Source organism: Triticum urartu, chromosome 4 (genome assembly GCF_003073215.2).
Source record: "Triticum urartu cultivar G1812 chromosome 4, Tu2.1, whole genome shotgun sequence".
Taxonomy (NCBI): Eukaryota; Viridiplantae; Streptophyta; class Magnoliopsida; order Poales; family Poaceae; genus Triticum; species Triticum urartu.
Genome location: NC_053025.1, coordinates 70,673,196 through 70,745,284, shown reverse-complemented (window position 1 = coordinate 70,745,284; position 72,089 = coordinate 70,673,196). Strand labels below are relative to the sequence as shown.

The 72,089-nt window shown below is 43.6% G+C and overlaps 4 protein-coding genes and 1 pseudogene across 5 annotated transcripts; 2 read left to right on the top strand and 3 right to left on the bottom strand.

The window, feature by feature from the left end:
- Positions 1-16,362: 16,362 nt before the first annotated feature.
- On the top strand, positions 16,363-16,989 carry LOC125553576. Its single transcript, XM_048717344.1, has one exon. The coding sequence runs from the start codon at positions 16,399-16,401 to the stop codon at positions 16,852-16,854; it is 456 nt and encodes a 151-aa protein (XP_048573301.1). The 5' UTR covers positions 16,363-16,398; the 3' UTR covers positions 16,855-16,989.
- Positions 16,990-36,054: 19,065 nt separating this feature from the next.
- Positions 36,055-44,238, bottom strand: LOC125550738 (serine carboxypeptidase-like 19). Its single transcript, XM_048713814.1, has 13 exons — positions 43,896-44,238; positions 43,607-43,752; positions 43,300-43,499; positions 39,712-39,814; positions 39,591-39,628; positions 39,261-39,365; positions 39,058-39,141; positions 38,715-38,867; positions 37,717-37,788; positions 37,501-37,622; positions 37,167-37,280; positions 37,005-37,050; positions 36,055-36,293 (listed from the first exon to the last, which is right to left on the bottom strand). Exons 1-13 carry the CDS (start codon positions 44,081-44,083, stop codon positions 36,210-36,212), a joined length of 1,455 nt encoding a protein of 484 aa, XP_048569771.1. The 5' UTR covers positions 44,084-44,238; the 3' UTR covers positions 36,055-36,209.
- Positions 44,239-47,483: 3,245 nt separating this feature from the next.
- Positions 47,484-48,665, bottom strand: LOC125554616 (annotated as a pseudogene).
- Positions 48,666-57,228: 8,563 nt separating this feature from the next.
- LOC125550737 lies at positions 57,229-58,284 on the bottom strand. Of its 2 annotated transcripts, XM_048713813.1 has the most exons (3): positions 57,743-57,933; positions 57,571-57,702; positions 57,240-57,465 (listed from the first exon to the last, which is right to left on the bottom strand). In XM_048713813.1, exons 1-3 carry the CDS (start codon positions 57,839-57,841, stop codon positions 57,367-57,369), a joined length of 330 nt encoding a protein of 109 aa, XP_048569770.1. In that variant the 5' UTR covers positions 57,842-57,933; the 3' UTR covers positions 57,240-57,366. The 2 variants fall into 2 exon arrangements, with proteins under 2 accessions (XP_048569769.1, XP_048569770.1); XM_048713812.1 differs by having other exon boundaries at positions 57,229-57,465; positions 57,571-58,284.
- On the top strand, positions 58,183-60,117 carry LOC125550736 (protein MAIN-LIKE 1-like). The gene is made up of 5 exons (XM_048713811.1): positions 58,183-58,300; positions 58,707-58,788; positions 58,870-59,475; positions 59,555-59,821; positions 59,896-60,117. Exons 2-5 carry the CDS (start codon positions 58,708-58,710, stop codon positions 59,968-59,970), a joined length of 1,029 nt encoding a protein of 342 aa, XP_048569768.1. The 5' UTR covers positions 58,183-58,300; position 58,707; the 3' UTR covers positions 59,971-60,117.
- The last annotated feature ends 11,972 nt before the right edge of the window (positions 60,118-72,089 follow it).

Genomic DNA, 72,089 nt, shown 5'->3' with positions numbered 1-72,089 from the left:
CTCTAAGACCATCAATACTCTGAGGTCGTCCTCCTTTAGGGGGTGTTGCTCTGAGGTGTTTTTGGTTAGGATATCCTCGCCGCTCTTGGCCACTTGCCGGAGTATCCAACATGCTCTAAGGCTGTGGGTTGGTACGGTATCCAGTGTCGTGTGTATTTTGCATGGTCTATCGATCCATCCCTCAAGAATGGTTCCGCGTCCCGTAATGGGCTTAGTTTTCTTCACTATGGGGTCGGGTGCTTGCCAGAGGGGTTGAGTGGAGACCAGTGGTTCCCAGCGAGCAGTCTGGGTTTTCCAGGCGCTTTCCATTGCGCAGTACTTCTGTACTATGGTTGCCAAGTCAGTGAAGTGTCATACGCAACGGCGGTTGATGGCGTTGAGGATTCCTTCGTCCGTGCAATTATTGCAGAATACTGAAATCGTGTCTTCGTCGCGGCAATCTTTAATCTTGTCTTTGACAAGGAGGAATATGGCCCAAAAGTGATGGAGTGTTTCCTGAGACTACTGTCGTACGTACATGAGATCTCATATATCTGGCGGGCCGGAATTGCTTGGCGAATATTGCTTGTGGTGGGTGCGTGGCTTTAAATCCGAACCCTGACCCAATTTGGAGTCCGGAGCTTGAAAAACTTCCAAGCTTATTAGTTCGGGCTCCGGGATGTCAAACGATTTTCCAGGCCCAATGCCTGATTCCACGTTCGGAGGACTGGGTGTGTCATTCTGCAGACGGGTATCCGGCTATTCGGAAATCCGAACATAGTTTGTCTTCAACGTAAGGGAAGAATTGTTGTTTTGCTCCTCTACGACCACTATGGGTGATCGGCGGAGATTTGATTTCTCTCTGATCGGGTTTAAGCCCAATCTGATCATAGTCTGTAGCGACCCCCATGGTGGCGATGCGATCCAGGAGTTCGTTTAAAGACGACTACTCCGCCGGATCCATCCGTCTGGAGTATTCGGAGTCAACACGAAGGCGATTCTCGATGACCTGAGAAGTCATCGTCGGCTTAACGGCCGAACATGCGGTCATGGTAAAGCCGCCCAGCCGGAGGGTTTGGCCTGAGGCCAGGGCTTCTCCGAAGGTGATACTATCCTTGATAACAAGGCGATCCATCAGTCCTATCTTCGATGTCACAGCGGAACTCTCAATGAAAGCACCAATGTCGGTGTCAAAACCGGCAGATCTCGGGCAGGGGGTCCCGAACTGTGCATCTAAGGTCGATGGTAATAGGAGACGGGGGACACAATGTTTACCCAGGTTCATGCCCTCTCGATGGAGGTAATACCCTACTTCCTGCTTGATTGATCTTGATGAATATAAGGGTTACAAGAGTTGATCTACCACGAGATCGTAATGGCTAAACCCTAGATGTCTAGCCTAGATGATTGTGATTGTCTCTACGTACTAAACCCTCCAGTATATATAGACACCGGAGGGGCCTAGGGTTGTACAGAGTTGGTTTACAGAGGAAGGAATCTTCATATCTGAATGCTAAGCTTGCCATCCACGCAAAGGAGAGTCCCATCTGGACACGGGATGAAGTCTTCTATCTTGTATCTTCGTGGCCCATCAATCCGGCCCACGTCACATAGGCCAGACGTCCGAGGACCCCATAATCCAGGACTCCCTCAATACCCATAGGATTCTTATAAGCAGTTCTATAAGCCCATAATGCATCATCAAGTTTCTTAGACCAATTCTTTCTAGATCTACTAACAGACTTTTGCAAGATCAATTTAATTTCCCTATTGCTCAATTCTACTTGACCACTAGGCTGAGGATGATAAGGACATACAATTCTATGGTTGACATCATATTTAGCAAGCATTTTACGGAAAGCATCATGAATAATGTGTGAACCACCATTAGTCATCAAATATCTAGGGACTCCGAACCTCGAAAAAATAACTTCTTTAAGCATTTTAATAGAAGTGTTATGATCAGCACTACTAGTTGGAATAGCTTCTACCCACTTAGTAACGTAATCAACATCAACTAAAATATGTGTATCTCGTTATAGGAAGGATAAGGTCCCATATAATCGAAGCCCCAAACATCAAATGGTTCAATAACAAGTGAATAATTCATAGGCATTTCATGACATCTACTCCCTCCGTTCGGAATTACTTGTCACAGAAATGAATGTATCTAGACATATTTTAGTTCTAGATACGTCCATATTCGAGACAACTAATTCCGAACGGAGGGAGTACTAATATTACCAATTCTTTGACATTCATCACAAGACAAGACATACTTACAAGCATCTTTGAAGAGAGTACGCCAATAAAAGCCAGATTATATGCTCAGGTACACAACGTCTAATAACACCATCTACTCCTTTATAAAGGTGTGGGTCATCCCAAAAGTAATGTATTAAATCATAGAAAAACTTTTCTTTTGGTGGTATGTGAAACTAGGTGGTATAAATTTAGCAACAATGTAATTAGCATAGTCAGCATACCATGGAGCATTACAAGAAGCATTTATGATAGCTAATTGCTCATTAGGAAAACTATCATCAATAAGTAGTGGGTCATCAAGAGCATTCCCTAATCTAGACAAGTTATCAGCTACGGGGTTCTCAGCTCCCTTTCTATCAATAATATGCAAATAAAATTCTTGTAGCAAGAGAACCCATCTAATAAGTCTAGGTTTAGCATCTTTCTTTTCCATGAGATATTTAATAGCAGCATGATCGGTGTGAACAGTTACTTTGGAATCAACAATATAAGATCTGAACTTATCACAAGCAAAAACAACTGCTAAAAATTCCTTTTCTGTAGTAACATAATTTCTTTGACCACTGTCTAGAGTTTTACTAGCATAATGGATAACATTTAATTTCTTATCAACTCTTTGTCCTTGAACAGCACCAACAGCATAATCACTAGCATCACATGTAATTTCAAAGGGTAGATTCCAATCAGGTGGTTGAACAATAGGTGCAGAAATCAAGGCTTTCTAAAGTATTTCAAATGCTTCTACACAATCATCATCAAAAACAAAAGGAACATCTTTTTGCAAGAGAATAGTGAGAGTCCTATAAATTTTAGAGAATTCTTTAATAAACCTCCTATAGAAACCAGCATAACCAAGGAAACTTCTTATACCTTTGATATCTTTAGGACACGACATTTTTTCAATAGCATCTACTTTAGCTTTATCAACTTCAATACCTCTTTCGGAGATTTTATGTCCCAAGACAATACCTTCATTAACCATAAAGTGGCACTTTTCCCAATTCAAGACAAGATTAGTTTCTTCACCTCTCTACAAAACTCGATTAAAGGTTGCTCAAGCGATCATCAAAATAAGTTCTGTAAATGGAAAAATCATCCATGAAAACCTCAATAATCTTCTCACAAAAGTCGGAGAATATAGCAAGCATACATCTTTGAAAGGAAGCAGGTGTATTGCATAAAGAAAAATGCATATGTCTATAAGCAAAAGTACCGAAAGGGCAAGTAAAAGTGGTTTTTCTTGATCCTTCTTTTGACACAGGTATTTGAGAAAAACCGGAATAACCATCTAGAAAGCAAAAGTGTGTATGTTTGGATAGTCTTTCTAGCATTTGATCAATAAAAGGTAGAGGGTAATGATCTTTTCTAGTAGCTTTGTTTAATTTGTGAAAATAAATTACCTTCTATAACCTGTAACAATTCTTTGTGAAATCAATTCATTTTTATCATTAAGAACAACAGTAATACCTCCCTTCTTAGGGACACAATGAACAGGGCTTACCCATCTACTATCAGCAATAGGATATATTGTACCTGCTTCCAGAAGCTTTAATATTTCATTTCTTACCACTTCTTTCATCTTTGGATTCAACCGTCGTTGATGATCAACAATTGGTTTAGTATCAGGCTCCATATTAATTTTGTAATGACATAGAGTGGGACTAATGCCCTTAAGATCATCAAGAGTATATCTAATAGCAGCACGGTGCTTCTTCAGAGTTTTCAATAATTTCATTTCTTCATGTTTTGAAAGGTTAGCACTAATAATAACAGGATATATCTTCTTTTCATCAAGATAAGCATATTTCAAAGTATCGGGTAATTGCTTAAGCTCAAACACGGGATTACCCTTGGGTGGAGGAGGATCCCCAAGAATCTCAACAGGCAAGTTGTGTTTCAAAACAGGCATTTGGTTAAAGAGTATTTCATCTAATTAGCTCCTTTCATTTATAAACATATCATTTATAAGGTCTAGCAAATATTGTTCTAAAGGATTGGTAGGAGGCACAACAATAGAAGAAAGACCAATAATTTCGTCCTTACTAGGCGATTCTTATCATGGGTTGTCTACGAAATTTGGAGAAATTAAAATCATGAGACACATCCCCAAAACTAACAGTAACAATTTCTTTATCGTAGTCTATCCTAGCATTAACAGTGTTCAAGAAAGGTCTACCAAATATAATGGGACAAAAATCATCTTTTGGTGAACCAAGAACAAGAAAATTAGTAGGGTATTTTATTTTCCCACACAAGACTTCAACATCTCTAACAATCCCAATTGGTGATATAGTATCTCTATTAGCAAGCTTAATAGTAACATCAATATCTTCTATCTCAACAGGTGCAATATCATCCATAATTTCTTGATATAAAGTAAAAGGAATTGCACTCACACTAGCACCCATATCACATAAGCCATGATAACAATGATCTCCTTATTTTAACAGAAACAATAGGCATGCCAACAACAGGTCTATGCTTATCTTTATCATTGAGTTTGCAATTCTAACAACTTCATCACAGAAATAAATAACATGCCCATCAATATTATCGACCAAGAGATCCTTAACCATAGCAATACTAGGTTCAACTTCAATTTTTTTTCAGGGGGTGTAGGTGTTCTAGTATAACTCTTACGAACCACAGTTGAAGCTTTAGCATGATCCCTTATCCTAACTAGGAAATGTGGTTTCTCAATATAAGTAGTAGGAACAACAGGATCAACATTATAAGTAATATTTTATTCTTCAACTATAATTGGTTTCACTACTTTCACTTCAATGGGAGGATGATATTTAAACCATCTCCTTAGGGAGATCAACATGAATAGAAAATGATTCAGAAAAAGAAGCTACTATCTCAGAGTCAAGTCCATATTTAGTGCTAAATTCATGAAAAGCATCGGTACCCATAAAAGATTTAACACAATCAAACTTAAGGTTTATACCTGACTATTTACCTTCGTCGAGTTCCCAATATTCAGAGTTGCCTTTAATTCTTTCCAATAAATCCCATTTGAATTCAATAGCCTTATTCATAAAAGAAGCAGGACAAGAAGTATTGAGCATGGATTGATCATTACGAGAAAGCCGAGCATAAAAATTCTGAATAATAATTTCTCTTGAGAGCTCATGATTGGGGCATGAATATAACATTGACTTAAGCTTCCCCTGAGCTTGAGCCGTACTTTCTCCTTCACAAGGCCAAAAATTATAAATGTTATTCCGATCACGATGAACTAGATTCATAGGATAAAACTTCTGACGAAATTCCAATTTCAATCGATTGTAGTTCCAAGTCCCAATATCATCGCATAACCTATACCATGTCAATGACTTCTCCTTCAAAGATAAATGGAAGGTCTTCTTCTTGACTTCATCCTCGGGCAAACCTGCAAGCTTAAATAATCCACAAACTTCATCCACATAGATTAGATGCATATCAGGATGTAACGTTCTGCCTCCTGCATAAGGATCAGCTAGCAGTTTCTCTATCATGCCCGAAGGAATTTCATAATAAATATTTTCAGTGGGTGCAGTAGGTTGAGGAGCAACTCTTTTATCTTCCGATTGGGGTGAAGATACCCCGAACAAACTGCTCAAAGGATTATTTTCCATAGTAACAAGTGACAGTAAATTTCAGCACACTATATAAATGTTTCCTTACCAAAGGCACTTCACTCCCGGGCAATGGCGCTAGAAAAGAGTCTTGATGACCCAAAAGTATAGGGGATCTATCATAGTCCTTTCGATAAGTAAGAGTGTCGAACCCAACGAGGAGTAGAAGGAAATGACAAGCGGTTTTCAGCAAGATATTCTCTGCAAGCACTGAAATTATCTGTAACAGATAGTTGTGTGATAAGATAATTCATAACAGGTAATAAGTAACAAGTGTAACAAATGTGCAGCAAGGTGGACCAATCCTTTTTGTAGAAAAGGACAAGCCTGAATTAACTCTTATATAAGGCAAAGCGCTCCTGAGGACACATGGCTGTCAAGCTAGTTTTCATCATGCTCATATGATTCGCGTTCGTTACTTTGATAATTTGATATGTGGGTGGACCGGTGCTTGGGTGTTGTCAATACTTGGACAAACCTCCCACTTATGATTAACCCCTCTCGCAAGCATCTGCAACTGCGAAAGAAGAATTAATATAAATCTCACCATAGCATGAAACATGCGGATCCAAATCAGCCCCTTACGAAGCAACTCATAAAGTATGGTTTAAGCTTCTGTCACTCTAGCAACCCATCATCTAATTATTACTTCCCAATGTCTTCCTCTAGGTCCAAATCATGGTGAAGTTTCATGTAGTCAATGTTCACATAACACCACTAGAGGAAAGACAACATACATCTCATCAAAATATCGAACGAATACCAAATTCACATGATTACTTATATCAAGACTTCTCCCATGTCCTCGGGAACAAACGTGACTACTCACAAAGCATATTCATGTTCATAATCGGAGGAGTGTTAATTATCATTAAGGATCTGAACATATGATCTTCCACCGAATAAACCAACTAGCATCAACTACAAGGGGTAATCAACACTATACTAGCAACCCACAGGTACCAATCTGAGGTTTTGAGACAAAGATCAGATACAAGAGATGAACTAGGGTTTGAGAGGAGATGGTGTTGATGAAGATGTTGATGGAGATTGACCCCCTATCTATGAGAGGATTGTTGGTGATGATGGTGACGATGATTTCCCCCTCCGAGAGGGAAGTTTCCCGGGCAGAACAGCTCCGCCGGAGCCCTAGATTGGTTTTGCCAAAGTTCCGCCTCAAGACGGCGGCGCTTCGTCCCGAAAGATTCCCCCTAATTGTTTTCAGGTCAAAACCCTTCATATAGCAGAAGATGGGTACTGAAGGCCTGCCAGGGTGCCCACAAGGCAGGGGGTGCGCCTAGAGGGGTAGGGCACGCCCCACCCTTATGGCTGCCTGGTGGGTCCCCTCATGTGCTTTCTTTGCCCAATATTTTTTATATATTCCAAAATAATTTTCCATAAATTTTCAGGACTTTTGGAGTTGTGCAGAATAGGTCTCTCAAACTTGTTCCTTTTCCAGTCCAGAATTCCAGCTGCCGACATTCTCCATCTTCATGTAAACCATGTAAAATAAGAGACAAAAGGCATAAGTATTGTACCATAATGTGTAATAACAGCCCATAATGCAATGAATATCAATATAAAAGCATGATGCAAAATGGACGTATCAGGGGTATGAACCATGGAGAAGTTGGAATACAGTAGATATTACACCAATATAAATAAAGAATGAGTTCACAATAGTACCAAAAGTGATGATTTTATTTTATTATACTAGGATCTCATGAGTTTTTTGTTGAGTTTGGTGTTGTGAAGTTTTCAAGTTTTGGGTAAAGATTTGATGGACTATGGAATAAGGAGTGGCAAGAGCCTAAGCTTGGGGAAGCCCAAGGCACCCTAAGGTAATATTCAAGGACAACCAAGAGCCTAAGCTTGGGGATGCCCCGGAAGGCATCCCCTCTTTCGTCTTCAATCCATCGGTAAATTTACTTGAGGCTATATTTTTATTCACCACATGATATGTGTTTTGCTTGGAGCAACTTCTATGATATGAGTCTTTGCTTTTTAGTTTGCCACAATCATCCTTGTTGTACACACCTTTTGAGAGGACACACATTAATCGTGAATTTATTAGAATACTCTATGTGCTTTGATACGTCTCCAACGTATCTATAATTTTTGATTGCTCCATGCTATATTATCTACTGTTCTGGACATTATTGGGCTTTATTATCCACTTTAATATTATTTTTGGGACTAAGCTATTAACCGGAGGCCCAGCCCAGAATTGCTGTTTTTTGCCTGTTTTAGGGTTTCGAAGAAAAGGAATAACAAACGGGGTCCAAACAGAATGAAACCTTCGGGAACGTGATTTTCTCAACGAACAAGACCCAGAGGCATGGACCCTACGTCAAGAAAGAAAAGAGGAGGCCACGGGGTAGGGGGCGCGCCTACCCCCCCCCCCCAAGCGTGCCCTCCACCCTCGTGGGCCCCCTATTGCTCCATCAACGTACTCCTTCCTCCTATGTATACCTACGTACCCCCAAACGATCAGATACGGAGCCAAAACCCTAATTCCACTGCCGCAACTTTCTGTATCCACGAGATCCCACCTTGGGGCCTATTCCGGAGCTCCGCCGGAGGGGGCATCGATCACGGAGGGCTTCTACATCAACACCATAGCCCCTCCGACGAAGTGTGAGTAGTTTACCTCAGACCTACGGGTCCATACTTAGTAGCTAGATGGATTCTTATCTCTTTTTGGATCTCAATACAATGTTCTCCCCCTCTCTTGTGGAGATCTATTCAATGTAATCTTCTTTTTGTGGTGTGTTTGTTGAGACCGATGAATTGTGGGTTTATGATCAAGTATATCTATGAATAATATTTGAATCTTCTCTGAATTATTTTATGTATGATTGGTTATCTTTGCAAGTCTCTTCGAATTATCAGTTTGGTTTGACCTACTAGATTGATCTTTCTTGCAATGGGAGAAGTGCTTAGCTTTGGGTTCAATCTTGCGGTGTCCTTTCCCAGTGACAGTAGAGGCAGCAAGGCACGTATTGTATTGTTGCCATCAAGGATAACAAGATGGGGTTTTCTTCATATTGCATGAGTCTATCCCTCTACATCATGTCATCTTGCTTAAGGCGTTACTCTGTTTTTAACTTAATACTCTAGATGCATGCTAGATAGCGGTCAATGAGTGGAGTAATAGTAGTAGATGCAGGCAGGAGTCGGTCTACTTGTCTCGGACGTGATGCCTATATACATGATCATACCTAGATATTCTCATAACTATGCTCAATTCTTTCAATTGCTCAACAGCAATTTGTTCACCCACCTTAGAATACTTATGCTCTCGAGAGAAGCCACTACTGAAACCTATGGCCCCCGGGTCTATCTTTATCATATTAATCTCCTACTACTTAGTTATTTCCTTTGCTATTTACTTTGCCTTTATTTTACTTTGCATCTTTATCACAAAAATACCAAAAATATTATCTTATCATATCTATCAGATCTCACTCTCGTAAGTGGCCTTATAAGGATTGACAACCCCTATTTGCGTTGGTTGCGAGGATTTATTTGTTTTGTGCAGGTACGAGGGACTCGCGCGTAGCCTCCTACTGGATTGATACCTTGGTTCTCAAAAACTGAGGGAAATACTTACGCTACTTTGCTGCATCATCCCTTCCTCTTCAGGGAAAACCAACACAGTGCTCAAGAGGTAGCATGCTTCACTTATATCTTTAAGCTAGGCAATATGCTCTAGTGCTTCACTTATATCTTTTTAGAGCACGGCGGTGGTTTTATTTTATAGAAATTGTTGAACTCTCTTGCTTCACTTATATTATTTTGGGAGTCTCTAAACAGCATGGTAATTTGCTTATGTTATGAATTTAGTCCTAATATGATGGGCATCCAAGAGGGATATAATAAAAACTTTCATATTAAGTGCATTAAATACTATGAGAAATTTGATTCCTTATGATTGTTTTGAGATATAAAGATGATGATATTAGAGTCATGCTAGTGAGTAGTTATGGATTGGTAGAAATACTTGTGTTAAAGTTTGTGATTCTCGTAGCATGCACGTATGGTGAACCGTTATGTGAGGAAGTCGGATCATGATTTATTTATTTATTGTCTTCCTTATGAGTGGCGGTCAGGGACGAGCGATGGTCTTTTCCTACCAATATACCCCCCTAGGAGCATGCATGTAGTACTTTGTTTCGATAGCAAATAGACTTTTGCAATATGTATGTGAGTTCTTTATGACTAATGTTGAGTCCATGGATTATACGCACTCTCACCCTTCCACCATTGCTAGCCTCTCTAGTACCATGCAACTTTTGCCGGTGCATTACACCCACCATATATCTTCCTCAAAACAGCCACCATACCTACCTATTATGGCATTTCCATAGCCATTCCGAAATATATTGCCATGCAACTTCCACCGTTCCTTTTATTATGACACGCTTCATCATTGTCATATTGCTTTGCATGATCATGTAGTTCACATCGTGTTTGTGGAAAAGCCACCATTCATATTTTTATACATGTCACTCTTGAGTCATTGCACATCCCGGTACATTGCCGGAGGCATTCATATAGAGTCATATATTTGTTCTAGTATCGAGTTGTAATTCTTGAGTTGTAAAGTAAATAAAAGTGTGATGATCATCATTATTAGAGCATTGTCCCATGTGAGGAAAGGATGATGGAGAGACTATGATTCCCCCACAAGTCGGGATGAGACTCCGGACGAAAAAAAAGAAGAAAAAAAGAAGAAAAAAAAGAGTGAAAAAAGAGGCCAAGGGGCACAAAAATGAGAGAAAAGAGAGAAGGGGAAATGCTACTATCCTTTTCACATAGCCATTCCGAGATATATTTTCATGCAACTTCCGCCGTTCCGTTTATTATGACACATACCATCATTGTCATATTGCTTTGCATGATCATGTAGTTGGCATAGTATTTGTGGCTTGGCCACCGTTCATATTTTTTATACATGTCACTCTTGATCATTGCACATCCCGGTACACCGCAGGAGGCATTCATATAGAGTCATATCTTGTTCTAGCACCGAGTTGTAATTATTGAGTTGCAAAGTAAATAAAAGTGTGATGATCATCATTATTAGAGCATTGTCCCATGTGAGGAAAGGATGATGGAGGCCATGATTCCCTCACAACTTAGGATGAGACTCCGGACTTAAAAAAATAGGCCAAAGAGCCCAAACAAAAAATGAGAAAATAAATAAATGAGAGAAAAAGAGAGAAGGGACAATGCTACTATCCTTTTCCACACTTGTGCTTCAAAGTAGCACCATGATCTTCATGATAGAGAGTCTCCTATGTTGTCACTTTCGTATACTAGTGGGAATTTTTCATTATAGAACTTGGCTTGTATATTCCAATGATGGGCTTCCTCAAATTGCCCTAGGTCTTCGTGAGCAAGCGGGTTGGATGCACACTCACTTAGTTTCTTTTGAGATTTCATACACTTATAGCTCTAGTGCATCCATTGCATGGCAATCCCTACTCACTCACATTGATATCTATTGATGGGCATCTCCATAGCCAGTTGATATGCCTAGTTGATGTGAGACTATCTCCTTCTTTTTGTCTTCTCCACAACCACCATATTCTATTCCACCTATAGTGCTATATCCATGGCTCACGCTCATGTATTGTGTGAAAGTTGAAATTTTTTGAGAACATCAAAAGTATGAAACAATTGCTTGTCTTGTCATCGGGGTTGTGCATGATTTAATACTTTGTGTGATGAAGATGGAGCATATATAGTCAGACTATATGATTTTGTAGGGATAACTTTCTTTGGCCATGTTATTTGAGAAGACATGATTACTTTATTAGTATGCTTGAAGTATTATTGTTTTTATGTCAATATTAAACTTTTGTTTTGAATCTTGTGGATCTAAATATTCATGTCAAAATAAAGAAAATTACATGGATAAATATGTTAGGTAGCATTCTACATCAAAAAAATTGTTTTTATCATTTACCTACCCGAGGACGAGCAGGAATTAAGCTTGGGGATGCTTGATACGTCTCCAACATATCTATAATTGTTTATTGTTACATGCTATTATATTATCTATTTTGGATATTTTATATGCATTAATATGCTATGTTATATTATTTTTGGGATTAACTTATTAACCCAGAGCCTAGTGCTAGTTTCTGTTTTTTCCTTGTTTTTGAGTTTTATAGAAAAGGAATATCAAACGGAGTCCAAACGAAATAAAACTTTACCATGATTTTTCTTTGACCAGAAGACACACGTAGGACTTGGATACCATGGCAGAAGAGTCCCGAGGCGACGGCGAGGGTGCAGGGCACGCCCCAGGGGGGCGCCCCCTGCCTTGTGGGTCCCTCAGAGCTCTCCTAACCCTAATATTCGGCCTATAAATTCCCAAACCACCAGAGGCATCCACGAAAATACTTTTCCGCCGCTGTAACCTTCTGTTCTCGTGAGATCCCATCTTGGGGCCTTTTCCGGCGATCTGCCGGAGGGGGATTCGATCACGGAGGGCATCTACATCAACCCTATTGCGCTTCCGGTGAAGCATGACTAGTTTACCTCAGACCTACAGGTCCATAGCTAGTAGCTGATATGTCTCTAACGTATCTATAATTATTTATTGTTCCATGCTATTATATTATCTGTTTTGAATGTTTTATATGCATTAATATGTTATTTTATATTATTTTTGGGACTAACTTATTAACCTAGAGCCCAGTGCCAGTTTCTATTTTTCCCTTGTTTTTGAGCTTCGCAGAAAAGGAATATCAAACAGAGTCCAAATGGAATAAAACTTTTGCAAAAAAATTTCTTGGACCAGAAGACACCCAGAGGACTTGGAGTGCAAGTCAGAAGATCCATGAGGCAGTGGCAAGGGTGGAGGGTGCGTCCTAGGGGGGCACCCGCTACCTTGTGGGCCCCTCAGTGACTCCATGACCTAGATCTTCGTCCTATATATTTACATATATTCCAAAACCATCAGAAGCATCCACAAAAACACTTCTCCACCGCCACAACCTTCTATTCCCGTGAGATCCCATCTTGGGGCCTTTTCCGGCATCTTGCCGGAGGGGGATTCGATCACGGAGGGCATCTACATCAACTCTATTGCCCTTTCGATGAAGTGTGAGTAGTTTACCACAGACCTACGAGTCCATAGCTAGTAGCTAGATGGCTTCTTCTCTCTCTTTGATTCTCAATACCATGTTCTCCTTGATGTTCTTGGAGATCTATCTGATGTAATCTTCTTTTGCGGTGTGTTTGTCGAGATCCGATGAATTGTGGATTTATGATTAGCTTATCTATGAATATTATTTGAATCTTCTCTGAATTCTTATATGCATGATTTGATATATTTGTATTTCTCTTCGAATTATCAGTTTGGTTTGGCCAACTAGATTGGTTTTTCTTGCAATGGGAGAGGTGCTTAGCTTTGGGTTCAATCTTGCATGATTTCACCCAGTGACAAAGTAGGGGTACCGAGACATGTATTGAATTGTTGCCATTGAGGATAAAAATGTGGGGTTTTCATCATATTGCTTGAATTTATTCCTCTACATCATGGCATCTTACTTAAGGCGTTACTCTGTTCTTTATGAACTTAATACTCTAGATGCAGGCAGGAGTCGGTCGATGTGTGTAGTAATAGTAGTAGATGCAGGAAGGGGTCGGTCTACTTGACACGGACATGATGCCTATATTGCATAATCATTGCCTTGGATATCGTCATAACTTTGCACTTTTCTATCAATTGCTCGATAGTAATTTGTTCACCCACCGTATTATTTGCCTTCAAGAAAGAAGCCTCTAGTGAAACCTATGGCCCCCGGGTCTATTTTCCATCATATTAGTTTTCAATTTACTATTTTTGCAGTCTTTTATTTTCAGATATGTAAACCAAAAATCCAAAAATATTTTATCTTTTGTTTAGTTTTATTTATTTCTATTAGATCTCACCTTTGCAAGTGACCATGAAGGGATTGATAACCCCTTTATCATGTTGGGTGCAAGTGTTTGATTGTTTGTGTAGATGCATCTATTGGGGACTTGCGCGTTTCTCCTACTAGATTGATACCTTGGTTCTTAACTGAGGGAAATACTTATCTCTACTGTGTTGCATCACCATTTCCTCTTCAATGGAAAAAACCAATGCAAGCTCAAGAAGTAGCAGTAGCTAGATGGCTTCTTCTCCCTCTATTATCTTCAATACCATGTTCTCCTCGATGTTCTTGGAGTTCTATCCGATGTAATATTCTTTTGTGGTGTGTTTGTCGAGATCCGATGAATTGTGGATTTATGATCAGATTATCTATGAATATTATTTGAATTTTCTCTGAATTCTTATATGCATGATTTGATATCTTTGTATTTCTCTTCGAATTATCGGTTTGGTTTGGCCAACTAGATTGGTATTTCTTGCAATGGGAGAGGTGCTTAGTTTTGGGTTCAATCTTGCGGTGTCCTCACCCAGTGACATAGTAGGGGTAGCGAGGCACCTATTGTATTGTTTCCATCAAGGATAAAAAGATGGGATTTTCATCATATTGCTTGATTTTATCCCTCTACATCATGTCATCTTACTTAAGGCGTTACTCCGTTCTTTATAAACTTAATACTCTAGATGCATGTTGGATAGCGGTCGATGTGTGGAGTAATAGTAGTAGATGCAGAATCGCTTCGGTCTACTTGACACGGACGTGATGCCTATATGCATAATCATTGCCTTGGATATCGTCATAACTTTGCGCTTTTCTATCAATTGCTCGACAGTAATTTGTTCACCCACCATATTACTTGCCTTCAAGAGAGAAGCCTCTACTGAAACCTATGGCCCCCGAATCTATTTTCCATCATATATATTCAGATCTATAAACCAAAAAACCCAAAATACCTTGCTGCAATTTATTTGTTTTTATTTTGTTTTACGTTTTACTAATCTTTTATCTATCTCTATCAGATCTCACCATTGCAATTGACGGTGAAGGGATTGACAACCCGTTTATCGCGTTGGGTGCAAGTGTTTGATTGTTTGTGCAGGTACATAGATTGGAGACTTGTTTGAACCTCCTACTGGATTGATACCATGGTTCTCTAACTGAGGGAAATAATTATCTCTACTTTATTACATCACCCTTTCCTCCTCAAGGAAAAAACCAACGCAAGCTCAAGATGTAGCATGTAGCGGGCCCTATGAGGGAGGGAGCCCCTCCTCCAAGTCGGCCTCCTCCCCTCCACCTATATATACATATGTATGGAGGGCAGCCCCTCCAAAGACAACTTTGTGGTTATGGCTAAGCAACCACAATGACCATCATGTTGCATGCTATGCTCAATGGATATCGGGTTCACATCCTGGTGGATCGTGAAGCTCCAGCAATTTCATCAGTGAAGACATGGTTTCTAGAGTTCAGTTTCCAACCATTCATGTTGCCACATCTAGTGTGACAATTGATGATGGGTGGACACATGGAAGCTCCAGACTTGTACCAGTTGTGATGAGGTATTGTCAGGGCCACACATTTACTACTGATCTACGCGTGTTGTGACTAGGGTGCTATGACCTCATCTTGGGCTTGGAATGCTTGGTGGGGATTGACTGGCTGAAGGAAGTTACGGATTCAAGAAAATTGGATTTTATTGAAAAGTCCAAAATAACATAAAACAACAACTGACTCTAGACGCCGAGTTAACAGGTTAGTCTAGAAAACTGATAAAATGGGTGCCAAAAAAATACAATTATGACATAAATATAGCATGAAACAAGAAAAATTATAGATACGTTTGAGACGTATCAGAGGCGCATGAGGATGTTGATTAGTAAGTATTCCAACCCTGGTTTGGACATGCATTTTGTAGTAGTGACAAAATGGTGATATGCATACTTTAGGAGTTTTTTATGTTTTAGCTTTCAAGGTTTTTTTTTTAGAATCAGCTTTCAAGGGTTAGCAAGGACAAAATCATTGAGATATTTTAAGCCTTTTGTTTTTAGCTTTTCTAAGTAAATTGTTTGTGTTTGTAGGTATGACAATGCCATCAAAACATGTTATTTCCCTTAAAACACGCAGATAATTAAGGATGATTAATTAGCATATCAATGTTGTTCAAATATGGAGTTCCAATATACTTAGGCATAAATTAATGCTAGTTAATGGTTCCAACTTATTCTAAGTTTTACGGAATTTGTGTTTTCTTGATTTTCTTTCCAATTTATTGGCAGGAAATGAATTTTATGCAATTTTTATACTTTTTAATGGTTTCAAATTGTTGTTCTTCTACTTGATTCGGATAATAACTCAACATTATTTTGGATTCCAATTACAGAAACATATACTTTAGATTATAATTATACATTCGAGATAAACACTACGCATGATGGGATATCTCTCTATGTCTGGTCCATATTTATTGCATTAACATTACACTCCACATTGTAGTCCAGTACTCTACAGGTAGACCTATATATGAGGCTATAGACTGCCTTTAGTCACAATCATCTTCCACATACTTCGAAAAGGATATTAACATATCATAAGTACCAACCATGGCCAAGAACCATAGACTCCTCATCCTCCTTGTGGCTGCCTCTGTTGTGGCCTCTTCAGTCACCGCCACCTCGAGCGCCTCCCCCTCTTCAAGAGCATACGAGCTGCTGGAGAAGTACGGCTTCCCGCGGGGAATCCTCCCGGAGGGTGTTCAAGACTATGCCCTACACCCAGACGGATCCTTTGAGGTCTCCCTCCCCGGCGGCTGTGAGATCAACGTCGGGGGATTCACTCTCCGGTATGAAGGAAATGTGCATGGCAACATCCAGTCCATGTTGATTAACGCGCTAACAGGGGTGAGCGTCAAGGTTGCATTCCAATGGGTTAGCATCAATGCAGTTGAACGGCATGGTGACCAGCTCATCTTCAATGCAGCTGTGATATCAAAATCGTTTCCTGTTAACAACTTCTCCAGGAGCCCGCGCTGCAACCGAATCCCCGCAATTCCAAAGTAGATTAATGGGTTAGCAACAAAACAATTGCTTCTTGATTTTGTTAGATCAACATGCTCAATTGTTACTTGATTCTTGTGGGTTTGTCTATTGTGACTTTTTATGTGTATTTTGCTTCAAAATTGTTATCAATAAAATCACAAATCTTACAGAAGGAGTCCCTTTCTATGAAATCTAGGCATAGTTTATGTTACTCCTGAAAAGGGGTAGCAAATCATGTTCCGGCCCTTCACAAAGAAATCACTGAACCATGGAAATGTATACAACATTTCCCTAAAGGCATTTTCAAGATGGACCCTTAAAACGGACACACTACCCGTCCACGGACCACATCCGAAAGCGTCTGTGGACAGGATACAGGAGCCAACCATCCAACCCTACACCTCAGATGCCCGTCTTTATTAACATAAAAAAGTTAGCATTAACAATTCCGCTAAACAACCTAGCCTAGCCTTCCGCCAAATAGTTGATCATGCACAACAACCTTCTGACAAATAGTTGTTCATGCACAAGGCCTTCCGCCACTTCTCATGCACCTTACGTCATGATCATGCTCATGCTCATGCATGCGCATGCACAATCACATGGATTCTCATGCACAACCTTCCGCCATGTCTTTTAATCCTGCAAAATCACCTTCGCCAAACAAAGCAACATGAAACAACAGCCTTCTGCCAAATCCTGTAAAAAAATGAAACAACATGCAGGAAAAATCATGACTTTTGATTGGTCAAACGGATGTCCGAACACTTGCAAACGTCATGCAGGTTTGCTTCTGGTTTGCGGAATTTTAGACAAGGGGACACGTCCGTGTACATATACACATCCGCGTTGGATGAAAAATGCGTCCACATAGTTCGGTCCGGACTAGGGGCGGGGGCAGGCCCAGGACAAAAATGACCCGGTGTCCACATGTACATCATTTATGCAAAGAAACAGACAAATGCTATACCAAGAAATGACACACTTAGCAAATTAAAATGTCTCGCGATAAAAATGCTTACCAAAATAAAACCTTCCAGTGGAAATACTAGTCAATTTCATAAAGTTTTAAAAAAATAATGCGTAAATACTCCAAACTAGGAAGAGAAAGATGATAAACAAACCTGAAAAATCACTTCCAAAGTTGGAAGATCACAATAATTCAATTCTCAAACAAATGTGTATCACCATAAAATACTAAAAAAATCAAATAAACGTGAATAAGTCTCAAATTTTGTAAAAACACAATAATCCAATATGCAATTGTGATGTCTTTAAGATTTGAAACCCCGGCCATATTTTTTGTCTCTTGGGAAGCAAATTCTCGAGAAAAAGTGACACACACTTGAAAGAGCTTGAGGGTTTGTCTTGCCGTACTTTTTTCACTCTGGGATCTAGGTGAGTGGGTGATACGTCTCAAACGTATCTTTATCTTTTTGGTTATTTCATATTATTATAATATAATCTTTGAATACTTTTTACAGCAATTTTTTTCTGGACTACCTTATTAATTCATTGTCCAATGTCAGTTGTTATTTTCTGCATGTTTTTTACTTTTTAGAAAATCCATATCTACGGAGGTCAAAAAACCCCGGGGATTTAATATGTTTTTTTCTAAGACACCATGATTCTAGAAAGTGCCGGGACCTACTAGGGGGCACGAGGCCTAGTGGCGCGAACGGGGGCCCACCTGTGTGGGCCCCTCTCGTCACAGCCTTATGCACATTCTTTCGCCTATAAATCTCGTAAATTGAGAAACCCTCGGTACTATTTTCTCTGATTTTTTGCGCCTCCGCAAGTTCATGTTCCGAGGAGACCCAATCTGGAGCCCTGTTTCGGCTGCCAGAGGGGGGAATCCAAAATCGGAGCCATCTTCATCAACATTCCTGCCACCATGGACACGTGTGAGTAGTTTCCTTAGGACCTTAGGGTCCATAGCGGTAGTTAGATGGCATCGTCTCTCCTCTGTGATTCAATACAAAGTTTATGTGAGCTGCCTCACATGATCGGGATCCACATGATGTAATCAAAGGTTGAGTTTGTTGGGATGAGATGAATTGTCACTTTATGATCAAAGTATTCATTGAATTATATTCAATCTCTTGAAGTTTCTTTGTTTTATAATTAAACAGCTATGTATGCTTTCCGATCAATTTGTTGTCTCTGGCCAAGATTGATAGGTAGTTCTTCAGATGACATGGTGCACAGTAGTGGGTTCAATCTTGCAGTAAGTTTGATCCCAATGACAATAATGGATTGAACATGTATTGTATTGTTGCCACTAAGTATAAAACAATGATTTATTTATCACACTTAGACGATAATTTTATTGTCTACATTATGTCATCATGCTTATTGCAATGCTTTGTTTGTTACAAACTTAATACTTTGAGATGCATGCTGGATAGCGGTCTTGTGCTGGAGTATAATTGTAGATGCAGTTGGATAATGGTCTACATATCACGGACGTAATGCTTATACAAGATTATGAAGGAAATATGCCCTAGAGGCAATAATAAAGTTATTATTTATTTCCTTATTTCATGATAAATGTTTATTATTCATGCTAGAATTGTATTAACCGGAAACATAATACATGTGTGAATACATAGACAAACAGAGTGTCACTAGTATGCCTCTACTTGACTAGCTCGTTAATCAAAGATGGTTATGTTTCCTAACCATAGACAAATAGTTGTTATTTGATTAACGGGATCACATCATTAGGAGAATGATGTGATTGACTTGACCTATTCCGTTAACTTAGCACTCGATCGTTTAGTATGTTGCTATTGCTTTCTTCATGACTTATACATGTTCCTATGACTATGAGATTATGCAACTCCCGTTTGCCGAATGAACACTTTGTGTGCTACCAAACGTCACAAGTAACTGGGTGATTATAAAGGAGCTCTACAGATGTCTCCAAAGGTACATGTTGGGTTGGCGTATTTCGAGATTATGATTTGTCACTCCGATTGTCGGAGAGGTATCTCTGGGCTCTCTCGGTAATGCACATCACATAAGCCTTGCAAGCATCGCAACTAATGAATTAGTTACGAGATGATGTATTACGGAACGAGTAAAGAGACTTGCCGGTAACGAGATTGAACTAGGTATTGAGATACCGACGATCGAATCTCGGGCAAGTAACATACCGATGACAAAGGGAACAACGTATGTTGTTATGCGGTCTGACCGATAAAGATCTTCGTAGAATATGTAGGAGCCAATATGAGCATCCAGGTTCCGCTATTGGTTATTGACCGGAGACGTGTCTCGGTCATGTCTACATTGTTCTCGAACCCGTAGGGTCCGCACGCTTAAGGTTTCGATGACAGTTATATTATGAGTTTATGAGTTTTGATGTACCGAAGGAGTTCGGAGTCCCAGATGAGATCAGGGACATGACGAGGAGTCTCGAAATGGTCGAGACGTAAAGATCGATATATTGGACGACTATATTCAGACATTGGAAAGGTTCCGAATGGTTCGGGTATTTTTCGAAGTACCGGGGAGTTACAGGAATATGGGGGAAGAAGTATATGGGCCTTTTGGGCTTTAGGGGAGAGGAAGAGGCAGGCCGCGCGCCCCCCATTGACTAGTCTGAATTGGACTAGGGGGAGGGGTTGCGCCCCCTCCTTCCTTCTCTTCCCTCTTCCCCTTCCTTGTCTCCTACTCCTACTACTTGGAAGGACTCCTAGTTGGACTAGGAAAGGGGGAATCCTACTCCCAGTGGGAGTAGGACTCCCCTAGGGCGCGCCATAGAGAGGGCCGGCCCTCCCCTCCTCCACTCCTTTATATACGGGGGCAGGGGGCACCCCATAGACACAACAATTGATCATTGATCTCTTAGCCGTGTGCGGTGCCCCCTTCCACCATAATCCTCGATAATATTGTAGCGGTGCTTAGGCGAAGCCCTGCGACGGTAGAATATCAAGATCGTCACCACGCCGTCGTGCTGACGGAACTCTTCCCCGACACTTTGCTGGATCAGAGTCTGGGGATCGTCATCGAGCTGAACATGTGCTAGAACTCGGAGGTGTTGTAGTTTCGGTGCTTGATCGGTCGGGCCGTGAAGACGTACGACTACATCAACCGCGTTGTGCTAACGCTTCCACTTACGGTCTACGAGGGTACGTAGACAACACTCTCCCCTCTCGTTGCTATGCATCACCATGATCTTGCCTGTGCGTAGGAAATTTTTGAAATTACTACGTTCCCCAACAGTGGCATCCGAGCCTAGGTTTTATGTGTTGATGTTATATGCACGAGTAGAACACAAGTGAGTTGTGGGCGATATAAGTCATACTGCTTACCAGCATGTCATACTTTGGTTCGGCGGTATTGTTGGACGAAGCGGCCCGGACCGACATTACGCGTACGCTTACGCGAGACTGGTTCTACCGACGTGCTTTGCACACAGGTGGCTGGCGGGTGTCAGTTTCTCCAACTTTAGTTGAACCGAGTGTGGCTACGCCCGGTCCTTGCGAAGGTTAAAACAGCACCAACTTGACAAACTATCGGTGTGGTTTTTATGCGTAGGTAAGAACGATTCTTGCTAAGCCCGTAGCAGCCACGTAAAATTTGCAACAACAAAGTAGAGGACGTCTAACTTGTTTTTGCAGGGCATGTTGTGATGTGATATGGTCAAGACGTGATGAGTTATAAGTTTTTGTATAAGATGATCATGTTTTGTTGAAATTGTCGGCAACTGGCAAAAGCCTTATGGTCGTCTCTTTATTGCATAAGATGCAAGCGCCAAATAATTGCTTTACTTTATCGCTATGCGATAGCAATAGTTGCAAGAGCAATAGTTGGCGAGACGTCCACGTGACGACACATTGATATAGATCAAGATGATGAAGATCATGGTGTCATGCCGGTGACGATAGAGATCATGAAAATACTTTGGAGATGGAGATCAAAGGCGCAAGATGATGATGGCCATATCATGTCACATATTTTGATTGCATATGATGTTTATCTTTTTATACATCTTATTTTTCTTAGTTTGACGGTAGCATTTTAAGATGATCTCTCACTAATTATCAAGAAGTGTTCTCCCTGAGTATGCACCGTTGCGAAAGTTCTTCGTGCTGAGACACCACGTGATGATCGGGTGTGATAGGCTCTACGTTCAAATACAACGGGTGCAAAACAGTTGCACACGCGGAATACTCAGATTATACTTGACGAGCCAAGCATATATAGATATGGCCTCGGAACACGGAGACCGAAAGGTCGAGCATGAATCATATAGTAGATATGATCAACATAGTGATGTTCACCATTGAAACTACTCCATCTCACGTGATGATCGGACATGGTTTAGTTGATTTGGATCACGTGTTCACTTAGAAGATTAGAGGGATGTCTTTCTAAGTGGGAGTTCTTAAGTAATATGATTAATTGAACTTTAATTTATCATGAACTTAGTCCTGGTAGTATTAGCATATCTATGTTGTAGATCAATAGCTCGCGTTTAGCTCCCCTGTTTTATTTTAATATGTTCCTAGAGAAAATTGTGTTGAAAGATATTAGTAGCAATGATGCGGATTGGATCTCTGATCTGAGGTTTATCCTCATTGCTGCACAGAAGAATTATGTCCTTGATGCACCGCTAGGTGACAGACCTATTGCAGGAGCAGATGCATACGTTATGAATGTTTGGCTAGCTCGATATGATGACTACTTGATAGTTTAGTGCACCATGCTTAACGGCTTAGAATCGGGACTTCAAAGACGTTTTGAACGTCATGGACCATATGAGATGTTCCAGGAGTTGAAGTTCATATTTCAAGCAAATACCCGAGTTGAGAGATATGAAGTCTCCAACAAGTTCTATAGCTAAAAGATGGAGGAGAATCGCTCAACTAGTGAGCATGTGCTCAGATTGTCTGGGTACTACAATCGCTTGAATCAAGTGGGAGTTAATTTTCCAGATAAGATAGTGATTGACAGAATTCTCTAGTCACCATCACCAAGTTAGTAGAACTTCATGATGAACTATAATATGCAAGGGATAACAGAAACGATTCCCAAGCTTTTCGTGATGCTGAAATCGACGAAGGTAGAAATCAAGAAAAACATCAAGTGTTGATGGTTGACGAAACCACTAGTTTCAAGAAAAGGGCAAAGGGAAGAAGGGGAACTTCAGAAGAACGGCAAGCAAGTTGCTGCTCAAGTGAAGAAGCCCAAGTCTGGTCCTAAGCCTGAGACTAAGTGCTTCTACTGCAAAGGGACTGGTCACTGGAAGTAGAACTGCCCCAAGTATTTGGCGGATAAGAAGGATGGCAAAATAAACAAAGGTATATTTGATATACAGATTACTGATGTGTACTTTACTAATGTTCGTAGCAACCCCTCGGTATTTGATACTGGTTCAGATACTAAGGCGTTGTTTGGATAGGCAGAATATAGAGAACGCAATCTCTACAAACCAAGGAAATAGTTTAACAGAATAAAACCTTGTTTGTTCCAACAAATTCATGGATATAGCAAACCAGGATCCCTAAAACCCAGGATTTCAGGTTTATAGAAAAATGAGTATTAGTCATTTTTCCAAAAACACGATTAGCATATACTTACCGTAACTGTTTCTCCCCGAATCCTGGGCACGGCTGCTTTGTACGAAGCATGCACGACCAGCGTCGCTCAGTGACGGCCAACTCTAGCAGCTGTGATTCGATGCCGATGAAGGGAGGTAGGCGCGGCGACCTCGACGTCGAGGGAAGCAGCCGCTGGCGTCCACAGACCACACATGCTCAGTCATGACGGCCTGAGTGGAGGCAAGCAGCGTCGTATATGAGCTGAGGAGCTTGCCAGAAGGGCACGGCTGGCTGCCGTCATAGTAGGCGGCGTAAAGCCTATTCAGGGCCCAGTGGATGCAGCTACCGGTGACGTGGACGTACAGGGCATGCATCCGTCGGCGGCCAACCACCGAAGGAGTCGCCATGAACCTCGTCACGGCTGTCCTGTCACCGTGGGTGGCGTCAAGCCTATGCATGCCGCCAGCGGCGATGAGGGATCACAGATCAAAGGAAGAAGCCTGGCCTAATTAAGGACGGGAATACGAATGGCGGCTAATTGCTATCCAAAGAAGCCACTGGGCCAACTAGATTGCGTTTTTCTAGTCCAAACAAAGTTTTCCACGAGCTGATTATTAACCGAAAAATTAGTAAAACCAGTTTTTACTAAACATCAGCTAGAAACTCGTTTTATATATTCCCGTGGCTAATATCTGCTAGCCAAACAACGCCTAAGAGTAGTAACTCGAAATGGGAGTTGCAGAATGAACAGAGACTAGTTAAGGGTGAAGTGATGATGTGTGTTGGAAGTGGTTCCAAGATTGATATGATCATCATCGCACACTCCCTATACTTTCAGGATTAGTGTTGAACCTAAATAAGTGTTATTTGGTGTTTGCATTGAGCATGAATATGATTTGATCATGTTTATTGCAATACGGTTATTCATTTAAGTAAGAGAATAAATTGTTGTTCTGTTTACATGAATAAAACCTTCTATGATCATACACCCAATGAAAATGGTTCGTTGGATCTCGATTGTAGTGACACACATATTCATAATATTGAAACCAAAAGATGCAAAGTTAATAATGATAGTGCAACTTATTTGTGGCACTGCCATTTAGGTCATATTGGTGTAAAGCGCATGAAGAAACTCCATGCTGATGGGATTTTGGAATCACTTGATTATGAATCACTTGATGCTTGCGAACCATACCTCATGGGCAAGATGACTAAGACTCCGTTCTCCGGAACAATGGAGCGAGCAACTGACTTATTGGAAATAAGACATACTGATGTATGTGATCCGATGAGTGTTAAGGCTCGTGGCGGGTATCATTATTTTCTGACCTTCACAGATGATTTGAGCAGATATGGGTATATCTACTTGATGAAACATAAGTCTGAAACATTTTAAAAGTTCAAAGAATTTCATAGTGAAGTGGAAAATCATCGTGACAAGAAAATAAAGTTTCTACGATCTAATCGCAGAGACGAATATTTGAGTTACGAGTTTGGTCTTCAATTAAAACAATGTGGAATAGTTTCACAAACTCATGCCACCTGGAACACCACAGCATAATGGTGTGTCCGAACGTCATAACCATACTTTATTGGATATAGTGCAATCTATGATGTTTCTTACCGATTTACCACTATCGTTTTGGGGTTATGCATTAGAGACAGCTGCATTCATGTTAAATAGGGCACCATCTAGATCCGTTGAGACGACACTATATGAACTGTGGTTTAACAAGAAACCAAAGTTGTCGTTTCTTAAAATTTGGGGTTGTGATGCTTATGTGAAAAAGTTTCATCCTGATAAGCTCAAACCCAAATCGGAGAAATGTGTCTTCATAGGATACCCAAAGGTGACAGTTGGGTACACCTTCTATCACAGATCCGAAGGCAAGATATTCATTGTTTAGAATGGATCCTTTCTAGAGAAGGAGTTTCTCTCAAAAGAAGTGAGTGGGAGGAAAGTAGAACTTGATGAGGTAACTGTACCTGCTCCCTTATTGGAAAGTAGTTCATCATAGAAAATGGTTTCTGTGACACCTACACCAATTAGTGAGGAAGTTAATGATGATGATCATGAAACTTCAGATCAAGTTATTACTGAACCTCGTAGATCAACCAGAGTAAGATCCGCACCAGAGTGGTACGGTAATCCTGTTCTGGAAATCATGCTACTAGATCATGATGAACCTACGAACTATGAAGAAGCGACGGTGAGCCCAGATTCTGCAAAATGGCTTGAAGCCATGAAATCTGAGATGGGATCCATGTATGAAAACAAAGTATGGACTTTGGTTGACTTGCCCGTTGATCGGCAAGCAATTGAAAATAAATGGATCTTCAAGAGGAAGACGGACGCTGATAGTAGTGTTACTATCTACAAAGCTCGACTTGTCGCAAAAGGTTTTCGACAAGTTCAAGGGATTGACTACGATGAGACCTTCTCACCCGTAGCGATGCTTAAGTCTGTCGGAATCATGTTAGCAATTGCCGCATTTTATGATTATGAAATTTGGCAGATGGATGTCAAAATTGCATTCCTGAATGGATTTCTGGAAGAAGAGTTGTATATGATGCAGCCAGAAGGTTTTGTCGATCCAAAAGGAGCTAACAAAGTGTGTAAGCTCCATCGATCCATTTATGGACTGGTGCAAGCCTCTCGGAGTTGGAATAAATGCTTTGATAGTGTAATCAAAGCATTTGGGTTTGTACAGACTTTTGGAGAAGCCTGTATTTACAAGAAAGTGAGTGGGAGCTCTGTAGCATTTCTGATATTATATGTGGATGACATATTGCTAATCGGAAATGATATAGAATTTCTGGATAGCATAAAATGATACTTGAATAAGAGTTTTTCAATGAAATACATTGGTGAAGCTGCTTACATATTGGGCATTAAGATCTATAGAGATAGATCAAGACGCTTAATTGGACTTTCACAAAGCACATACCTTGACAAAGTTTTGAAGAAGTTCAAAATGGATCAAGCAAAGAAAGGATTCTTGCCTGTGTTACAAGGTGTGAAGTTGAGCAAGACTCAAAACCCGACCACGGCAGAAGATAGAAAGAGAATGGAAGTCATTCCCTATGCCTCAGCCATATGTTCTATAAAGTATGCCATGCTGTGTACCAGATCTATTGTATACCTTACACTGATTTTGGCAAGGGAGTACAATAGTGATCTAGGAGTAGATCACTGGACAGCGGTCAAAATTATCCTTAGTGGAATAAGGATATGTTTCTCGATTATGGACATGACAAAAAGGTTCGCCGTAAAGGGTTACGTCGATGCAAATTTTGACACTGATCTAGATGACTCTAAGTCTCAATCTGGATACATATTGGAAGTGGGAGCAATTAGCTATAGTAGCTCCGTGCAGAGCATTGTTGACATAGAAATTTGCAAAATACATACGGATCTGAATATGGCAGACCCGTTGACTAAACTTCTCTCATAGGCAAAACATGATCACACCTTAGTACTCCTTGGGTGTTAATCACATAGCGATGTGAACTAGATTATTGACTCTAGTAAACCCTTTGAGTGTTGGTCACATAATGATGTGAACTATTGGTGTTAAATCACATGGCAATGTGAACTAGATTATTGACTCTAGTGCAAGTGAGAGACTGAAGGAAATATGCCCTAGAGGCAATAATAAAGTTATTATTTATTTCCTTATTTCATGATAAATGTTTATTATTCATGCTAGAATTGTATTAACCGGAAACATAATACATGTGTGAATACATAGACAAACAGAGTGTCACTAGTATACCTCTACTTGACTAGCTCGTTAATCAAAGATGGTTATGTTTCCTAACCATAGACAAATAGTTGTTATTTGATTAACGGGATCACATCATTAGGAGAATGATGTGATTGACTTGACCCATTCCGTTAACTTAGCACTCGATCGTTTAGTATGTTGCTATTGCTTTCTTCATGACTTATACATGTTCCTATGACTATGAGATTATGCAACTCCCGTTTGCCGGAGGAACACTTTGTGTGCTACCAAACGTCACAACGTAACTGGGTGATTATAAAGGAGCTGTACAGGTGTCTCCAAAGGTACATGTTGGGTTGGCGTATTTCGAGATTAGGATTTATCACTCTAATTGTCGGAGAGGTATCTCTGGGCCCTCTCGGTAATGCACATCACATAAGCCTTGCAAGCATTACAACTAATGAGTTAGTTGCGAGATGATGTATTATGGAACGAGTAAAGAGACTTGCCGGTAACGAGATTGAACTAGGTATTGAGATACCGACGATCGAATCTCGGGAAAATAACATACCGATGACAAAGGGAACAACGTATGTTGTTATGCGGTCTGACCGATAAAGATCTTCGTAGAATATGTAGGAGCCAATATGAGCATCCAGGTTCCGCTATTGGTTATTGACCGGAGACGTGTCTCGGTCATGTCTACATTGTTCTCGAACCCGTAGGGTCCGCACGCTTAAGGTTTCTATGATAGTTATATTATGAGTTTATGAGTTTTGATGTACCGAAGGAGTTTAGAATCACAGATGAGATCGGGGACATGACGAGGAGTCTCGAAATGGTCGAGACGTAAAGATCGATATATTGGACGACTATATTCGGACATCGAAAAGGTTCTGAATGGTTCGGGTATTTTTCGGAGTACCGGGGAGTTACGGGAATACGGGGGAAGAAGTATATGGGCCTTATTGGGCTTTAGGGGAGAGGAAGAGGCAGGCCGCGCGCGCCCCCCTCCCCCATTGACTAGTCCGAATTGGACTAGGGGGAGGGGCTGCGCCCCCTCCTTCCTTCTCTTCCCTCTTTCCCTTCCTTGTCTCCTACTCCTACTACTTGGAAGGACTCCTAGTTGGACTAGGAAAGGGGGAATCCTACTCCCGGTGGGAGTAGGACTCCCCTAGGGCGTGCCATAGAGAGGGACGGCCCTCCCCTCCTCCACTCCTTTATATACGGGGGCAGGGGGCACCCCATAGACACAACAATTGATCATTGATCTCTTAGCCGTGTGCGGTGCCCCCTTCCACCATAATCCTCGATAATATTGTAGCGATGCTTAGGCGAAGCCCTGCGACGGTAGAACATCAAGAACGTCACCACGCCGTCGTGCTGACGGAACTCTTCCCCGACACTTTGCTGGATCGGAGTCCGGGGATCGTCATCAAGCTGAACGTGTGCTAGAACTCGGAGGTGCCGTAGTTTCGGTGCTTGATCGGTCGGGCCGTGAAGACGTACGACTACATCAACCGTGTTGTGCTAACGCTTCCGCTTCCGGTCTACGAGGGTACGTAGACAACACTCTCCCCTCTCGTTGCTATGCATCACCATGATCTTGCGTGTGCATAGGAAATTTTTGAAATTACTACGTTTCCCAACAGATTATGCTATGAATGATCATTGTCATAAATATAAATATTGCAATTTGATCATTGACCAAGTGTAATTTGCACCACACCACACTTATCTGCTTGGAGACATGCCATTAGTAAACCTATGGCCCGGGGTCTATTTTCCATTATTGAAAACATCAAAAAAAATATTATTCTTTATTGTACCATTTATGTATTTTATCTATCTATCAGTTGCTACCATGTTGTGCAATTTACCCTTGTAATTAGCAGGACAATAAACTTGACAACCTTCTTGAAACATTGGGGGCAATAGTGTTTTGTGTTTTATGAACATTTACACATGACTTTACTCCCTCTAGTTCGATAAACCTTAGTTCTCAAGTCAAGAGAAATACTTATTGCTAGGTTACTTTTCTTTTACAGTTACGGGTTACTCAACCACTCTTACAAGAGAGCAAGTAGTGAAGTAATGCAATAGCCGCACGTCATGATGCTTTTATGGAGAGTAGCGAGGTGGGCGACAAGGAGACGTCGATGACCTTGTGAGGAATCAACTAGGAGGCGAGAACTAGCAGGGCTAGAGGCGAGGCCAATTCCTATTTGGCGCCCGCTACACTTATAGGCAAAAGGGAATGTATCTGGTGCAGCCGCATTTGTGGTGCTGCCGGTGCACCGGATGCCATAGAGTATTTTAAAAGTTCTGAAAAAAAATCTAGCACGTTAACACAACATCAATGTATGATTTCACAAAATTTAGTGTAAAATTTTGAAATATTTTTTGAGATACAAAAATGACAAATTTGACGTCAGTGTGATAACGGGCCAAATCTGAAGCCCAAGTTATGTTATGTACTATTCAGTGTTGAATTTGCCGTTTTCGTTTTTCGAGTTATAATTCAAATTTTGACTTGAAATTTTGTGACAACCTACATTGATATTGTGTGAGTGTGCTAAATTTTTTTCAGAATTTTTTAAACATTTTAAAAGCATGATGTGAGTTCGGTGCACCGGTAGCACCACAAGCTCCCGTGCACCAGATATGTTCCCATAGGCAAAATGACAAATGGCGCACACCCCTAGCATGTACACATGTTTCCTAAGTGAGCCAACTCATCATGGTAGCAGTTTTACACAACAACTCTATTTCTTTCTACGTTTTTTCTCTAGGTGTTTCCATCGGTTATTGTTCGGGTTTCCTTCGTTTTTGTTTTCTTTTTCTGCTCTCTTTTTTATTCTCGTTTAACATTTTTCCGAACTGATGATTGTTTTCACAATCAACTTATTCAGATGCGCGAACGTTTTTCCAAATTCATGAACTTTTTTCAAATCCGTGAGTTTTTTCCCCAAATTTAAGTACTTTTTTCAAATGCATGGTTTCAAATTGATGAACTTTTGTTCAAATCCATGATTTTTTGTCTTCATTAATGAATTTAAAAAAAAATGTGAATTTTTTTCAAATCCGTGATTTTATTTTGCAAAGCATGGATTTTGTTTGCATAATCATGATTTTTCATACATGAACCTTTTCAAATATGTGTATTTTTTCAATTAAGGAGCATTTTTTGAATTTCTGAATTTTTTTAGGTTTCTTTACTCTTTTAAAATTCATGAATATTTTCAAATTTGTGAACTCTTTTCAAATTCGTGAACTATTTTTCAGATTCGCAAAGTTTTTTAAAAAATGGGAAAATTTTCAAAGTAGTGAACTTTTTTAAATTCATGAACTCATGAAGTTTTTTAAAATCCGTAAGGTATTTTCAAATTTACGATTGTATTTCACACTAATGAATATTTTTCAATTGTGTAAACATCTTTTCTTCATATTTCTGAATTTTTGTGAACCGGTAAACAACCTGGTTAATGGTGAATGGCCATGGTCAACAGTCAATGGTGGTGAATGGCCATGGTCAACCAGCGAGCTGGATCGAGCGACCTAAGCGAGATAGAGTTCTGGATAGATTTCTATTTTGCTAAAGTGAATGGTCCTGTGTTGTAGCTACGGGCCGGCCCTTAGGGCATGTACAGTACATAGTCTCAAGGTAATGCCCTATATACCATGTAGGATCGGATATGACGTAAAATAGGTTCGGATAGGGAAACGAGATCCTCTCCAGGAGGCGGATGCTTGAAGAGAAAAAGTGTGATCTGGTGACAAAAGCTGAAAGGTTGAGTAAAAAGTAGAGATGCATGTGTACTAGAGTTTTTATTTTCTATTTCTTAATGAGGCCCACTAATAATAGCTTGCATTGAAAAGAAAAAAATATAAATGCCTCAAATTATTTTTTGTCATGGGGCATATGTATCCATATGCCACCAGCCCTTAGCACTCATTTAAAAGAAAAGGACTAGGCCAGCTTCTACTTCGTGTAAACTACTAGGCGTGACCTAGTTGAGGGTACAAGAGCCGGGTTGTATTGGTTTTCCTGAGTTTTTCTATTTTTGTTTTATCTTCCTTCATTTCTTTCTTTGTTTTCACTTTTTTTCTGTTTTTTCTTTTTTATGTTTTATTCAGTTTTCTCTGGTTTTTTAGTTTTCTTTTTTTCCTTAGGTTTTTTATTTTGGTTTTTCATTGTTTCTTTCTTTTTTATCGGTTTCCGTACCTTTTTTGTCTTACTTTGTTTCTTTTAGTTTTGTTTCTACATTTTCTTATATGTCAAGTACATTTTTCTAGTACATGTTTAACACTTTTCCAATATAAATTTAACATTTTTAATACAACATCAACATTTTTTCTATACATATTATTCTTTAAGATTTTTCGAATCCTTGATTAAAATTTTCCAAATACAAGATTAAAATTTCTTTTAACACATATTCAACATTTTTTATACATTTTTAAATGCTTGATTAACATTTTTCAAATAAAAGAATAAAAAATTAATACATGGTGAATATTTTTTTCTATACACATTTAATATTTTCCAAATCCTTGATTAACATTTTTGAAATACTAGTTCAACATTTTTTCAAATGCTTGATTAACATTTATATGTGCATGATCAATTTTTCATCATTTTTTAATACATGGTCAAGATTTTTTCTATACACATTTAACATTTTTCAAATGCTTGATTAAAAAAATTCAAATACATGTTCAAAAAATTTCAAATGGTTGATTAACATTTTTTATGTGATCATTTTTTTCATACACATTATTTTTTTGTATAAAATTTTCATATAGACAATAAACATTTTCTCTATATGTATTTAACATTTTTCAGATGCTTGGTCAACATTTTTTCAAATGTTTTTGTAGTGTTTTGTGCAATATATATATATATATATATATATATATATATATATATATATATATATATATATATATAACCGAAAATCTACAAAAAGGAAAAAAAAACAAGATTGTGGCATCCCGCGTGTTTGGCCGGCCCATCTCGCTCTCCACTTCAGCGAACATTCCCTAGGTCTCGATAGTGGTGCTCGAAGCGCCGTATAGGAGCGAATCGACTACACAAGCCAGATCAATCAATTTATACCTACTAATAAAGGAAAAAGTATTTCTACCCAGGCTTGGTGTGAAAGGTTGCCGTACTTGTTCGCAATTTTTAGACTTCAAAAGGTATTTTTCACAAACTATTGAAAGCCTTCCGAGAATCGTTGGATCTGAGATCCAACGGCTCCTAGGAGCTCGTATCATGGGAGCATCTAAGGCTCCGTATCACCTGATACTCTCCCATTTCTACCCGTCTATCATAATTTTTTACAGAAAACCTCCTACAGTTTTTGAAACCAACTCGTGATCCTTTTCTAAGTGAGACTAGCTTTTTGGTAGACAACGCCTTGATATTTCGGTTAATCAACTAGTAGTATTGTTTGAAATGATTCCATAAAACTTTTGGTTTTTTGCAGAATCCCCGCCCCACCCCAATGTTTTGGTTAATACCCGTATTCCACCCAGAAAATATTGTTTTTTGCAGATTAATATGCATTTTAACATATTTTTCATAGATTTAAACCCTAACATTAATTTTGACATGTTATATATAGAAATTGATTAGAAAATATGTATAATCTGAATATGATGATGTTACAGGTTAAACATTATTAAGATGTTATTTAGGGTCTAACCTTAATGAATAGTTCGAATGTTTCTTTAAATCATATTTTTCTAAACCCTAACTTCAATTTTAACATGTGATACACAAAATTGATTAAAAAATATATAGAATCTGAATATGATGTTATTTTATCAATTAAATATTTTTAAAATACTCTCTAGGGGCAAATTTAATCAATAGTGCACGATCATTCTTTCTTTCGTGCCGTAGCAAATCCGGGTTGAAAATGAACATGTTTATAAAACCAGATTGCAGGCAAGAAAACCATCTATAATTAGCTTTACATATTTGAAATAACCCATTCCACATATTCAAGAAAATCATTTTCTTTCATATGAATGACATCAGCTTTTTTGAAAAGAGTGAAAAAAACACATGTTTCACAGTGTTATGATTTCACTCGTATAAGAAAACACTCAATTAAAAAAATCAGTTACTTAAATGATTTCATTTATTTTAGAACACCATTTCACTCATAAGAAAAAGATTTCCACTCCTTTAAAAATGATTTCACTCATTTCAAGCACCAATTTCACTCATTCAAAAAAAATCACTCATTTTAAAACCTAGTTTCACTAATTCCAAAAAAAATGATATCACCCATTTCAATAACATATTTCACTAGAACATGTGTTGATTGTTGAAATTTAAAAGAAAAAACAATTTCACACACTAAAATAGATTGAGTGAACACGTGGATTGAAAGATTGAAATTCATATGTGTATGTAAATTATCCAAGATTAATCTTGTTCTAAACGTCTTGACGTTAGGAGTTCAAATATATAAAATTCAAACTGAATCATAGTTAAGAAGGTAAGAATGATTTTTTTAGCACAATACAGATGCTCATACATACACACATACCCACCCCTATGAACACCTTCAAGAGACTGAACCGGCACATCATCTTGAGATTAACGAGGTCGCCACATATGCCTTCCTAGTCGACGGGAACGTCTCCTCCCATCAAACGCACATCATCGGAATGTCTGAAATTAATCCAGAAATAATGCGAGCAACAGTTTTATGTTCAGGACTTATACTCTGATGGGTTAAGGATATCATTGTCCTCCAAATCATTCGATCACAGGTTTGTTCGTAGAAGATATTAATGATTGAAATTGTCAAATAGCACATAATAAATTTGTTAGAACGGTGTTGCAAAGACCGAACTCCATGAAGCTCTTTTCAAACAGTTTCAGAAAATTTCAACTTTTTTTTCTACAAATACATACACATATTCTTCAAGTATGTATAAAATTTTACCGACTAATTTGATTATTTGCATGCTACACAAAAATTACAAATATCTGCCCAAATATAACAAAGAAAATTCCATTTTAATATGAGTATGTCTTTTTTTTTTTGTACATCACATGCGAATATATATATGGGGTGACGCTATACTAAGCGAGAGCGCAAACCTCTTATTCTACGCGCCGGTCACTAATTGCTCACAAAGCGCGCCGCTCAACCGTGCACTCCCACTTGTGCCTTAATCATCCGAGGGTAAAAAATAATAGCAAATATAGTAATGGATTTAATTTCATTACCACTCCCATGCACTCAACCGCCGTCTCGTGGCTCCACTCTAATCATATGAGGGTAAAACCATATAGGAAATATCGTAACGGATTTAATTTATGTTACCACTCCCGCGCTCTCACACCCGTCCCGTGGTTCTCGTTCCCTGATCATGTGAGGGTAAAAAAGTACAAAATATAGTAATTGTTTTACTTTCCATTATTGCTGCCATGCAGCCCACCTCCATTACATGGCTTTGTTCACTAATCATGGGAGGGTAAAGAGGAATAGCAAATATAGTAACGTATTCAAGTTCCATTACCAGTTCATTACTAGCTTCCTCTTGGTTACCATCGAGGGGCCATGCGAACTAGATCCCTTACCATGTTATATTAGCCCATTTACTATACCACGCCAAGTACTAGCTATTCACTCGTAGTAAAATCCCTTGCAAACACAATAATGAAATAAAAATGGTTACCTGATGGATGTACGAGGGGTAAAAGTTATGTGGAACATAGTAAAAGAGGAAAAAGAATTACCTCTCTCACTACTAGTAAAAGAGCCATCCAAAAAAAATTTGTATTATTATTTTCTAATGAATACAAGATGGTAATTGTGTTATGATGTTGGTCTGGGCCAAATACAATTAATTTGGAGTATCCAATAAATGTAGCAATCTGTAGTAATAAACCTTGTAATATGCAAGAGTATGTAGTCTTGTAAATCAAACTAATTTACGTCGCAGTGCTAATTGTTATTAAAAATATGAGTTTAATACTAGTAATTACTTACCTCACAAAAACAAAATACTCCCTCCGTCCGGGTGTATAAGTCATTCGCGTAGTTCTAGGTCATCGATTTAAGGAATTAAATATGTGTTATATGTCATGAAAAATATACCACTAGATTTCCACACGGATGTAGTTTCTAAATATATATTTTTTGTCACATATAATACATATTTAGATAGTTAAATTATCGACCTAGAACTACGCGAATAACTTATACACCGGGACGGAGGTAGTACTAGCAATTATTTTTTGCTAACTACTACAAATGCTCCATTTACTGTTCACATGAACGCATACCATAGTAACGCATCGTGTCTGCATTATTATAATTGGACCAGTATTACCACTAATTTTGACACGGACTAATGAATCATGTTTGTATTTCTATAATTAGACGTTTCTATCTTTTGTGACACGGAGCGGAGGGCACGCTAGTAATGCATCATAATTGTATTACTATGACTAGACCCAACTTTACCATCAACTGGTGGAGTGGCTGGATCGATTAGCCAAACCGGTTTACTTGGAGTTGGAGCAGGGGCACGCTCGCACGTTGGACCAGCGCGCAGAATAAGAAGTGTGCGCTCGGGCTCACTTTAGCAGTCCTCTCTCTCTCTCTCTCTCTCTCTCTATATATATATATATATATATATATATATATATATATATATATATATATATTATATATATACATGAAATTTTGTACATGTATACTACAAATATATGTATACATGTATACTTTTTCAGATTTTTTGAAGGTGTAGAAAAAGTATTTTTGCTGGAAGAAAATAAAGAGCTCAATGGAATTCGGCCTCTGCAGGCACTTTTCGCATATTTTCACTACCCTTGCCGCTAGAATCTGGCTTCCGGTCAATCATAATTCCGTGGAGCCATGGCATGAAGCACCAGGATCGTGGAGTATAGCACTAACAATCTTTCTTGTGTTTGGCGGTTGCCACGAGTAGTTCATATATGCAATATACTCTACATCGTACTGTAGAAGAATTAACATCCTGGCACGATTCCTTTTATCCAAACATCAGGTTACAGGCATGTGGCAATCAGGCACATTAATCATAGCGACTCATGGGAAACCCAACGCGCGAACATAGCGAGGCATCTCTCTGGTTCGAACTCTGGTGCAGTGTGTCCGCCGTTCTATATTAAGAAAGTGGGTTAGGAGAGAGGTGTTAAAACAAACAAACAAACAAACAAATTCATATTTAGAAGTTACAGAAAATTTTAAAATTATCCCTCATGTACATGTAGTATGATCTACATCATGGTCTGCGGAAGTACCCTTTTTTTGGCAATCTATAATAGTGAATACTAGTACAACTATTATAGACCCACATATTGGTCTTTTCTTTTTGTATCCCTCAAATAAGCATACTTTTCTGTGAAATTTACATGTACTTAGTGGGAGTATATATATTTGTCGGAAAAGTTTTAATTTTCTTTAAACTTGAAAAGTTTAAATGTGTTCTTTGATTTCTATTTTTAGAAACAGGCTCCAAAGACATGGGCTCATTTAGCAATACTGGATTACTAATTTACTATACAATATTACCATTTACTACATGCTTAGTTGACGGAGCAAGGAACGGGGCAGGACCCATGCCAAACACTAGCTACAGCAAAGGAAGAAACAAAGCCTCACGACGGGCAGACTGGGGCTTGTCTCCCCCATTGTGGCATTAGAGGAATAGAGGTACAGTTCTTATGTTTTCAATGATATTCGAATTAGGATGGCAAGAAAGGAAGTCTTGAACGGTCCAATGACAATTCTTAATCCATATGGAAATAATTTTGTATATGTCAAACTCATGCGGTCTCAGAAACGGAAGGCAGAGATATACATCATGTTACCTTTACCGTAGCAAACGTCAGGTTATTTCTGTATGTTATGGTGAATCTGCAGACATTATATTTCAAATAAGTACACTTATCCAAAGCAATCTATATACTAGAATATAATACAACACCAATCATGGAACAATATTATACAACTTATCATATATAAGTTCTCACCCTGCGGACTGTCCATCTAGATGCCAGGCCCTCCATTCATCCACAATGGGGAAATTCAGTGATCGCACCCAAGACTGGGTACCCAGAAACGGTATAACAGAATCATGGTCTCCACTGAACAACAAAGATAGATGAGCTTATAAACCAAGTGGTCAGCTTGGTAAGCTATCAACAAAATTTTGCAATCAAAGATAGATGAGCTTATAACATGACAACTTGGAAAATCAGAGATGGAAATAAGAGCATCTCTTATTCTTTTTATGTAGCCTTCAGTTCAGCAAAACTGTGCCTGCCACAAGTAATATAAAGCAAACATTTATTATAAGATGTTTACCTATATACCAGTGCACGATAACCTTTTAACGTCATATTACGATGATACTTTATTGTGCTCTTGATGTCCAAAGAATAAGGTAGATCTCGTTCATGGCACCTCACCCATTCGTCCTTGCTCCCCTAATTAAATGGTATATAGAGTCAAACCAGAAAGGTAAAAAAAATGTAAATACCAAGATTAAATTTCTTCCCGAGGAGAAAATTATTAGCTTACCTTCTTGATCGCAAGGGCTTTCCTAGTGAGGTTGTTGTTAGCCCAAAAATATGATAGGTAATTACCATATGTCTGTAGATGGAAAAAAATGAACCTGATTTGAAAATAACTTTTGATGATGTAACAACATATTATACTTTTTTCGGACAAAGGGTGGATTTTATCGACTCAGAATGAAGCATCAAGATGATACAAACACAATGAGTACACATCCGGCCTCTGCATAGTTAGGATGCACACAGCCAATAACACACACACACACACAAACACACCAGCAAATAACAAAGTTATATAAGACCAAAGCTATGCGTAGGCGAGGGGGGGAAAAGCGATCAGATCCACGATCTTATACTTGCACCTAAGTAGATAACAACCGATAGATTTGCACATGTGTAGTGTAGTGAGAACATGAACATATCATAGCCGATGCATCTTTATAGTTGCACCTAAATATATCACAACATACTTTTGGTATTATATCTAAATATAATCCTTCCATAGATCTAGTGTGTTCTTATTTCTAATGGACAACAATCGACCAATGTTCATAACTGTACCTAAACATCACAGGACCATGGATATGGCAGACTTTGAATATTAATGTTTGACAAAGATATTCATAACCTTACACCTCATATACAGACTAATACAAACAATTGTCGTTTTCTATCAGTGTCAGAAAACGTCTTATATTATGAGACAGAGGGAGTACAACTTTAGTTCCTTGTAATAATTTGATATCATATACGACCAAACCGGTGGCTCAGTACAAATGACCGATAGTACTCCAAAAATACAAAGTTTAATTCTCTGTAATTATACCACATACTTATCACCAGCTAACACCACATACAAACTACCGACCAGATGGGTCACTTATAAACTTTAATGCAACATTTGATCTAAGAATCCGTTCGAATGGAACATCTGGTAATAATCAGGTCTTCATACAATTAATAAAAAAAAAGTCTTCGTACACTTAATTCAGGTTGACTTACTTGGCAACCCATTGAAGGACGAGGAGGTGGATGCTTAAGTACTCCTACTTCCTCCTTTAGGATCTTTCTTTCTGTACTCCCGTCGTTTGGTCCGGAAGACGCATAGACACACTTTTTATACAAAATGTGTGGATGTGAAATTTCATTCCACAGCTGCAGTGAAACGTCAATTAGTTGGTTGAAAGGAACATATTAATATGTCAACCAGAACCATATAGTAAGTTATTATACAGAGTCCAACACTGGGGAATGGCATACTCGAGACAGGGTATTTGTATCATTAATTTTCACTTGATTTGTATACAAAAGAAGAGGGAGAAAGTTCAAGTGGTTATATCCTTACTTGGTTGGACCTGTCCAAAACTTGAGCGCAGAGCGCATTCTTGGGGTTGCTATAATCTTCCCCTTGGCAGTGCTCCATTATCAACTAAAGATCAATCACATGCAACCACATGGAGACATAATTAACTAACCTCTTATGGGCGGAAGCAAACTACAGATCCGTAGGTGAGTGATAAGGTGTTGGAGGCATGTCTAATTAATCACCTCATACAACTGATCTGAAATTATGCCCATTCCATGAAGATATGGCACTCTTGATCCATAATCGATGTTGTATTCACCAGTAGCCGGGTTGCCGACCAGATAGCCCTGGTCAATTTTTTTATGACAAATACAAACTGTGTTCAGGTTGGGATTATGCAGCTAAAGTTGTTCGTGATATTTTCTAGATAAATGGAATATATTAATATTAAGAAGATCTTAATTACACCCGACCTCTGCATGAACACAATGTCAAAGAGCTAGTCAAGACATCAAGAATGCAAACAGCCAAATTATTACATAAGGAAATTACGCGGTGTGAATTTAGAGCACCTTAAGATTAATTAACGGCCTCACTCCAGCTTCAATATCTGAAAACAACATAGTAGTGTTCAAGTATGAATAAACATCTATCTTGCCAAAGGACCTTAAACAACTCACCAGTGCAACATACCTTCCGAGATCTTCTGTGCAAGAAATGGAACGATCTTTCCACCGGATGAGTCTCCTCCGACGTAGAAAGGATTTGAGAGGCAATCAGGATGCTCGGTGAACCACTGATTAAGAAGATAAACACAAAATTGTAACTAATCAATCAATTTAATCTATGTCCTCTGTCCTCTTGGAGTAAAAAATGTTCTTTGTCCTCTTTTTATGTATCCCTTGGGCAAATAGCAATATACTAGAAGGGTTGGGCGCGCTTTGCTGCGCCGTTAATGTTGTTGGGTTTCTTAAAAACATTACTCATTTTGTTTCAAAATATAAGATGTACTCCCTCCGTTCCTAAATATTTGTCTTTTTAGATATTTCAAATGGACTATCACATACGGATGTATATAGACATATTTTAGAGTATAGATTCGCTCATTTTGCTTCGTATGTAGTCACTTGTTGAAATCTCTAAAAAGACAAATATTTAGGAACGGAGGGAGTATTACATTTTTTTAAAGGCAAACCTTTTTAAGTTTGATCAAATGTGTAGAGTAATATATCAAAATTCATAATATCAAATCGGTATAATTAGATTCATCATGAAATGAATTTCTATATTTTTTGTTTAATATTGTGGATATTGACATTTTTGGCTCTGAACTTGGTCAAAGTTAAAGGAATTTGACTTTCCAAAAAATAATAGTGTTTTTTATATAGTTTGATGATTTGGTGAGCCTTTCTTGATGTGATTCTGTGTTATCCGCTAAGAAACCCATATTTATGTGGGAAATTCCTGCGTCGGTAGCTGCATGTACTATATTGGTGCTACAGTATCATTTTTATAGCCGGTTGCTGCTGATTGATTTGAAAAATGATTGGCTCCATAATTGAATACCTCAATCGAATTGAATAGCTTCAAAATTAGGGAACAATGCTGACTTAAAATAATTGAATGGGATAGCTCCTTGAGCAGTTGTTGACCCAGTCAAAACTGAGTTACTCAATTTAAATTGAAGACCTCAATTAATTGTGAGGTCTTAAAAATTTAAGAAGCATAGTGTATAGTATAAAGGAATTGAATGAGAGAGCTTTAAGAAATTGTTGACCCGACCAAAATCGGGTAACCCAATTTTAATTGGAGACCTCAATTGATTGTGAGTCCTTTAAAATTAGGAAGCTTAGTGTTATAGAGGATTTTCAAACAAAATGCCCTTTTCTCCCTATAGTTATTTGGGGCGCTTACTTTGCCCCATATTTTGGTTCGAATCACTTAATAACCCCTGGAAAAGAAGTTGAGGTCTACAAAACCTCTTAACCAAAGATTGTTGCTGACATGTCCGCGTTTGCATGAATAAGTGCCAAATAGCAGGGATTAGAATTGCGAATCAATATATAATCATTGAAAGAGGTCTCTATATATATGAGCGTTTGTGTCTGTACTGTGTTAAAATAAAGGCAGGAATTAGAATTGTCGTGTGCCCACGTGGGACGTGGCTTGGTTTACGAAAACGGATCCGGCTTGACTGCTCCCTCTCCATACTTCCATCTGTGCTCCCACCTCATCCTACGACTGTCTTTTTTTCTTTTTCTTTTCTAATCTAATTATCTCCCTTCCTGATTTTAAGTGGGTGGGGCCGGGCTTTATTTTGTTCCAATCAAATCAAGCCACGTATGCGGGAGCACGAATGGGCGCACAAGCGGGGAGCAGGCAAGTCTCGTCCTACGAAAACAGGCCATCTGTGCCACGTGAGTACATCGACGGGCATATTATGGGCCATTAGTGGACCCTTCCAAACAGTTAAACAGGCCTACTTAGGCTGGTTGTAATAGGGAGTATCATATAGTAGTATCATGCATATGATACTAGTGTATGATACTACCTCTAATGCATAGTATCATATATTAGTATCATGTAGTACTCTATGTATTGCCATGCATGACACAAAGTACTATAGCATTTATTATGATACGGTATCATAATATGATACTTCATCATCTCTTTCTTCATTTAATGCTTAGACACCTCATCAAAATTGCCTAGTTAGCATACATGATACTAACTATGATACTACCATTACAATCAGCCTCATGATTTTTAGGGGGGCAGGGCCCCTCCCTTCCCCTTGATCCAATCAAGGATTGACAAGTCAAAACCAAGCACGTAAAACCACCATCGACGACGTCGCCTGCCGGTTTTTGATGTTTGTGCTCCCGGTCGTCTGCTTCCTCGCGTCTCGCATCCGTCTACCAAAGATGTTCCCCGCCACCACCGACGACGGCGAATCTGACGACCTCGCCCTATTACTACAACGCGACGTCATGTCCTATTACTCCACTCTGCCAGCCGCCGTCCATGTCGATGTGTTCCCTACGTTTGCTTCTGAAATGCGTTGTGGTGAACCGTGTTTTAGACGCGGCCCGCGGCGATGAACAAGGCTCTTAGGCGGGGCAGATTTGGGGATTTCTCTCTCAAGCAAGCTTTTATGTGGGGATTTCTCTCTCAGGCAAGCTTTTATGTAATTGAAGCCAGGATGGGAGTTTAAAGCAACTCCAATAAAACAACCCATTTCGTCCGCCGCCGTTCGTTTGGGTCGGCGCGGACAGAAAAGTCGGCCCAACACGCCGACCCAAACGGATGCACGTTTGCGTGGCGTCCGCCTGCCGATCCATTTCTGGCCCATTTTTAAGCCGGATTTGCATCGGCATAGACACAAGACGGATGCGCGCGCTCGTCCTCTTCCCTCCCCGGGCCCGCTGGTCGGTGGCACATTGGCCTCTTCCCATCGAACAACACACCCTCGCCCGCCTCCTTCGTTGCTGACGCCGCCGACCATTTTTTCTATAGATAAAGGATACCTAGATAGTTCTAGTATAGACATATAAAAGGAAAGATCAACTACTCGTCGTCACCCGACTCCGACTCGGTAATGTCCTCCTCTGACGTCTGAATGTAGGCGTCAACATACCGCTCATCTTCGGAGTTTCAGGACGACGCTTCTCCTAGCTTCATGTTCAATTGAGCGGCCTGCTTACGCGAACGCTTGTCCTCCCGATAGACGGTTCGCTCCGTCCTCCTTTGCTTGTAGAACTAGCGCGAACCAGATCTCGAAGGAGAAGCCGCTTCGCGGACTCCGTGAAAATCCAAAGCGCCCAGGCGACGAGGCTAGTGAGAGGGGAGGCGAGGCGAGTGGGCGGCAGACAGAGTGTGGAGGGAGCGCCTTCTTAACGCGCGCCGTGGCGCGCCAAAATCAGTGCGCGTTAGACCGATTTTGCCCCGCCCGCGCGCTGGAGCGTTAAAACCAGGGCCATGACATGGGCGCTGGCATGATCTATGGCTGCGGGCCTTTTTTTTTTAACTGAGCGCGGAGATGAAATGGGTCGGCGCGTTGGGCGCGCTGCCAACCCAAATGCAAAACTGAACGGACGCCGGATGGGCGGCCGACCCAAACAGACAAATGCGCCGTCCATTTGGGTCGGCTTGTTGGAGTTGCTCTTATCATTATCACTAGACACGAACCCATTTTATAGAACCGAGGCAGACCAACTTGCCGGAGCCGGAGAAGAAACTAGGATTCCGTGGAAGGAAAATGGACCGTTTTCCTTTGCGTACCTTGGTGAGAAACTTTTTGAGCTGCAGAGAAGAAGAGATTTCTCCAACATCATAGCCCCTTGGGTCCCGGGAGAAGGAGAACCCGGCGCCGACCGGTGAGTCCACGAACAGAATACTGGCAACTTTGGTCCATGCGTAGGGATGGTACCGCAGCCGTGGTATGGTGCCATTGTAGGGTTCTCCGACTAATTTCAACGGGCCTAGTACAAATGAAGTTGACTTTACTCAACCAAAACGCAGCAATCAGGCAGCTAGATCTAGAAGTGCCAGCCAAGACAGAAATAGTAAAGTCGGCTAGATCACTGACCTATCTCGAACAGCAGCGCGCTGAGGACGCTGCAGCGGTCGCCGCCGGTGATCCAGACGATGACCGGATCGCTCCGTGGGTCGCCCTCCGACTCGATGAAGTAGTAGAACAGCTCCGCGCCGTTCTGCTCGTCCACGGTCACGTACCTGCCATGGACAAGGAGCTTGTAAACGAGTGCACTTGCAGTGCAGGAGCGTCCGAGAACGTGCGTGCCTGACCGAGGAAGAACTTTGCTGGACCAGCCGTATGTTGTCCGGAAGTGTAGCATTTTTGACCGAGGAATACGTACCCGGTCTCGAGCCGGAAGGGGAGGGGTCCGTCGAAGCCTGGAAGGCTGGCGACGAGCGTCGGAGCCGCCTCGGCGGCGAGGAAGCGACAGCGGCGTGGCAGAGCGGAGAAGAAGCAGAGGAGGAAGATGAGCCGCCGCAGGGGGAGGAGGGCCATCGCCATGAGGGGCAAAGACACTTGCGCCTCCATGGTTTCCCGATGAAATTGAAACCTTGCTTGCTCGTTTCCCGATGAAATTGAAACCTTGCTTGCTCCCCCTGGCTGTTCGGGCCTCCGTCGGTTGCTCCAGCTGATCGCTGGCCGCTGAATTCCTTTAATACTGAGTAATAGTTAAAGTCTGGCAGCAGATCTACATCACGGATGAGATACAGACGTTGCGCGCCGCGTGGACCTCGTCCGTCTTTTCCAGCGTTATCCATGCGCGAGAGAGACAGCACGTCGTAGTACGCCTCCGCCCCCCGACACGCTGAGACGACGACACACACCCGGCCGGAGCAAACAGCACGTGCCGTCTTCTTGTGGACTGGGTACTACGTTCCTCAAAGCGGCGACGCCTGGCTTGTTCCGCCGTGGAGCAGGGCATGGTCCATGGTGTGTACGTGCCAGGACAAAGGACCCTTCACGATGAGTGGAGTACAGCCACATCAAATTTGTTGAAAGAGGCGTTCACGATGAGTGAAGTACAGCCACGTCCAAAAATATGTGCAGCTTGGGAATCAAATTCAGGACAACCAATCAAATTCAGTCGACTTCTCCTGCCTAAGTCTGAGGCGGCCCGGTCCCCCTCTGACTTTCTACCGATCTCCCTGCAAAACTGTATCATGAAGGCGGCTCTCTGCACTCGCCTTCAGCGGCACATCCACTCCCTGGTGGACCCGGACCAGACAGGCTTCATTCCCGGGAAGCGCATTTCCGAAAACATCGTCTACGCTGCCGACTCTGTCAACTGGTCGAGCCTCCTCCTGATCTTGTCCACACGTGGGTTTAGTGACCGCTGGTATGATTGGATCCAGGCCATATTGTCCACTGGCCATACGTCTGTCCTTCTCAACAACACTCCGAGGGACTGGATCCTTTGCCGCAATGGCCTTCGCCAAGGCGACGCCCTTTCTTCCTATCTTTTTATCATCGTGGCCGACGTTTTGCAGCGCATGGTCCGAGCGGCCAGTGCCGATGGCCATCTGTCGCACCCCATCGATCCCACCATCCCTTGTCTTGTCCTTCAGTACGCTGACGACACCCTTATCCTTTGTCGTGCGGACGTCCCCTCTGTTACGCATCTCAAAAGCATTCTCGACGCTTTCGCCTATGCGACCGGGCTTGTGATCAATTTCCACAAGTCCGGGTTTGTTCCCATGCATTGCACCCCCGAGTTGTCGACAGAGTTGGCCTCCATCTTAGGGTGCCCCATCTCTTCTTTCCCCCAACCTTACCTAGGGCTACCCTTGTCCCCGCTCAAGCTTCCTACCTCCGCCTATGACCCCCTCATCAAATCATTCGACCGCTATTTGTCGGGTTGGCGAGCTCTCCTGCTCTCGTCGGGTGGTCGACTGGTTCTTTGCAACGCTGTCCTTAATAATCTTCCAACCTACTTTATGTGTTCTTATTTGCTGCCCTCTGGAGTGATAGAGCAGATTGATCATAGGCACCGTTCCTTCTTTTGGACCGGCAAGGATACTTGCTCCGGGGCTCGCTGTTTAATTGCTTGGGACAAAGTGTGTGTTGATGTGCAGGAAGGTGGCTTCGGCATCCGGGATCTTCGACGAAAAAACATGTGCCTCCTTCTTCATTTTGTGGACGTTCTTCACCGCCCCGACTGCCCACCATGGAAGAGGTGGTTCCTCAGCAACCTCCGCGGCGACATTGGCGACACATGCTCGACGCCATCGTTCCTTCAGGCGATCATCCAGGATGCTCTGCCTATCTACAGGAGCATTACTCGGGTGTGTCTAGGGGATGGGCGCACCACTTCTTTCTGGCAGGACAGGTGGCTTCCCGGCGGTGCACTCTGCTTCGTCTTCGAGGCGCTCTTCTCCCACTCGACGCGGCCCAACGAGACGGTTGCTGGGGTCGTTGAGTCCGGCCTTGCTCTCCAGCCGAGGCTGTTCGCAGTGGCGGCCGCCCAGCTCGGATCCATACGGGAGCTCCTTCACTCCGTGCGTCTGGTGGACGTGCACGACCGCCGGGTCATGGCCTGGGGGCGAGACCTCTCGTTCAGCTCGCGGGCGGCGTTCTGCGTCCTGTCACTGCACGGCATCCGAGATCAGGACTCCATCGACCTCTGGGGCTCCCGACTCCCCAACAAGATCAAGATCTTTGCTCGGCTTCTTCTCGGCAATCGGCTTAGCACGCGCGCTAATCTGTTTGCCAAGAATTGTGCTCCATCACCTGTATGTGCCTCGTGCCATGACGACGAAACAGCGGACCACCTCTTCGCCTCCTGCCCGCAGGAGGCTCATGTCTGGGCGCGTCTCGACATGGGTCCTTTCCTCTCCGTGGCGGATATTGTTTCCAGGCAACCCCGGGCACCGCTGGATGCTGCTGCTTGGCGGGCTGGCCTCTACATCCTCCTTTGGCATGTGTGGAAGGCTCGAAACGATGTGGTGTTCAACTCCATCGTTTGTGAGTCCAAGGACGTTCTCCGGCGTGCGGCCGATGACACGCTACTTTGGGCGCGGCGTTTCGAGGACGCTGTGCGCGACCAACTTCTCCTGTTCCGCTCCCTCCTCATTGCGGCTTCCTAGCCCCCCTGTTTTTTCACTTTTCTCTTTATCTTGTTGTTTTTTATCTCCTCGATGAAAAACACTGTATGACGGCCTCGTCTTTTCGGGTAATATAACAACCGGTGGGGCACAATGCCCCCCCGTCATTCTCGGAAAGAAAATTCAGTCGACCGATTCAAAGTTTTTCTATGATCATTATAATCATTAATCACTATGCATCCAATGGGTACTTCTTATTGAAGATAAAATCCAGATTTGCATGTTTTTATACTAAAACATCTGATAGTAGATTTATATTTTTCTAATAATTATAATCCATAAATATACATTATCAATATTTTATGTTTCCCAAGTTAACTATCTATCATGTGAACAAGCAAGATTCTTGGTAACTGGCTTTTAGTATTCTAAACGCTTTTATATTAGTTTATGGAGAAAGTATCTACTATGAGTAGATATATTCATTTCTCCGACAAATAAATGTATTTAAAATATGTGTAAATACATCTATTTTTTTGACAAGTATTTTCAGATGAAGGGAGTATTCAATTTCTTTGTCTGTTCGAGCATTCATCACCCTTTAAATCATTTTTGTGCTGTGTGTTTTAGTTCCTTGCCATGACAACATGTTCAGGGTGTATTCTCATTGTAACGCACGGGTAATCTTCTAAGTAAAGTACAAAGCATAGTCGACACAAAAGCGACACCCAGGGTAGCGAAATCAATCTCCATGGAAAATTACTTTTAAAAAAATAATCTCCAGGGAAAATGGACCACAATCCACTTCGGGTTGACTGTAAATGGCAAAATTATCCAGCAAAAATATTCGGTGATTCTGTAGACTTTAAACTGTAACACATAGTTCACCCAAAAACACGGGTCCAGCTCAAATCCAAAGAATCAAACAGTTCTGTTCTGTCCGAAATGGAAAACACTTCACTCGTCTTCGTCATCATCGATCACGAACAGATGCTTCGTCGGGGGCCTCTTCCTCTTCTTTGTCGGAGAGGACGACGGGTCGTCGTTCTCCTTGGAACTCTGCTTGTCCAGGGCAAACACCAGGTCCTTCCTCTCCTCATCGGCATCGACGGACACGTAGCAGTCGTCGTCCACCTCCTCCTGCACACCATCTTGGATATCCTAGTCATAACGTTCTTCTGCAGGCAGTGTCTGATCGGCCTCGCGCCGTACATCTGCACCTGGTCGCTGGACCGCGAGAGGATCACGTCGAGGGCCGCGTCCGTGACGTCGAGGCCGATGCCCTTCTCCACGAGGCGCGCGGCGATGCCTCTGAGCTGCATCCTCGCCACCCTCCGCAGCTGCTCGCCGGAGAGCGGGCGGAAGATCACCATCTCGCTCAGCCGGTTGATGAGCTCGGGGCGGAAGTGCCTCTGCACATCGGCGATGACACGCTTGTGGGTGGCTTCAATGTCCTTTGTTGGCTGCGTGGGCGAGGAGGTGGTGCGCCCTGAGGTTGGAGGTCATGATGATGATGATGTTGGTGAAGTCGACGGTACGACCCTACCCGTCGGTGACGCACCCGTCGTCGAGGATCTGGAGGAAGACGTCGAGCACGGAGGCGTCGGCCTTCTCCACCTCATCTAGGTGGACCACGTTGTACAGTCGCTGCCGCACCAGCTCCGTCAGCTGCCCGCCCTTCTCGTACCCATACGACCTACAAACGCATATGCCAGATCATCCATATGTAATCGTAGATTGCGTGTAGTGTACCAAAGAAAGAAGATGTATATAATACGTACGCACCCGGGAGATGTGCCGATGAGGCGAGTGGCGGAGTTGCTGCCCATGTACTCGGACATGTCGATGCGGACAAGCAGCTTCTCATTACCGAAGAGCTGCTCTGCGAGGGCCTTGGCGAGCTCCGTCTTGCCGACGCTAGTGGGGCCGAGGAAGAGGAACAATCCTGACGGCTGGTTTGGCTCCCCGAGTCCAGATCGCGAGCACACCGTGGCCTCGGCAACAACGTTCACCGCCTCATCCTGGTCGATGACGCGCCGGCAGCTCCAGTAGCATTGACCAACGCGCATGTCTTTGCATGGATTTTATGTTACAAAAGTAGAGGTTGTGATTGCATATGGGGCATTTGAGATGTGGACGGGCGATGTCCGTGGACGCATCCAGATGCGTCCGTGGACGTATAGGAGTCCGGATTTGCCAAACTCCAGTTGTATATGCTTTTAAGCAATTGTTCCGCCACTTTTGCTGGTTGTATTGATGTACCCAAGACATTCTCTCGCCTATTGTAATCTATAACATGTATAATGTTAGTTCATTAAGGGAAATTGGCCTCCTGGTGCGCAGAGCATCCCGAATTAATGACTCATTTGAGAAGTACCATAGTGGTTGTCGTGGTATTCTCACGGGGGGCTTGCGAGTCGACAGATGCCACAAGGGCTTAGTGTGAGGGTAAGACTGTTGTTGATAGGACCGGGAGCGGGTATGCGAGTAGCACGCTCTAGTTTACCCAGTTTCGGAGCTCTCCGTAGAGATAATACTCCTACTGCTGCATGTCTGAGTGTATCTGATATATCTGGTACAGAGTCGCTCCTAGAGCTGTATCTGAGATCAGTGCCATAGGCATCTGGCTTTGTGTATGCCTATATGAGGCATGCTAGTGGCCGGCCATGCTCATGGCCGTGAGCATGTGTGCTCATGTGGACGGATGGATGGATGGATAGCTAGCTTGCGTGCTAGCTTGTGTGTGTGCGTGAGAGTCCATGTGTGTCTCCTCCCGGATGGATGGATGGATGCTCATATATATAGTGTGGCTAGCTTATCATCTAAGCTAAGTGGTGGCATGTGCAAGGCATGGTGGGGTGTCATGCTTGTCCCCTGCGTCACTTCATAAATAGTGCCAGGGGACAAGTGACACTATACATGATAACTGAGATGACGCGTGAATAGTGCTTGGGTACATCCGTCTCGTCGGTGTCGGGTCGGGCTGCAGTCGGCAGCCGGCTGGTTGGCGCAGTCGGCAGCCGGCAGGCAGACTGAGGGGCTTTGCTAGCCCCGATGTCTTGAAATATCGTCTTGCCGTCTTCGGGGTATCCGTGTCCAATTACTCCGACAGTAGCCCCCAAGCCTCCGGGCAATTTGGCAAAGTTGAGCGGAGGTTTTTTGGCAAATGTTCATGGAAATGATCATAAAAAAGGACAAAGTTAGTCCACGCAAATATATCATATGCTTGCTTTTAGTATTGCAAGTTTTATGCGGAGGGTGCCGACTCGGTTTCGTCCGAGCCCCCTTCAATCTTTTTCATGTTCCCTCCACTTTTTGTCTTGTGCTCTTGCTTGCCGGACAACCGCTCTGCAGTCTGTGGCTGAGAGTGGGCCGCGAAGTGGAGTGTACAGTACTCAGAGTCTAGGAGCAGATTCAACCGAGTAGATACTTGTAAAGGAAAACGGCCGGGTCGCCCGAACCGTTTTTCTTCCCGGACGTTTTTCACGTGGGTGGCCTCCAGCATTCACCCTTGCTAGCCGGACAGCCGCTCTACGGTCTGTGACTAAGAGTGAGCCTTTGGTACCGCGCACGGTACTAAGCCGTCTGCGGGAACTAACGTCTCAGGCCAAGCGGCCAGCCCCCGGGCTAACTCCGGTTGGCGCCGGGGCGAACAGTGATGCTACTGTAATAAAATGCGGAGATAGCCCCCGAGCATCGCTCGTGGTTATCCATGCTTGCGTGGTGCAAAAATATGCGGGCGAGGAGCTCACATTGATTTTGGTGTAGTCGCGGTCGTCGAAAACAGTCGGCGCGACTCGGCGCTCGCGGAGCGCGTCGGCGCACCCGCTGGGTGTAGCCTTCGAGCCCCGGGGTGCTCGAAGGGGGGTCCCGGCCGGTCAGGCTCGACCGGCCAGGCGGCGAGGCGTCTTGCAACGCCCTTTATTCTTCTCTTCTGCCGGCTACTGGGAGCTGGACAAAACTTTTCTCTTGTCTGCAATCTTCGCGGGGGCGCGCCAGCGCACCCGCTGGGTGTAGCCCCCGAGATTCGGGCCGACTGCTGAGCAGTCGGGCCGGATCTCCCGGCAACTACTTTGTCTTTTTCTTTGCGGGGGCGCGTCAGCGCACCCGCTGGGTGTAGCCCCCGAGATTCGGGCCGACTGCTGAGCAGTCGGGCCGGATCTCCCGGCAACTACTTTGTCTTCTTCTTCGCGGGGGCGCGTCAGCGCACCCGCTGAGTGTAGCCCCCGAGATTCGGGCCGACTGCTGTGCAGTCGGGCCGGATCTCCCGGCAACTACTTTGTCTTCTTCTTCACGGGGGCGCGTCGGCGCACCCGCTGGGTGTAGCCCCCGAGATTCGGGCCGGCTGCTGAGCAGTTGGGTCGGATCTCCCGGCAACTACTTTGTCTTCCTCTTTTTATCTGCCCGTACAGCCGGACGGACTCTTCTTCTTCTGCTTCGTTTCTCAGACGCCCACTTTTTTCTCTCTCTCTCTTTCTTTTTTATAGCACCCGGCCAGACGAGCAGCCATCCCACTTTTTCCAGCCGGCCACTACGCAATCGGCCTCTTCTTTTTCTTTTTTCTTTTTGTTTCCAGCTGGCCCCTTTTTTTTCTCCAGCAGAGGCAGTCGGCCGAAGGCACTCGAGGCGCGGGGAGCCGGTGAGGGTGCACGTGGCTTCCCAGAGTGCGTCAGTCGGCCGAAGCAGCAAGCCGGCGAGGCGAGCTCGTCCACCACGGAGTCGACGCGAGCCGGCACACGCAGAACTGCGCAAGCCTGACGCACGCGCGGGGGGAGCAGGCGGAGCTGGCGCCCGGATGCCGGCCGACGCGGCTGGGGAGCAAGAGGGCGGAGCCGGAGACGACCGGGTCGTCCGGGTGGTGGAGCAGGCGGTCAGAGCAACGAGCCGGCATGGGTGCAGGGAGGAGGCGGACCCGACACATGAAGCCGGTCGCCGGCTGGAGCGGCAAGCCGGCGGGAGTAGAGGCCGGATGCGGCTGGAGCGGGGTGGAGTCGGAGCGAGGCGCGGGCGCAGCCGAACCCAGCGCGACGCGTGGAGTCGGACGGGGCGCGGGCGGACGTGCGGGAGCCAGCCCGGACGGGCCGGAGGCCACGTGGACGCGGCCACGCGCGGAGCCCGGAAGCCGGACGAAGCGGCGCCGCGGGCGAACGTAGGAGGCCGAGTGGGAGCCGGCCGGCGCGGGAGGACGGAGTGAGGCGCGGCGTAGCAGGAGCCGGCCCTCGTAGTTGGAGGAGCGACGACGGCCGGGTGCTGGTGCTGGGACACAGTGTGATTGGTGGAGAGCAGCAGCGGGCAGGGAGCCTCGGATGGCTCCATCGCAGGAGTCGAGGGTGACGTGCACTCCGGAGCAGCACCAGAGGGGTCAGCCGCCGGCAGGCGGGCGCTGCACGACGGGGGAGCACGGCTGCAGCCGGTGGCCGGGACGGAGGCGCGCAAGCCATGCAGAGGAGGTGCTTGGCGGTGGGGCTACCAGCGGAGAAGACGCGTGGCGATGTGGTCTGAGTAGTGTCCAGGCAGTGTATGGGGATTGTCTTGGTAGTATTTGTGTAGTGTATGGCCAATGGTTTGACTGTTTGACTTAGCAGCTAGCTAGCTTGTATAGACGATATATGAAGAAGCAAACGCGTGCTTCGGCCGGAGCAAGGCACAATGCAGAGGGGAGTAGACGCGAGCGACGCAGCACGACACGCACGAACGCGACCGACCGAAGTGAGGCAACGTGCGCGTGGCGTGTGCGCGGACGGACGGCCGGCGTCGCAACGGTGGTGATGACGAAGGTGGCGAGGCCGACGACGAGGATGCGCCGTCCCGCACGGCCGCTCCGGGGGCGGGTCGAAGTCGAGCCCCCGAGCGCTACCGGAGAGATAGCGCGACGCCGCGGCGGTGATGGCGAAGATGGTCCCGCCCGGACTGCGAAACCAGCAGCAGCGTGGTAGCGTAGTAGTAGTACCGCCCCACGGTGGGCGCCAACTATCATGGTATTCTTACGGGGGGCTTGCGAGTCGACAGATGCCACAAGGGCTTAGTGTGAGGGTAAGACTGCTGCTGATAGGACCGGGAGCGGGTATGCGAGTAGCATGCTCTAGTTTACCCAGCTTCGGAGCTCTCCGTAGAGATGATACTCCTACTGCTGCATGTCAGAGTGTATCTGATATATCTGGTACAGAGTCGCTCCTAGAGCTGTATCTGAGATCAGTGCCATAGGCATCTGGCTTTGTGTATGCCTATATGAGGCATGCTAGTGGCCGGCCATGCTCATGGCCGTGAGCATGTGTGCTCATGTGGATGGATGGATGGATAGCTAGCTTGCTTGCTAGCTTGTGTGTGTGCGTGAGAGTCCATGTGTGTCTCCTCCCGGATGGATGGATGGATGCTCATATATATAGTGTGGCTAGCTTATCATCTAAGCTAAGTGGTGGCATGGGCAAGGCATGGTGGGGTGTCATGCTTGTCCCTTGCGTCACTTCATAAATAGTGACAAGGGACAAGTGACACTATACATGATGACTGAGATGACGCGTGAATAGTGCTCGGGTACATCCGTCTCGTCGGTGTCTTATCGGTGTCGGGTCGGGCTGCAGTCGGCAGCCGGCTGGTTGGCGCAGTCGGCAGCCGGCTGGTTGGCGCAGTCGGCAGCCGGCAGGCAGACTGTGGGGCTTTGCTAGCCCCGATGTTTTGAAATATCGTCTTGCCGTCTTCGGGGTATCCGTGTCCAATTACTCCGACAGTGGTGTTGAGGCACTGTAGCCTCTGAATTGTACTATAGCGATTTCGATATTATAGTATCATGAGGTACGTTATCGGTTCAAAAATAAAAGTTTACATTTGAAAAAAAATCACGAATTGGAAAATCTGATAAATTTGAAAAAGGTTCATGAATTTTAGTAATTGTTCATGAATTTGAAAAAAAGATTGTGAAAAATGAAAAGAAATACGTGAATTTCAAAAAAAAATATCATAAAATTCAAAAATTGTTCATGAATTTGTGGAAAGTTCACAGATTTGAAAAAAAACTTCACAGATTTTCAAATTCATTAATTTGAGAAAACCAGGGCCTCGACAACGACGTTCACCGCCTCGTCCTGGTCGATGACGCGCCAGCAGCTCCAGTAGCATCTGATGACCAACATGCATGTTTTTACATAGATTTTATGTTTCAAAAGTAGAGGTTGTTGTTGCATATGGGGCATTTGAGATGCGGACGGGCGATGTCCGTGGGCGCATCGAGATGCGTATGTGGGCTCCGGATTTGCCAAAGTCCAATTGTATATGCTTTTAAGCAATTGTTCTGCCACTTTGCTGGTTGTATTGTTGTGCTCCAGGCAGCTCCTAACATTTGATACCCAAGACATTCTCTCGTCTATTGTAATCTATAACATGTATTATGTGTTGGAAATATGAGCAAATTACTACGAGATTTAATTCGAATAAACAGAAGATAAATCATGACCACAGCAGTAGAGATTAAACTAATCATGCGAACTAGCATAGCAGATGATCATATCACATCTAGGGCACATACTAGAAACATGAATTCTACCACGATCTCGAACAGGAAGGATAGAATCACATACGGTGCAACACCGCCGGCGTTGACGTTGTCGCCCATGTCGTCGAGGATGAGGTTGCCGAGGTCAGGGAAGAAGTCGTCGTTCGCGAAGTCGTCGCTGCCAGCAGTCGCGAGAGTGCGCTCCTCAAAAACTTGATCGCCCCTCTCCCGTACAGGATCACAAGAGGCGGGGTTCCGGAGGCCTGCTGTCCCTTCTCGCGGTGCACGCCGGAAGGAGGGATGGAGAAGACTTGCTTGGCGGCGCAATGATCTGGAACGGTGGTGAGAAACCATACGAAGCGGCGACGGCTAGGGTAGACGTCTGCCTGACTATATAGTGTGGGCCGGGTAGGTCGTGGGAGTAAACCCCACGTCCGAGTCGTCACGATCCAAAAGAATCAGAAACGGTTCAGTAATTAACGCGTCCGTTAATTATTAATTAATGACTCATTAATTTTCCCATGCAGCAAAAATATAGACAACGTGCATAGCTCTGTCCTCGGCTTGGCTCAATCCCGCAACCCGCGGCGCGGCGCGGCGAGCGAGGAGGAGGAGCGCGCGTGTAGGTCTCCTCTTCTCATGCTGATACAAATGGTAGAAGAGCTCACCTTATAAAGAGGTGCAACTCTCTCTCAATTTTCGGGGTGGGACTAAACTTTAGCCTCACTGACTCCACTCACATGTGTGCATGAATGGGCCAAGAGAATTTTAAAATTTTAGTTAGGCTTTGGGCCAAAGGCCTACTTGCAAAATTCCAACATCATGTTCCTTCATTAAGGAAAATTGGCCTCCTCTTGCACAGATCATCCCGAATTACCCACTCATTTGAGAAGTACCATAGTGGTGTTGAGGCACTGTAGCCTCTGAAATGTACGTACTATAGCAATTTCAGGCCTCGACACGGACCGCCCCGCACTCAAACCCCCGCGTGTCGGGCCTCCCCTGCCGCCGCGTGCCCGTGCCCCGTCCCACGTCACGGCACCACCCCGAAATCCAAATGACAACTACCCTCCCCGTCGGCTTCCAACTACTCCTCCCATTACAGCTTCTGATTTGATCGATCTTACCGCTTCCATCCATTCCACCAGCGATCAGAGTGTAGACTAGGCTCTCCACAGCAGCGGCAACGCCACCATGCGGCTGTACGTGTGCGTGCTCGAGGCCCGCGACCTCCCGGCGCCGCTGGACGGGGGCGGCGAAGGATTTTACGAGAGGGTGAAGGTGGGGAGGCAGCGGGCGCGGACGCGGGCGGTGGAGCTGGCGGGCCCGGGCGGCGCGGCGGCGTGGAACGAGGAGTTCGCGTTCGCGGTGAGGGAGGAGGAGGACGAGGTGGTCGAGGTCCAGGTGGCGCGGCGCCGGGAGGAGGGGGCCAGGAGGGAGGTGCTGGGCAGGGACAAGCTGCCGCTGCCGCCCGCGCAGGCCGCCTCCGCCGCCAGCGGGAGGCACTCGGTGCCGCCCACCTGGTTCACGCTGCACCCCAAGCACCGCCGGAAGGGCCGCGCCGCCGATGCCGCGGACTGCGGTGCGTGCTGCACCCATTTTCTGCTAAACCTTTTTTTTTGCGTGCTGTAATTTCGGTAAATTCCTCCTCCAAATGGTCGGTGCGCGAAGCTACCCGTATTGTCTACCCTTGCCAAATGCCGCACGCAAGCTAGCGCGATTAGCATGCTCTTACGGAATAGAAAGTCAGTGCCTGTCATCGTAAGTCACTCGAAAGTATCACCACCTCGAGCGTACCGGCGACGTCTCTCTCACGGATGAGACATGAGAGAGACGGGCGGCATGTGTAGTGGTGATAGAGTAATCACGCACTAAGCCCAGCTCCTCGAGGCCCGATCGCGAGCGCACCACGGCCTTGGCAACCACGTTCACCGCCTCATCCTGGTCCGATGACGCGTCGGCAACTCCAGTAGCATGTGATGACCAACGCCCATGTCTTCGCATGGATTTTATGTTTCAAAAATAGAGGTTGTGGTTCCATACGGGGCATTTGAGATGCGGACGGCCGGGTGATGTCCATGGGCGCATCCACATGCGTCCGTAGATGTATAGGAGTCCGGATTTGCCAAACTTCAGTGCTTTTAAGCAATTGTTCTGCCACTTTGCTAGTTGTATTGTTGTGCTCCAGGCAGCTCTTAACATTTGATACCCAAGACATTGGTTCAAAAATAAAAGTTCCTCATTTGTAAAAAAAAATCATGAATTGGAAAGGTTGGTAAATTTGAAAAAAGTTCATGAATTTTAGTAATTGTTCATGAATTTGAAAAAAAAGCTTGTGAAAAATGAAAAAATACGTGAATTTAAAAAAAATCACAAAATTCAAAAAATGTTCACGAATTTGTGGAAAGCTCACAGATTTGAAAAAAACTTCACGGATTTTAAAATTCATTAATTTGAGAAAAAATAATGAATTTAAAAAAGTTCATAAATTATTTAACAAATCATTAACTTCAAATATTAGCGAATTTTTAAAAGGTTCATGGATTTTGAAAGTGGTCATGAAAATAAAAAACAAATCTGAAATTTGAAAAATGTTTCAATTTCCAAAAAGTTCATGAATTTTGAAAAATTTGACAACTTTCAAAAGCTCGTAATTTGAAAAAGTTTACTGTAATGTAAAATGTTCAAAATTTGAAAAGAAGTTCACAGACTTGAAAAACTTCAAGAATTTATAAAACAAAATCCCTAATTTGCAAAAAGAAATGAATTTGTAGAAAGTTCACGCATTTTTAAAAGAAAGAAAAATAAAAAGGAAACAGAAAAAGGAAAAATAAAACAAAAGAAAATAAAATAAAGTAAAAACCATGCCAGGAAAAACTGTAAGAAAAATCTACCAAAAAACACTGAAAAAAACTTACGATGGGCGGGCCTAATTGTCACGTAGTGTTAGGAGCGGTGTGCGCCAGGTAGCGAAATTTTCTGAACTGGTGCTTAAGGCGCTAAATAGGATCAAAATCAGCAGCAGCTGTCTTTTCGTCAAAATAATGAAAACAAAATATAGACCACAAGTCCACAACCCAATCCAAGTTGACTGTAAATGACAAAATTATATCTAGCAAAATTATTGGTTGATTCTGTAGCCTTTTAAAGTGCATAGATAAGAAATGCAACACAATGACCCAAAAACACATTTATGTCATCTCATATGCCAACTCAATGAATGCTGAATAGAAAGCATGCATGCTAACTTTTTCAGTCATTAAAGCGAACGGTGCGTCTATCTATAGCACAGACTGACCAAGAGATTCACTGACCAGCAAAGCAGGGCTACCCTCGAAGTCATCCAGTGTCCAGATTTTCCCTGTCAGGGGCTCCGGGAGCTGCACAGTCAGCAGCAAGAAACCATGAGGAACAACACGGCAGCTACATGTGGCTTCAATCTTGATTAGAACATGGGCTAGAAATTACTAAAAAGCAAGAGCGACCTCGAATTGGGGTGCGCGGAAGCCCACGGAGACGCCGGTGGACTCCAACCTGGCTGCGCGCACCCGGAGACGCGTACTGCGGCGGCCTCCCCTGCTCGCCGCCGGCGAGATAAGGGACCAATACGCACGGACCTGGTGGGCGAGAGCAGATAAGGGACCAATACGCACGGACCTGGTGGGCGAGAGCCTGGCATGGGCGGGACGAGGACGACGGGGAGGAGGAAAGCAGGGAGGTGCGCGCTCCGGCGGCGCACGCGGCGACCAGGGACATGGCGCGTTTTGCTCGGGTAAAATTACTGTTCTGACCTTGTTAGCGTTTATAGTCACAAACTGAACTCGACGAGAAAGTATTTCACGATTTGACCCTTTTAGAAACGCCAGGGTCCGCGGCGTTTTCACCCAACATAGAAACGCCGAGCAAGCTAGCGTTTCAAGCCAACACGTAAACGCCGAGGCGGCTAGCGTTTTTGACCTGGCCCACAGTGAGTCTGAACCCGCTGTTTTCGCTGACGTGGCACGCTTGAAACGCCAAGGTCCTTGGCGTTTCTGACCAGGATTAAGTAACGCGCGCGGGCCGCGGGGGCCTAACCCAGCCCACTCCTCCGGTCGAGCAGTTCCTTCTCGACGATGAACTGGCGGCCGCCCCTCCCTCTTCTTCACCAAATCTTCCCCAGATCTGCTATTTTGATCATCAAAACGAGGAGATCGGAGCATCCCCAAGTTGCTTGAGGTATTCTCCTCCCGATCCTCCATTTATTTTCAGTCAAGATTGGCTATTGTAGATGTATTTTTTCAAACATGGTGGAACCCTAAGATGAGTTATTAGTGATTTGTTTGATGAATATTTTGGTTACATTATGTTTAGAAAGAAGACATACACTCCTTGTGTTTAAGTATTCTTAGTTAACTTGTTTATTATTGGATTTAGAGAGAGACCATTTTTTTGGATTAGGTTGAGCCTATTATTTGTTAATAATTAGTTGTGATAGATTCTTTAGGATAAAATAGATTGAAAAGAATTGGTGTTGGTAATGTATCTTTGGGATAATTTGTAGTAGTTCTCACACGATTTTGTATATGATGCGGTCATAATTTTAAGCATATATTATAACAAATCCATTGACCTTATTTTGTAGGATGTTTGAGCCGGATAAGTATCCCGGCCTTGATGATTATTACGAGGAGAAGCATCGTGCTGTGCTAGTGGAAAGAGGGGAGGTAATTATGTATCTACATTGTTGATTCTCATATTGTGAGTAGTTTAGAGAAGTATATAAATTGTGTGTGTGTTATTTGTAGGTTCCTCCAGTACTTCGTTTGAGAGGCCACAACCCACGTGAGTCCTTGAGGTATGACCGTCGCTACGAGCCTTATTTTAGAAGAATGGATCTTCTCCAGTTTGTGCTCAACTTTAAAGGCACACCACCATGGCTGAACTCGACGGCCATTACCGCCCTTACGGACCGTTGGAGACCGGAGACACACTCTTTTCACCTTGCTCTTGGTGAGATGACCGTTACTTTGGAGGATATTGCGATGATCTCCGGTCTTCCGATCGAGGGCAGGGCTCTTACCGGGAAGGTGAGGTCTGAGGGGTGGCGACAAAGGGTTGCAGGTTTGGTTGGTGTTGAACCTCCCCCGTGGATTCATGAAACAAAGAAGGATCCTAGGCCATCTGGTGTTTTGTTCTCGTGGCTACAAGAACATTTTTATGAGTGCCCAGAGAATGCCAGTCCGGTTGTTGTAGAGAGGTACGCCAGGGCTTACTTATGGAATCTTTTGACCCAAGTGGTGTTTCCTGACGGCACGGGAGACACAGCCTTGTGGATGTTCTTGGACCCTCTTCGTAACTGGGATGTCAAGTGGAGTTGGGGGTTAGCGGCACTAGCCTTCTTGTACCGTCAGGTAATGATAATTTGATGCATTCTCATTATATGAAAGAAATTTTTTCTTGTGATTGTTTAATGTGTGTACAAATGTGCAGTTGGACGAAGCATGTATGAGGAGTAAGCCGAAATCTTGTCTTGGTGGTTTTGTTTGGGCCCTACAGATTTGGATGTGGGAGCGTATCCCTGTGGGCCGTAACTTTACCATTGCTCCGGAAGAACCTTGGGAGTGGCCTTTTGACGGGGATGAGGAGCGATATCCCACTATCGCATACACTTGGGCTAATGTTCAAGTGTCGAGTATCGCCGCCATGGGGCGGTATAAGGCATACATAAGCGAGCTTGACATGCTTACTTACAACCAGGTAATTATCAAATCCCTTGCCATCATTACAGATTTTTTTTGTTGTGCATGAGCTAATGACATGTTGTGATGTAGGTTAATTGGAGGCCGTACATGGTACTTAGGCAGTTCCCTTTGAGCAATATGTGCCTTCGTGACCAACATCTTTGACGTGTGCGTTGCCCCATGATATGTTTTTTTACGGTGGAGTGGCATCTTCCACATCGTGTTTCGAAACAATTTGGAGTACAACAACGCACCCCGCCGGAGTATGTTGAGACAAGTGTGGTGCTACATAGATGAGAGTTTCTTGTACTATATGTTGATCAATGTGTAACCACGGAAAAATGAAAATGATGCCGATAATTCTCATGCTTTGTAGGACGAGCCGGCAACACAACAAGAATGTCATTAATTGGGAGGATCACCATCTTATGTGGGTAGACATGTGGAATGCTCAGAGGAATGCCCGAGTTGAAGATGATCACACACTTGACAACGACGAGGGGGCATATTTAAGGCATTTGGAGTGGCTTCGCAAAGAGTACAGAGTTATCCTTAAGGGTGCTTGGACTCGTGCCGATTGCTTGGAAGTAATGCCAAGTGAGGCTGCCGATGGTGCATTCAACAACTCTATTAGGGAGACCATTGGAGCGCACCTAGATTATGGCCCTCTGCATGACCGAGTGGTATGTCTTTTTGTCTCTTTTTTGAACATGTGACATTTCTTCATGAGTGGTGTGTCACTTAAGTTTTATTCAGGGCATAGAGCTATGGAGATGTATCAATGATAGTAATGTGGTGCTTGGCCGCGCACCTGGTAGAGAAACAGCCGTTCTCATTAGGAGTACTCTACAGGTTAGAGGCCCTCTTAATATAAACATGTGTCATGTGAACTATTTTTGCATATTTACATGTCAATGTCTTTGCCTCTGCAGAAGGTTGTGAATCGTTGCCGGACACTAGCCGCTTTACTTTCTTGCCATGGCGGTTCATCCACGGATGTGCGTGCACGTGCTCAGTATAGAATGGATGTGTTGTCTTCCGCTCGTCCATCTTCGAGCCAAGCACGCGCTTCTTCCGCTCGTCCATCTTCCAGCCGAGCAGGTGCTTCTTCGAGCTGAGCACGGATTGATGAATAGGAAGATGAAGAGGAGGAGACAGACTACGATGCGGATCCGGACTATATGGAGCTTGTGGCTTCGCAGATGGAAGATGCTCCACCGCCAACTCAACCTTCTCAGCCTTCTGAAGAAGCACGCCGAGTTAGCTCAAGAACCATCCGACGTCCTGGATGGCAGAACACTCCAGAGGGCTACGTCAACAGGGGGAAGATGGCTGCAAAAAGAGGCAAGAAGTGAAGTGATGACTAATGCGAACTTGTTAGTTCTATATGTGGTGAACTAGAAATGTAGTGAGCGTTTCAGATGGAGCAAACTTGTTAGTTCTATATGTGATGAACTTCTTATGTTTTATGTCTGATGGACTTCTTAGTTCTATGTTAGCAAGACTTGGTAATTATTATGTAAGCTGGATCATGTTAAGTTCGTTGCCGAAAAATATGTCTCATTGCTATGCTGTTGTAGTACTTGGCATTATATTGTGAAAACTGTTGTTGTACCTTTGCTATCTATGATGGAATGGACATGGGCAGCCGGGTTTGCTGTGTTCTGCATAACAGGGAAGAAACGCCAAGGACAATGGCGTTTAACTGTGGCTTGAAAACGCCAAGGACAATGACGTTTCAGGTGTGAGCGGCAACGTTTCGTGAATATGGCCCAACCAGCCTCTGTCTTAAAGAAACGCCAACCCACGGAGGGCGTTTTGTTGTAGGGTGGAAACGCCAAGGACATTGGCGTTTCTAGGGTGAGCGGCAACGTTTAGTGAACATGTCCCAGCCAGCCTCTGTCTTAAAGAAACGCCAACCTACGGAGGGCGTTTTGTTGTAGGGTGGAAACGCCAAGGACATTGGTGTTTCTGGGGTGAGCGGCAACGTTTAGTGAACATGTCCCGGCCAGCCTCTGTCTTCCAGAAACGCCAAGCCAGGCAGAGAGTTTCGTTGTAGGGTCGAAACGCCAGGGTAGTTGGCGTTTCGGGTGTACATAGAAACGCTCATTTGTTTGGCGTTGTTGTCATAACAGGGTGTCAAAACAAACTCCAAAGCCTTTTGTGGAGTAAACATAGAGGAGTCCAAAGCAATTGTGACATCACATAAAGGAGTATACATAGAGAAGTCCAAAGCAATTGTGACTTCACATAGTTCAACACATAAAGGAGTCCACATAAAGGAGTACACATAGAGGAGTCCAAAGCAATTTAGAGTACACATAGTTCACCACATAAAGGAGTCTAGGCAACAAGAAGGTTCAAGATGAAATGCACACGAAGGTCCAAAGCATGGCACAGTTCACATCATTGCTCTATTGTGTAGAGCAAGGCCCCTTTCCCTTCTTCTTCTTCCTCTCTTCTGTTGGGGAACGTAGCATAAATTCAAAATTTTCCTACGTGTAACCAAGATCTATCTATGGAGTCATCTAGCAACGAGGGAGGAGTGGATCTACATACCCTTGTAGATCGCGCGCGGAAGCGTTCAAGAGAACGGGGTTGATGGAGTCGTACTCGTCGTGATTCAAATCACCGATGATCCTAGCGCCGAACGGACGGCACCTCCGCGTTCAACACACGTACGGAACGGAGACGTCTCCCATGCCTTGATATAGCAAGGAGGAGGGAGAGGTTGATGGAGATCCAGCAGCACGACGGCGTGGTGGAAGTAGCGGGATTCCAACAGGGCTTCGCTAAGCGCTGCGGGAGGAGGGAGATGTGTCACGGGAGGGAGAGGGAGGAGCCAGGCCTTAGATTGGTTTGCTCCTCCTTTTCCCCACTATATATAGGGCCAAGGGAGAGGGGGAGGCGCAGCCCTTGCCCCTTCCTCCAAGGAAGGGTGCGGCCAGGGAGGAGTCCATCCTCCCCAAGGCACCTAGGAGGTGCCTTCCCCCTTTAGGACTCTTCCTTTCCCTTATCTCTTGGCGCATGGGCCTCTTGGGGCTGGTGCCCTTGGCCCATACAGGCCAAGGCGCACCCCCTACAGCCCATGTGGCCCCCGGGGCAGGTGGCCCCACCCGGTGGACCCCCGGGACCCTTCCGGTGGTCCCGGTACAATACCGGTGACCCCGAAACTTGTCCCGATGGCCGAAATAGCACTTCCTATATATAATTCTTTACCTCCGGACCATTCCGGAACTCCTCGTGACGTCCGGGATCTCATCCGGGACTCCGAACAACTTTCGGGTTACCGCATACTAATATCTCTATAACCCTAGCGTCACCGAACCTTAAGTGTGTAGACCCTACGGGTTCGGGAGACATGCAGACATGACCGAGATGACTCTCCGGTCAATAACCAACAGCGGGATCTGGATACCCATGTTGGCTCCCACATGTTCCACGATGATCTCATCGGATGAACCACGATGTCAAGGACTTAATCAATCCGTATACAATTCCCTTTGTCTAGCGGTATGTTACTTGCCCGAGATTCGATCGTCGGTATCCTTATACCTTGTTCAATCTCGTTACCGGCAAGTCTCTTTACTCGTTCCGTAACACATCATCCCGTGATCAACTCCTTGGTCACATTGCTCATATGATGATGTCCTACCGAGTGGGCCCAGAGATACCTCTCCGTTTACACGGAGTGACAAATCCCAGTCTCGATTCGTGCCAACCCAACAGACACTTTCGGAGATACCTGTAATGCACCTTTATAGTCACCCAGTTACGTTGTGACGTTTGGCACACCCAAAGCACTCCTACGGTATCCGGGAGTTGCACAATCTCATGGTCTAAGGGAATGATACTTGACATTAGAAAAGCTTTAGCATACGAACATATACTAGAACACGATCCGAATCCTAACCCAGAACAGGTAGTGTAGTAAGAGGATTACTACACTAGGGTAATAGTTGCTGTAGGTTACAGGTACCAGTCCTTTGGCACTGGTAGATAACTAGTTGCTCGATCAGTTGATCTCCGAATGATCCCTGTACCACAACAGATACATAGGTGTGTACATAGACTCAAAGGATAGTTATGTTAATATCGTACCTATTATTTGCTAATAGTACTTGTTCCTTTATATTATTATTGATTAAATAATAACGGAGATCCCGTATAAAGGTTGTGGTCTCCCACTTGCACTAGAGTCAATAATCTAGTTCACATCGCCATGTGATTAACACTCACAGGTCACATCGCCATGTGACTAACACCCAAGAGTTTACTAGAGTCAGTAGTCTAGTTCACATCACTATGTGATTAACACTCAATGAGTTTTAGGTTTGATCATGTTGCTTGTGAGAGAGGTTTTAGTCAACGGGTCTGAACCTTTCAGATCCGTGTGTGCTTTACAAATCTCTATGTCATCTCCTAGATGTAGCTACCACGTTCTATTTGGAGCTTATTCCAAATAACAGTTCTACTATACGAATCCAGTTTACTACTCAGAATAATCTAGATTAGTGTCAAAGTTTGCATCGGCGTAACCCTTTACGACGAACTCTTTTAACACCTCCATAATCGAGAAAATTCCTTAGTCCACTAGTTACTAAGGATAACTTTGACCGCTGTCCTGTGATCCATTCTTGGATCACTCTGGTACCCCTTGACTGACTCATGGCAAGGCCCACTTCAGGTGCGGTACACAGCATAGCATACTGTAGAGCCTATGTCTTAAGCATAGGGGACGACCTTCGTCCTTTCTCTCTATTCTGCCGTGGTCGAGCTTTAAGTCTTAACTTCATACCTTACAACTCAGGCAAGAACTCCTTCTTTGACTGATCCATCTTGAACACCTTCAAGATCATATCAAGGTATGTGCTCATTTGAAAGTACCATTTAAGCGTTTTGATCTATCCTTATAGATCTTGATGCTCAATGCTCAAGTAGCTTAATCCAGGTTTTCCATTGAAAAACACTTTCCAAATAACCCTATATGCTTTCCAGAAATTCTACGTCATTTCTGATCCATAATATGTCAACAACATATACTCATCAGAAATTCTATAGTGCTCCCACTCACTTCTTTGGAAATACCAGTTTCTCATAAACTTTGTATACACCCAAAATCTTTGATCATCTCATCAAAGCATACATTCCAACTCCGAGATGCTCACTCCAGTCCTCAGAAGGATTGCTGGAGCTTTGCATCCTTATTAGCATCTTTTCAGGATTGACAAAACCTTTCGGTTGTATCACATACAACCTTTCCTCAAGAAAATCGTCGAGGAAACAATGTTTTGACATCCTATCTGCAAGATTTCATAAATAATGCAGTAATTGCTAATACAATCCCAACAGACTCTTAGCATCGCTACGAGTGAGAAAGTCTCATCGTAGTCAACTCCTTGAACTTGTCGGGAAACATCTTAACGACAAGTCGAGCTTTCTTAATGGTGACATTTACCATCATTGTCCGTCTTCCTTTTAAAATCCATCTGCACTCAACAGCCTTATGACCATCGAGCTGTTCTGCCAAAGTCTACACTTTGTTTTCATACATGGATCCTCTCTCGGATTTTATGGCCTCGAGCCATTTATCGGAATCCAGGCCCACCATCGCTTCTCCATAGCTCGTAGGTTCATTGTTGTCTAGCAACATGACTTCCAAGACAGGATTACGTACCACTCTGAAGTAGTACGCACCCTTGTCATCCTACGAGGTTTGGTAGTGACTTGATCTGAAGTTTCATGATCACTATCATAAGCTTCCACTTCAATTGGTGTAGGTGCCGCAGGAACAACTTCCTGTGCCCTGCCACACACTAGTTGAAGAGACGGTTCAATAACCTCATCAAGTCTCCACCATCCTCCCACTCAATTCTTTCGAGAGAAACTTTTCCTCGTGAAAGGACCCGATTCTAGAAACAATCCTTTATTGCTTTCGGATCTGAGACAGGAGGTATACCCAACTGTTTTTGGGTGTCCTATGAAGATGCATTTATCCGCTTTGGGTTCGAGCTTATCAGCCTGAAACTTTTTCACATAAGCGTCGCAGCCCCAAACTTTTAAGTAATGACAGCTTGGGTTTCTTTAAACCATAGTTCATACGGTGTCATCTCATCGGAATTACGTGGTGCCCTATTTAAAGTGAATGTGGTTGTCTCTAATGCCTAACCCATAAACTATCGTGGTAATTCGATAAGAGACATCATGGTATGCATCATATCCAAATAGGGTGCAGTTATGATGTTCGGACACACCATCACACTATGGTGTTCTAGGCTGTATCAGTTGTGAAACAATTTCCACAATGTCTTAATTCTATGCCAAACTCGTAATTCAGATATTCATCTCTATGACCATAGCATAGATATTTTATCCTCTTGTCATGACGATCTTTCAACTTCACCCTGAAATTACTTGAACCTTTCAATAATTCAGACTCGTGATTCATCAAGTAAATATACTCAACATCTACTCAAATAATCTGTGAAGTAAGAACATAACGATATCCACTACATGCCTCAGCACTCATTGGACTGCACACATCAAAATGTATTACTTCCAACAAGTTGCTTTCTAGTTCCATTTTACTGAAAAAGAGGCTTTCAGTCATCTTGCCCATGTGGTATGATTTGCATGTCCCAAGTGATTCAAAAATCAAGTGAGTCCAAACGGTCCATTTGCATGGAGTTTCTTCATGCATATACACCAATAGACATGGTTCGCATGTCTCAAACTTTTCAAAAACGAGTGAGCCCAAAGATCCATCAACATGGAGCTTCTTCATGCGTTTTATACCGATATGACTTACGTGGCAATGCCACAAGTAGGTGGTACTATCATTACTATCTTTTGGCATGAACATGTGTATCACTACGATCGAGATTCAATAAACCATTCATTTTAGGTGTAAGACCATTGAAGGTATTATTCAAATAAACAGAGTAACCATTATTCTCCTTAAATGAATAACCGTATCGCGATAGACATAATCCAATCATGTCTATGCTCAACGCAAACGCCAATCTCGATGGTAGAGGGAGCGTGCGATGCTTGATCAACCTTGGAAATACTTCCAACACATATCGTCATCTCACCTTTAGCTAGTCTCCGTTTATTTCGTAGCTTTTGTTTCGAGTTACTAACACTTAGCAACCGAACCGGTATCTAATACCCTGGTGCTACTAGGAGTACTAGTAAAGTACACATCAACACAATGTATATCCAATATACTTCTATCGACCTTGCCAGCCTTCTTATCTACCAAGTATCTAGGGTAATTCTGCTCCAGTGGCTGTTCCCCTTATTACAGAAGCACTCAGTCTCGGGTTTGGGTTCAACCTTGGGTTTCTTCACTAGAGCAGCAGCTGAATTGCCGTTTCATGAAGTATCCCTTCTTGCCCTTGCCCTTCTTGAAACTAGTGGTTTCACCAATCATCAACAATTGATGCTCCTTCTTGATTTCTACTTTCGCGGTGTCAAACATCGCGAATATCTCAAGGATCATCATATATGTCCCTGATATATTATAGTTCATCACGAAGCTCTAGCAGCTTGGTGGTAATGACTTCGGAGAAACATCACTATCTCATCTGGAAGATTAACTCCCACTTGATTCAAATGATTGTTGTACTCAGACAATCTGAGCACAAGCTCAACAATTGAGCTTTTCTCCCTTAGTTTGCAGGCTAAGAAAATCGTCGGAGGTCTTATACCTCTTGACGTGGGCACGAGCCTGAAATTCCAATTTCAGCCCTCAAAACATCTCATATGTTTCGTGACGTTTCAAAAACGTCTTTGGTGCCTCAACTCTAAACCGTTTAACTGAACTATCACGTAGTTATCAAAACGTGTATGTCAGATGTTCGCAACATCCACAGACGACGTTCGAGGTTCAACACACCGAGCGGTGCATTAAGGACATAAGCCTTCTATGAAGCAATGAGGACAATCCTCAGTTTACGTACCTAGTCCGCATAATTGCTACTATCAACTTTCAACTAATTTTTCTCTAGGAACATATCTAAACAGTAGAACTATAGCGTGAGCTACGACATAATTTGCAAAATCCTTTTGACTATGTTCAGGATAATTAAGGTCATCTTATGAACTCCCACTCAGATAGACATCCCTCTAGTCATCTAAGTGATTACATGATCCGAGTGAGCTAGGCCGTGTCCGATTAACACGTGAGACGGACTAGTCAACGTCGGTGAACATCTTCATGTTGATCGTATCTTCTATACGACTCATGCTCGACCTTTCGGTCTCTGTGTTCCGAGGCCATGTCTTCACATGCTAGGCTCGTCAAGTTAACCCTAAGTGTTTTTGCATGTGTAAATCTTGCTTACACCCGTTGTATGTGAACGAAAGGATCTATCACACCCGATTAACACGTGATGCTTCGAAGCGACGAACTGTAGCAACGGTGCACAGTTAGGGGAGAACACTTCTTGAAATTTTAATGAGGGGTCATCTTATTTACTACCGTCGTACTAAGTAAACAAGATGCATAACATGATAAACATCATATGCAATCAAATAGTGACATGATATGGCCAATATCATGTAGCTCCTTTGATCTCCATCTTGGGGCTCCATGATCATCTATTACAAGAACATGATCAATCTCATACATTACATATATCATTCATCACATCCTTTTGGCCATATCACATCACATAGCATACCCTGCAAAAACAAGTTAGACGTCCTCTAATTGTTGTTTGCATGTTTTACGTGGCTGCTATGGGTTTCTAGCAAGAACGTTTCTTACCTACGCAAAGACCACAACGTGATATGCCAATTGCTATTTACCCTTCATAAGGACCCTGTTCATCGAATCCGATCCGACTAAAGTGGGAGAGACAGACACCCGCCAGCCACCTTATGCAACTAGTGCATGTTTGTCGGTGGAACCGGTCTCACGTAAGAATACGTGTAAGGTCGGTCCGGGCCGCTTCATCCCACGATGCCGCCGAATCAAGATAAGACTAGTAACGGCAAGCATATTGAACAAAATCAACGCCCACAACTACTTTGTGTTCTACTCGTGCATAGAAACTACGCATAGACCTAGCTCTGATACCACTGTTGGGGAACGTAGCATAAATTCAAAATTTTCCTACGTGTCACCAAGATCTATCTATGGAGTCATCTAGCAACGAGGGAGGAGTGGATCTACATACCCTTGTAGATCGCGCGCGGAAGCGTTCAAGAGAACGGGGTTGATGGAGTCGTACTCGTCGTGATTCAAATCACCGATGATCCTAGCGCCGAACGGACGGCACCTCCGCGTTCAACACACGTACGGAACGGAGACGTCTCCCATGCCTTGATCCAGCAAGGAGGAGGGAGAGGTTGATGGAGATCCAGCAGCACGACGGCGTGGTGGAAGTAGCGGGATTCCAACAGGGCTTCGCTAAGCGCTGCGGGAGGAGGAGATGTGTCACGGGAGGGAGAGGGAGGCGCCAGGCCTTAGATTGGTTTGCTCCTCCTTTTTCCCCACTATATTATAGGGCCAAGGGAGAGGGGGAGGCGCAGCCCTTGCCCCTTCCTCCAAGGAAGGGTGCGGCCAAGGGTGGGGAGGAGTCCATCCTCCCTAAGGCACCTCGGAGGTGCCTTCCCCCTTTAGGACTCTCCCCTTTTTCCTCTCTCTTGGCGCATGGGCCTCTTGGGGCTGGTGCCCTTGGCCCATACAGGCCAAGGCACACCCCCTACAGCCCATGTGGCCCCCCGGGGCAGGTGGCCCCACCCGGTGGACCCCCGGGACCCTTCCGGTGGTCCCGGTACAATACCGATGACCCCGAAACTTGTCCCGATGGCCGAAATAGCACTTCCTATATATAATTCTTTACCTCCGGACCATTCCGGAACTCCTCGTGACGTCCGGGATCTCATCCGGGACTCCGAACAACTTTTGGGTTACCGCATACTAATATCTTCATAACCCTAGCGTCACCGAACCTTAAGTGTGTAGACCCTACAGGTTCGGGAGACATGCAGACATGACCGAGACATTCTCCTGTCAATAACCAACAGCGGGATCTGGATACCCATGATGGCTCCCACATGTTCCACGATGATCTCATCGGATGAACCACGATGTCAAGGACTTAATCAATCCCGTATACAATTCCCTTTGTCTAGCGGTATGTTACTTGCCCGAGATTCGATCGTCGGTATCCTTATACCTTGTTCAATCTCGTTACCGGCAAGTCTCTTTACTCGTTCCGTAACACATCATCCCGTGATCAACTCCTTGGTCACATTGCGCATATGATGATGTCCTACCGAGTGGGCCCAGAGATACCTCTCCGTTTACACGGAGTGACAAATCCCAGTCTCGATTCGTGCCAACCCAACAGACACTTTCGGAGATACCTGTAATGCACCTTTATAGTCACCCAGTTACGTTGTGACGTTTGGCACACCCAAAGCACTCCTACGGTATCCGGGAGTTGCACAATCTCATGGTCTAAGGGAATGATACTTGACATTAGAAAAGCTTTAGCATACGAACTATATGATCTTGTGCTAGGCTTAGGATTGGGTCTTGTCCATCACATCATTCTCCTAATGATGTGATCCCATTATCAACGACATCCAATGTCCATGGTCAGGAAACCGTGACCATCTATTGATCAACGAGCTAGTCAACTAGAGGCTTACTAGGGACATGGTGTTGTCTATGTATCCACACATGTATCTGAGTTTCCTATCAATACAATTATAGCATGGATAATAAACGATTATCATGAACAAGGAAATATAATAATAACTAATTTATTATTGCCTCTAGGGCATATTTCCAACATCTTCTTCTTCTTCTTCCTCCTCCCTTTTCTTTATGAGGTGAGCCTCCTTGACCACCCTCTCCATGAATATCTGATTCTCCCTCTCTTTTTTTATCTGCAATTGCCCAAAGCTTCAAGGTTTTTTCTACAAAATCCTTTTGACGCTTTTTCTGTGCCTCCTCACATTTCCTCACCAACGCTTGCTCCCTAGCATACATCGCATTTCTCGCTCTCTCTAATTCTTTCCTCTTCTTCTCAAGTTCCTCTTCCTTCTTCTTCTTTAGCTTGGCTGCATCCTCCTCTCTAAGCTTCTTCACAGCCTTCTCCCACCATCCCGCCATCTCACCTTCGCCATCCTCAAGCCCCTTCATTGTTTCCTTGTTGGGTTGAGAAGCCGCCATACCTATGAAAAATTGCAAGACATTAGTTAGTAAGGACAAAAACAACATGAAAGTAATATTGGGAGACATGAAAATAATTATGAAATGTAGCCACGTACGGAAATGGTCCATCTAGGTATCCAAACATTCCTCTAGCATTACCACGGCCTCTACCCATGAAACCTCCTATACCACCACCCGAACCTCTACCCCTACCACGAGCACCATCACCGATAATCCGTCCTCGACCACGACCACCCCTGGATCCTCGGCCACCACCGGAACCTCGGCCACCGGAACCTCGGCCACCACCAAGGACACCACCGGAACCTCGGCCACCGCCAAGGCGACCACCGGAACCTCGGCCACCACTAAGGCCACCACCGGAACCTCGGCCACCACCAAGTCCATCACCAGAACCTCGGCCACCACCGGAACCTCGGCCACCACCAAGGCCATCACCGGAACCTCGGCCACCACTTGAAGAAGCATTGTGCCCTTTTGAAGTTTTGTTTGTTTTGCAAGTCCTTTTGTTGTGTGTCGTTTCATTGCAACCACCGCATTGGTTCCTATCACGTGGCTCCATGAAATGTCCACTACCAAATTCTCTAGTGCTCATGAGGTCATCCATATCATTCCTGTATCGCTTTGTTCTCCTTCTACCCTTGGGTTGTACCATCATCTCCGGATCGGGCCTAATACTAGGACCGTGATACTCTGGCCACTGCGATGCGTCCAGAAAAGGGTGGAATCTAGACGCCCATGTTAACTTATGAGTTTGCAAATTGAATTCATGCAACCTCACAACTACTCCATCGGAGATATCCACATTCCTGATGCGGGCCGCCGACATCATGTGCGAGCATGGCCAGTGGTACTTACTAGGCTGCTCACAAGTGCAATGTCTTGTCCTAAGAGCCACCGTAAATGAGCGAGCACCATATGATTGTCCATCTCTAGTTGTCCCACCTGGCTCATTCACTTGGTATTTCATTTCTACATTATCGAAACAAGTGACTCGTTGGATGGCTGACTTGTCTCTCTGAAACTCCAGCCACTCGGCAACCTTCTTCGGATAAATTTCATTGGGAGGCTTCTCACTATCAGCAAT

Coding starts and splice junctions, on each gene's coding strand:
- LOC125553576 (XM_048717344.1), top strand. CDS start 16,399: ATGGCCAAGAACCATAGACTCCTCATCCTCCTTGTGGCTGCCTCTGTT.
- LOC125550736 (XM_048713811.1), top strand. CDS start 58,708: ATGTTTGAGCCGGATAAGTATCCCGGCCTTGATGATTATTACGAGGAG. Junction 59,476..59,554: donor TAGCCTTCTTGTACCGTCAG/GTAATGATAATT, acceptor ACAAATGTGCAG/TTGGACGAAGCATGTATGAG. Junction 59,822..59,895: donor ACATGCTTACTTACAACCAG/GTAATTATCAAA, acceptor GTTGTGATGTAG/GTTAATTGGAGGCCGTACAT.
- LOC125550737 (XM_048713812.1), bottom strand. CDS start 58,284: ATGCTCCGATCTCCTCGTTTTGATGATCAAAATAGCAGATCTGGGGAA. Junction 57,466..57,570: donor TCCGCGCACCCCAATTCGAG/GTCGCTCTTGCT, acceptor CTGACTGTGCAG/CTCCCGGAGCCCCTGACAGG.
- LOC125550738 (XM_048713814.1), bottom strand. CDS start 44,083: ATGGAGGCGCAAGTGTCTTTGCCCCTCATGGCGATGGCCCTCCTCCCC. Junction 43,500..43,606: donor CGCGCTGCTGTTCGAGATAG/GTCAGTGATCTA, acceptor CATTTGTACTAG/GCCCGTTGAAATTAGTCGGA. Junction 37,051..37,166: donor CTAGATGGACAGTCCGCAGG/GTGAGAACTTAT, acceptor TAATGTCTGCAG/ATTCACCATAACATACAGAA.